Consider the following 72,089-nt stretch of genomic DNA (forward strand, 5'->3'; position numbering starts at 1 on the left):
TTCCAAGGAGCAAGCATCTTTTAATTTCATGGCTACAGTCACCATCTGTAGTGATTTTGGAGCCCAAGAAAATAAAGTCTCTCAGTTTCCATAGTTTCTCCATCTATTTGCCATGAAGTGATGGGACCGAATGCCATGATCTTTGCTTTTTGAGTGTTGAGTTTTAAGCCAGCTTTTTTGCTCTCTTCTTTTACCTTCATCAAGAGACTCTTTAGTTCCTCTTAATTTTCTGCCATAAGGGTGGTGTCATCTGCATATCTGAGGTTATTGCTATTTCTTCCAGCAATCTTGATTCCAGCTTATGCTTTATCCAGCCCAGCGTTTCACATGATGTACTCTGCATATAAGTTAAATAAGCAAGGTGACAATATACAGCCTTGACGTACTGCTTTCCCAATTTTGAACCATCCATTGTTCCATGTTCAGTTCTAGCTCTTGCTTCTTGACCTGCATAGAAGTTCCTCAGGAGGCAAGTAATGTATTCTGGTATTCCTATCTCTTTAAGAATTTTCCACAGCTTGTTGTGATCCACACAGTCAAAGGCTTTAGCATAGTCAATGAAGCAGAAGTAGATTTTTTTTTCTGGAATTCCCTTGCTTTTCCTATGATCCAATGGATATTGTCAATTTGATCTCTGCTTCCTCTGCCTTTCCTAAAACCAACTTGAGCATCTGGAACTTCTCGGTTAACTACTTCTCAAGGCTAGCTTGGAGAATTTTGAGCAGTACTTTAGTAGCATGTGAAATGCTAGTGCATTTTACAGGCTAGTGCAATTGTGTGGTAGTTTGAGCATTCTTTCACATTGCCTTTCTTTGGGATTGGAATGAAAACTGACCTTTTCCAGTACTGTGGCCACTGCTGAATTTTCCAAATTTGCTGGCGTATTGAGTGCAGCACTTTCATAGCATCATCTTTTGGAATTTGAAATAGCTCAGCTGGAATTCCATCACCTCCACTAGGTTTGTTTGTAGTGATGCTTCCTAAGGCCCATTTACCTTTGCATTCCAAGATGTCTGCTCTAGGTGAGTGATCACCCCATTATGGTTATCTGTGTCATGAAGATCTTTTCTATATTTCTTCTGTGTATTCTTGCCACCTCTTCATAATATCTTCTAGGTCCATATCATTTCTGTCCCATCTTTGCATGAATTGTTCCTTTCGTATCTCTAAGTTTCTTGAAGAGATCTCTAGTCTTTCCCATTCTATTGTTTTCCTCTCTTTCTTTGCATTGTTCACTAAGGGAGGCTATCTTATCTTTTCTTGTTATCCTTTGGAACTCTGCATTCAGATGGGTATATCTTTCCTTTTCTCCTTTGCCTTTAGATTCTCTTCTTTTCTCAGCTATTTGTAAGGCCTCCTCAGACAACCTTTTTGCCTTTTTGCATTTCTTTCTCTTGGGGGTGGTTTTAATCATTGCCTCTTGTTGAATGTTATGAACTTCCATCCATAGTTCCTTAGGCACTCTGTCTATAAGATCTAATCCCTTGAATCTATTTGTCACTTCCACTGTGTAATTGTAAAGGATTTGATTTAGGTCATACCTGAATGGCCCAGTGGTTTTCCCTACTTTCTTCTGTTTAAGTCTGAATTTTGACTTCCCTGGTAGCTCAGACAGTAAAGAGTTTGTCTACAATGCAGGAGACCTGGGTTTGATTCCTGGGTCAGGAAGATTCCCTGGAGAAGGAAACAGCAACCCACTCCAGTACTCTTGCTTTGAAAATCCCATGGATGGAGGAGCGTGGTGCAGGCTACTGTCCATGGGGTCGCAAAGAGTCGGGCACGACTGAGCGACCTTACTTCATTTACTTCACTTTTGGTAATAAAGAATTCATGATCTGAGCCACGGTCAGCTCCCAGTGTTGTTTTTGCTGGCTGTATAGAGCTTCTCCATCTTTGGCTGCAAAGAATACAATCAATCTGATTTCGGTATTGATCATCTGGTGATATCCATGTGTAGAGTCTTTTCTTGTATTGTTGGTAGAGAGTGTTTATTATGACCCATGTGTTCTCTTGACAAAACTCTGTCAGCCTTTGTCCTGCTTCATTTTGTACTTCAAGGCCAAACTTGCCAGTTACTCCATGTATCTTGACTTCCTACTTTTTCATTCCAGTCCCCTATAATGAAAAGGACATCGTTTTTGGTTCTAGTTCTAGAAGTTCTTGTGGGTCTTTATAGAACTGTTCAACTTTAGCTTCTTCAGGATTACTGGTTGAGGCATAGACTTGAATTACTGTAATATTGAATGGCTTGTGTTGGAAATGAACAGAGATCATTCTTTCATTTTTGAGATTTCACCCAAGTACTGCATTTCAGACATTTTTGTTGACTATTAGGGCTACTCCATTTCTTCTAAGGAATTCTTGCCCCCAGTAGTAGATATAGTGGTCATCTGAATTGAATTCAACCATTTTGATCCATTTTAGTTCACTGATTCCTAAAATGTTGAGGTTCACTCTTGTCATCTCCTGTTTTATCACTTATAATTTATCTTAAATCATGGTCCTAACTTTCCAAGTTCCTGTTCAATATTGTTCTTTACCACATCCTATTTTACTTCTACCACCGGACACATCCAAAACTGGATATTGTTTCTTCTTTGGCTCAGCATCTTCATTCTTTCTGGAGCTCTCTCTCCACTCTTCTCCAATAGCATATTGGGCACCTACTGACATGGGGAGTTCATCTTTCAGTTTCCTATCTTTTTGCATTTTCATAATGTTCATGGGATTCTCAAGGCAAGAATATTGAAATGGTTTACCATTTCTGCAAGGAGATCCAACCAGTCCCTCCTAAAGGAGATCAGCCCTGGGTGTTCTTTGGAAGGAATGATGCTAAAGCTGAAACTCCAGTACTTTGGCCACCTCATGCAGAGAGTTGACTCATTGGAAAAGACTGATACTGGGAGGGATTGGGGGCAGGAGGAAAAGGGGACGACCGAGGATGAGATGGTTGGAGGGCAACACTGACTCGATGGACATGAGTTTGAGCAAACTCCAGGAGATGGTGATGGACAGGGAGGCCTGGCGTGCTGCGATTCATGGGATCGCAAAGAGTCGGATGCGACTGAGCGACTGAACTGAACTAAACTGAACTCCAGTTACAATTAAAAAGATGATTCAACTCTTGCAAACATCTCCTAGAATGTCAAGCCTCAGGTAGTGAGATGTGTTCGTTTCACTTTCTTAGTCATTTCATGGGTAGTGTTAAATGGAATGGGGCTTCCCTGGTGGCTCAGAAGGGAGAGAATCCGCCTGCAATACAGGAGACCTGGGTTTGATCTCTGGATTGGGAAGATCCCCTGAAGAAGGGAATGGCTACCCGTTCCAGTATTCTGGCCTGGAAAATTCCATGGACAGAAGAGCCTCACATATAAACAAAGATGTCATATTTATCTGTGATTCTGACCATCCCATATGTGAATTTCTGAGCTGAGCTGGTAAGTAGCAGACTAGGGGCGCCAGGCTCTGAGCCATTTACCACAGAAAGAGTTCAAGAATGTCACAATCCTTCACAAGTGGGTGGGGTCAGGTTTTCTCCCTGAAAGTGAAATTTTTAGTTTCTCAGTTGTGTCTGACTCTTTGCTATCCCATGGACTAGCCCTCCTGGAGTGGGTTGTCATTTCCTTCTCCAGGGGGTCCTCCCAACCCAGGGATCAACCCTGGGTCTCCTGCATTGACAACTGAGCCACCAGGGAAGCTTATTTCCTCAGGGAAAAACCAAATAGTTTCTCACTGAGGCAGGCTGTTATGTATGCCTACAAATGTAGCAAGATAAGAATTAAAGCCACAGAAGCAGAACCAGTGTAAATTCAAAATTAGCCCTTCCTGCTTGCATCTTCACTTTTGACTATCTTTAAATTCAATAAAAATAATGCAATTATTGGGCATAGGAATATACTCCACATTCTTGAAACATTAGAACTTGCAAACTGAAACTTCAAATGTTTCTCTCCATTTGTACAAAAGATGTTTGCCTAATTTCTGTGAAAAATTAGAATTCCTTTGCCTTATCCCATTTTAGAGACATTCTCTTATTAAAAAACTTATTATTAAGGACATTGTATTATAGGAGAAGAAAACTGGCTCTCTAAATGAAATATATGTATTTCATACATTTTCACTGGCAATGAAACTGGACAGAAAAATCAATTTTAATGAACATTTTCTGGGCATTTCTGGGTCATTTTGATTGCACTTTGGTTGTAAGAGCTGGAAAATCTTGGCAGGCACAAAGTGACACGTAAATTCATTTTTCATAAGTAATTTTAGGAATACTGCATAAACTTTCATCTTTAGTACAATAAATCCCCCATAAAGCAATTTTATACTACCTGATATCCTGACTGCCCAAGCAATAGATTTGTATGAGTAGTGAGTGGCTTATTAGTTATGTCAGTATGCACTTTAATGCACACTTAAGTTCAGGATGAAAAGAAATGTTTTAGATAAGTTTCCCTGGAGAAAAAATTGTGTAGAAAACACTCGAAACTTGTATGTACACTCTATTAAAATCCCAAGTCTCTCTGTGACCTTTTAAATGGAACACCAAGAGTAAGAACACTGCAGCATTCAAAACAATTATTAACCCAAATGGTTTGGTTGCTTTTCTGTATCTTCAAATAAGTTTTGGTTTATTTTCATCATTTTTAGACAGTCTATTCTTTCATTCCTCCAGCTTATAGTTATTGTTATGTTAATCACTTTAAACTACTCTTTTCATGTTCTATTACCAGTTTGAAAGCTCCTTGAGAACTTTCAGAATGTAATCTGAAACCAGCTTCCAAAATCAAGGGGGCAAGAGAGAGGCAAGAAAGAGACAGACTACTCCAGATTGATAGGTGGCAGATTTAAGCCACCTATATAATGAGCAAGAAAAATTATGTATGAGGCTGTTTTGGGGCAGTTTAGGGATTAGTGGATTTTTGTACCTGCCTAGCAAATCTTAAATGTTTATGTAGAAGTGTTTACTGAGTTCAGTCACATATACCATCCAGGTGGTCTCTACAACATATTTCTATCCCAAGCCCATAGCTCTTGGGACAGCTCCTGGGAATGGGAGACACAAGGAAGCTGCACATTTCAAGGATAGGGAAGAGTGAAGATTCTCTGATTACCTGGGTCCAGCTCATGGGTCAACCAGCTGTCATCATTTTCTCAGTGATCTGCCTCAATACAGAGTAACCCCAAAGCAAAGCTTAGACATACAGAAGATAAAGAGAAGGGAATCAAGGAATGCCACTATGAAAAATCATCAGTTCACAGAGGAGTACAGCAAGTTGTTGTTCAGTCCCTAAGTTGTGTCCAGCTTTGTGTGACCTCATGGACGGCAGCATGCCAGGCTCTTCTGTCCTCCACTGTTTCCCAGAGTTTGCTCAAAATCATGTGTATTCATGTGTATCTAACCACCTCATCCTCTGCCACCCTCTTTTCATTCTGCCTTCATTCTTTGCCATTATTAGTATCTCTTCCAAAAAAAATTGGCTCTTTGTATCAGATGGCTAAAGTATTGGAGCTTCAGCTTCAGAGTCAATCGTTCCAACCAATATCCAGGGTTGATTTCATTTAGGATTGACTGGTTTGATCTCTTTAAAGTCCAAGGGACTCATGAGAGTCTTCTCCAAAACACAGGTCAAAAGCACTAATTCTTTGTCCCTCAGTATTCTTTATGGTTCAGCTCTTACATCTGTATATTTTGTTGTTCAGTCACTCAGTCATGTCCAACTCTTGAGACTTCATCAACTGTAGCACTTCAGGCTTCCCTGTCTGTCACCCTCTCCTGGAGTTTGCTTGAACTCACATCCATTGAGTTGGTAATGCCTTCAAACCATCTAATCCTCTGGCATTCCCTTCTCTTCCTGCCTTCAATCTTTCCTAGCATCAGGGTCTTTTCCAATGAGTTGGCTCTTTGCATCAGGTAGCCAAAGTATTGGACCTTCACCTTCAGCATCAGTCCTTCCAATGAATATTGGTATTCCCATCTCTTTAAGAATTTTCCACAGTGTACTGTATTCCACAGAGTCAAAGGCTTTAGTGTAGTCAATGAAGCAGAAGTAGATGTTTTTCTGGAATTCCCTTGCTTTCTCTATGATCCAACAAATACTGGCAATTTGATCTCTGGTTCCACTGCCTTTTCTAAACATAGTTTGTACATCTGGAAGTTCTCGGTTCATGTACTCTCGAAGCTTAGCTTGAAGGATTTTGAATGTAACCTTGCTAGCATGTGAAATAAGGACAACTGTACAGTAATTTGAACAGTCTTTGTCATTGCCCTTCTTTGGGATTGGAATGAAAACTGACCTTTTCCAGTCCTGTGGCCACTGCTGAATTTTCCAGATTTGTTTATATACACTTTCTCTTAAAATGAGCAGAACTTAACTTTAGATGATCAAGTCCTTCTTTTCCTTTTCAGCTGTAATTCTGATTGGTCATTTTTGAGCCATAGCCATGTTTGAATATGAAATTAAAGATTATTTAGGCCGAGTGAATTGATGATAAATAAGGGGTCAGTTTTTTGTTTTTTAAACTCTTCCCTTCTGGCTTAATACGCAATTGCATTTTGGTAATACTGTGAAACATTTTATGTACACAATAGAGAAAGCTAAAAGTATGATAAGAATTTTCAGATATCATTCTGTAAAATTATATTCCAAATGAAAGGGTAGTTTGGTATTAAAAAGAAATAACATATTCCTTATGTTGCTTTATAACACATTAAATATAATTTTTAAAAATTATTGGCCCAAATATAATCAAGTATAACTGATCCTTCTTCTAAGCACTGTTTCAAATTATCTTTGAAGAAAGAAAATGAATAATAGAAAATATACTGAGATGATATATTTTCTTTTTAGAAAAGAGCATAAACAATTCTGAAGTTTAAAAATAAAAGATAATTATTTATTTGGTTATATTTTTCCATAGGTCAAGTAATAAGACTCTATCTTCTCTCTTAATGTATGATCATATCTATGATGTAAATTTGGATGATAATTGACCTAAGGAAAAGACTGATTTACAAAATGTATTTTTAAAATAATTTAAAAATTTTGCCTTAAGGAACTTCCTTTGAAAAGCAGGCCTTCAGTAACACACCCAATATTTATTTTAAAAATCCTGAAAATTAAGATTGTTAGCATCACTGACTCAGTGGACACAGATGTGAGCAAACTCCCTGAGACAGCAAAAATACAGGAGCCAACTGCATTGCAATCCATAGGATCGCAAAGAGTCGGACACAATTAGGCAACCAAACAACAGCAATGAAACTTACATTCTAGGTGGGGAGGGGAACTTCAAGCAAACACTGAATTCTAAATTAGAAAGATAGTTTATTTGGGGATTCAGTTCAGTTCAGTTGCTCAGTCGTGTCCAACTCTTTGTGACCCCATGAATTGTAGCATGCCAGGCCTCCCTGTCCATCACCAACTCCTGGAGTTCAATCAGACTCATGTCCATCGAGTCAGTGATGCCATCCAGCCATCTCATCCTCTGTCGTCCCCTTCTCCTCCTGCCCCCAATCCCTCCCAGCGTCAGGGACTTTTCCAATGAGTCAACTCTTCGCATCAGGTGGCCAAAGTACAGGAGTTTCAGCTTTAGCATCATTCCTTCCAAAGAAATACCAGGGCTGATCTCCTTCAGAATGGACTGGTTGGATCTTCTTGCAGTCCAAGGGACTCTCAAGAGTCTTCTCCAACACCACAGTTCAAAAGCATCAATTCTTCGGGGCTCAGCTTTCTTCACAGTCCAACTCTCATATCCATACATGACTACTGGAAAAACCATAGCCCTGACTAGACTGACCTTTGTTGGCAAAGTAATGTCTCTGCTTTTGAATATGCTATCTAGGTTGGTCATAACTTTTCCACCAAGGAGTAAGCGTCTTTTAATTTCATGGTTGCAATCACTGTCTGCAGTGATTTTGGAGCCCCCAAAAATAAAGTCTGACACTGTTTCCACTGTTTCCCCATCTATTTCCCATGAAGTGATGGGACCAGATGCCATGATCTTCGTTTTCTGAATGTTGAGCTTTAAGCCAACTCTTTCACTCTCCTCTTTCACTTTCTTCAAGAGGCTTTTTAGTTCCTTTTCACTTTCTGCCATAAGGGTGGTGTCATCTGCATATCTGAGGTTATTGATATTTCTTCTGGCAATCTTGATTCCAGCTTGTGCTTCTTCCAGCCCAATGTTTCTCATGATGTACTCTGCATATAAGTTAAATAAGCAGGATGACAATATACAGCCCTGATGTACTCCTTTTCCTATTTGGAACCAGTGTGTTGTTCCATGTCTAGTTCTAACTGTTGCTTCCTGACCTGCATATATTCTCAAGAGGCAGGTCAGGTGGTCTGGTATTCCCATCTCTTTCAGAATTTCCCACAGTTTACTGTGATCCACACAGTTAAAGGCTTTGGGATAGTCAATAAAGCAGAAATAGATGTTTTTCTGGAACTCTATTGCTTTTTTAATGATCTCGTGGATGTTGGCAATTCGATCTCTGGTTCCTCTCCCTTTTCTAAAACCAGCTTGAACATCTGGAAGTTCACAGTTCATATACTGCTGAAGCCTGGCTTGGAGAATTTTGAGCATTACTTTATTAGCGTGTGAGATGAGTACAGATAATTGACCCTCGAGCCACTTCTAATTTTATTAATTTGGAAAAATACATATCCAGCCTTAAGTGAAATAGTTACAAATATCCAGGACACCAACCTGACAGAACACATTAATAAATTAATATGAAATATTTCTGGCTGATAATTTTACACATCATCCATTAATATTATGCTTACTAAGAGGAAAAATTAAATCAGAATATTCAAAAGTACATTTTTTGAAACAAATCAAGGAAAAACAAACTCACATCAGAGCCATATCCCCAGGAATCACTGCATATCCCACAGTTCTGAATCTCTTATCTGCAGGAACACAGGACAATGAACCTGTTATTCTTTGGAAACAAAATTATTTGATAAATGTTCCTATTAATTGGTGCCACAAAATAACTACTAATCCAGAGCTTTTGATTATGATTACTACTAATCAACTTATTTGATAGCAAGCTTTTAGCAGATTGCAAATTAAAATTTGCTTACATTTTTCTGGGTTAGCTTAATTAACAGATTAATCCTAGTTGTGAGAAAGCAAGATTTTCACTTTTAATTTACTCTTGACCTGTTTTCTCTCTCCATGGGACCTCCTTCAGAGGTTCTTTAGAAAGAGAAAATGAAAATGCTGTCAACAGATTAGAACACCAGTTAGCCCAAGGGAATTTTTCCCAGGGTCTGTACATAATGGGCAGCCATTTCAGGACAGCTTTCATGGGGAAAATCTTTCAGATCACCTGGTTGTGCTTCACACTAACACACGTGGATGAACATTGTCTTTTACTCCAGGTCAAGATGCTGACATCATTACTGCTGACTGCATTACCTGCTGGAGATCCAGAGGCTCTGACAATCTGACTCTGATTGTTCTTGTAATTACACACCTTTATTTTCCTGGAAGGCACACAAAGAGCAAAATGTTATTGACCTAAAAAGGCTTATCCAGATTGTTCAAAGTCACCTGTCTTCAGGAGGACTAAGATTTTAGTGACCAATAATTGTGTATCTGTGTCTCATTTATATCCATCACAGTTATTTTTGCTTTATTCTGTCATTTGAGCCAGCGGAAACTAAGATTTTTATTTGATGAATGCAAATGACATTTAGACTTTACAACTAATCAACATATATGTTTCATAATTTTATGTACAATATAGTAAATGCATATTCACTTTTAGCGTAAATATTAATTTTCTGCTTAATTTTAGACAGATGATACTTGAGACCCTCAGACCAAACATTTAGGAACCTTGCCATAGGCTTATCCCTGACACTTGAAACATAAATATGAAAAGAATTACCATGAAAATAACTAAGATATTTCGAAGGATAAAACTTTCTAGACTTTTCCACAGTGCTCCCGTGTATGTCCCAGTGTTTACTGAGACAAGCTCCTTCACAAATATTTCCTAGATTAGCTCATCTCTATTTTTACCTTTTGCTAGGAAAATTTTCCCTTTGCTGAGGGAAAATGTCCTTAGATTTCTGACATTCTCTTTAATTTAACTAAGGGGATCTGTGTGTCACATCCTAAATATCTTCAAAGAACTCTATGAAAATAAATACCCTGATGATACAAATTTGTCATCCTACAGTTCTATAGGGCAAAAGTTTGACAGAGGTCTACTGGGGCGAAATTCAAAGTGTTGTAAGAACTGTGTTCCTTTATGGAAGTTCTAAGGGAGATACCTATTCTTGCCTTTTTCAGCTTCTGCAGTCCCCCACTTTCCTTTCCATATGGCTTCTTCCTTCACCTTACTCAATATTGAATAAGTTCAGGATGCAGTGACTTCCACTGTGGTTGGAGAATCAATATATCCAGAAAGAGTTTTTTAGTCAACAATATAAATAAGACTTGGGATAAGGAAATGAAGTTACAGAAAATTTCAGGAGGTGGCAATTATCATGATTCTTTGGAACTGGAATCAACTTAGTGATTGATTTAATATAGTGTGAAGGCAAGGAATGAGTAAAAGCACAATTTCAGAAGTTTATGTCGCCACTAACAATAAATGAGATCATAAAGTATAACAAATTTGAATGAGAGTATTTTTTCATTTTTAAGTAACAGCAAACCACCTAGCAGCCATTTAGATACATAGTACATTTTAACATTTAAAAGGAATATACCAAAAAATGAGAATCACCACTTTTTAATACCATGATGACACAAAAATCATAGATTTGATTATATTAACCAACACTAAAATGTTAGAATATTTTTGAATTGTAAACTGCAAGGCAACTGTGCAGGATCTAGTCATTTTTCTTTAGAAAGAATCATATTATACTCATTGAATCTTGAATCACCAAAGGATTACAAAGCAACAGTTAGAACTGGACATGGGTTCCAAATTGAGAAAGGAGAATGTCAAGGCTGTATATTGTCACCTTGGTTATTTAACTTATATGCAGAATACATCACGTGAAATGCTGGGCTGGGTGAAGCTCAAGCTGGAATCAAGATTGCAGGGAGAAATACTAATAACCTCAGATATGCAGATTACACAACCTTTACAGCAGAAAGCGATTGAAAAAGCTGGCTTAAAACTCACCATTCAAAAAATGAAGATTAAAAAAAAGAAGAAGAAGAAGATGATCATGGCATCTGGTCCCATCACTTTATGGCAAATAAATGGGGAAACAATGGAAACAGTCACAGACTTTATTTTCTTGGGCTCCAAAATCACTGAGGATAGTGACTACAGCTATGAAATTAAAAGATACATGCTAATTGGAAGAAAAGATAGAACAAACCTAGACAGCATCTTGAAAAGCAGAGACATCACTTCGTCAACAATGTCCATAGAGTCAAAGCTATGGTGTTTCCTGTAGTCACTCATGAATGTGAGAGTTGTTCTATAAAGAAAACTGAGTGCTGAAGAATTAATGCTTTTGAACTGAGGTGTTAGAGAAGACTCCCTCTCGAGAGTCCCTTGGACTGCAAGGAGATCAAACCTGTCAATGCCAAAGGAAGTTAGTCCTGAATATTCATTGGAAGAACTCATCCTGAAGCTGAAGCTCCAATCCTTTGGGCACCTGATGTGAAGAGCCGATTCACTGGCAAAGACCCTGATGCTTGGAAAGATCAAGGGCAAGAGTAGAAGGGGGCAACAGAGGATGAGATGGTTGGATGGCATCATTGACTCAAAGGACATGAGTTTGAGCAAACTCAAAATATAGTGAAGGACAGGGAAGCCTGGTGTGCTTCAGTCCATGGGGTCGCAAAGAGTTTGACATGCCTGAGCAAGTGAGCAACAACGAAGATTATGGAGTAAATGGTATGATAAAGAGAATGAAGAGACCAGAAACGTGAATGTGCAACTTCATTGGAATAGATGATTCCCTCTTCTTCAAATCTCCACATCCACTTCTTTTGTTTATTAATTTCTTTGTGTGTGTGTGTTTATTAATTTCTACTTTCCACAAATAACCACATCATCTCTTACCTGGATTAAGCAATAATATCCAGATTAATATTTCCTGACTCAGTCTCAAAACTCTTATATATCATCCATATTTCTTCCATAGTGATACATACTTCAAAGAATTGTTCCATTTTAGCTATGTTTGTAGGGATAGAGTTGTTCATGGTATTTTTTTTTTTTTTTTAAGATCTTCTTAAAGTCCATGAGGTCAGTAGTAATGATGAGTCTTTCATGTTTTTATATTGGTAATTTATGTCTTCTTTCTTTCTGTATTAGACACTATTTTGGTTACTGCACTCAAATTCAATGTGTGTATAAAGTAGGAGTGCTTTCCCACACCAATACACAATGCTTGTGAGACTAGCTGGGTGTCTGACAATTCAGCTCAGTTCTCATGGTATCTAATCAGAGATGGAATTACATTCACAGGTTGAGGGATCAGTCCTACAAGGCTTTTTCCACCACCACCCCATCCCACTCCTTCCTGCCCCAACGTAGTTTAGAAGCTAGTAACAAGCTCATATTATCATCTGTGTCTGACCAAATGGCTGTTGCTACTGCAAGTATCAACACCCCCCCCCCCCCAACTTTGGATTTCAAATGCCAGTGAACACCTTCCTTGGATTTCAAATACCAGTGGCAAGTCTATGTTGTTACCAGTGCTTCTGAAGAAATGTCTATAAATAAGAGGTTCCGATGACCTCCTCCTTATTATTAATATGCTATTAATAGAACTCAGAGAACTCAGAACATTTTACTTACTAGATTATTGACTTACTATAAAAAGATATAACTCAGGAACAGCCAGATGGAAGAGATACATAGGACACAGTATGCAGAGGTAGTGCCAGAATTCCATGCTCTCTTCTAGCACCACTCTCCCCATATCTTCACATGTTCATCAACAGGGAAGAAACTCCACCCTTTGGGGTTTCATGGAGGTTTCAAAATACAGGCATAATATTTACTAGATGTCACGCGAGTGTATGTTCCTCAATTCTTTGTCTCGTCACAACAAAGATTTGGAGCGATGGACATTAAAGCCCCCTCAGCGTGTCACAGCTCTCAGGTCTTGGATAGACGGTGTTATAGCTCTCAGGTCTCCAATGGACCGTGTTATAGCTCTTAGACAAATCAGTGTTACAGCTCAGTGTTACAGCTCTATTTTATTTAGAAGATAGCAAGAAAATCTATCTTCAAGGTGTGAGGGCACATCGACCTAAAGACACGAGGAGAAAAACGCCCCAGAGCGTGGGAGCTAGCTTTGGCTCCTCTATTTATATGTTTATCTCTCCCTGGGCCTGTCCTATGTAAATTGGGCCAGCCAGGAGTGTTGTTTGTTTTACCTGAGGTCGTTGCTCCGGACCTTCTTTTGTTCTATTTTCGCTGGCTTTTCCCTTCCTTGTCTTTTAGCCACCACCATTTTGGACTTCTTTTCCCTATTTTACCTACCTGACAATTACATTATATATATTTTTACATATATTATAATTATATTAAAGCATCGACCACTGGCAATCCTTTCAACATCCAGCCTCTTTCTCCTCTCCCCTCCCAAGAAGTTGAAAGGTAGGACTGAAAGCTACAGCCCTCTCCTGCTGTGTTTAGTTTCCCCTGGCAATGAACCACACCCTCAGATGCTATACAAAAAGTCACCGCATTAACATAAGAAAGCACATCTTTATCATTTTCAGCAGTTTTGGGAGCTTTTGCCAGAAACAGAAAACATGAAATATATATCTTACTACTAATGACAATACAAAACCTGGCTAGAAATTTGTCAGTTATATTGATTTTTCAAAGAACCAGTTTTGCATTTTTAACAAAATTTTTATTATTTATTTATTTCTGGCTGTACTGGGTCTTCGTTGTTGCACATGGGCTTCCTCTAGTTGTGGCAAATGGGAGCTACTCTCTAGTTGTGGTGTTCAGGCTTCTCATTAAAGTGACTTGTCTGGTGGAGCATGAGTCTAGAGTGTGTGGTCTTCAGTAGTTTTGGTGCATGGGCTTAGTTGATCTGCAGCATGTTCCTGGACAAGGGATCAAACCTGTGTCCCCTGCATTGGCATACAGACTCTTAACCACTGGGCCATTAGAGAAATCCCACCACTTTTTTATTTAATTGATTTTTGCTATCATTTCATGTTTTCAATTCCACAGCTTTCCGCAGGAGTTTTTATTGTTTCTTTTTATGTGCTTCTTTTAGGATTAATTTGCTTTTCTTTTTCCATTTTCTGCATTAGAATCTTAGGTAATTGATTTTAGAACTTTCTTCTTTTCTATATATGCATTTATAAATGTCTCTAAGCATTGCTTTAAGCTGCATCCCAGAAATTATGATTAACTCTATTTTCATTTTGATTCAAATCAGAATATTTTAAAAATATATTTTAAGGATTTTTCTTTACTTGTGTGTTCAAGTATGCTGTTTAATCTACAGATATTTTGGGATATGCAAACTATCTGTGATTAATTCCCAGGTTAATTTACTTGTGGTCTGAGAACATACATTTTAAATTTCCATTTTGATTTTTTAAAATATGTGTTTATATCCCAGAATATGTTCTATCTTGATAAATGTACTATGTAAACATGAGAAGAATGTTTATTCTGCTGTTGTTAGTGGAATAGCCTATAAATATTAGTTAGATTAAGTTAATTAATTAGATTTAATTAATTGCCATATTCAGCTCAAAGAGCCCATTGTTGGAATTAGTCTGAGATATATAGATTTTATATATATATATATATATATATATATATAATGTAGATCTATATTATGATAAGACTAGACTTACAGGTCATGAAAGACCACCGAGGTAAAGTGTCATTTTCATTACATCATCAGTTCAGTTCAGTTCAGTTGCTCAGTCGTGTCCAACTCTTTGCGACACCATGAATCATAGCACACCAGGCCTCCCTGTCCATCACCAACTCTCGGAGTTCACTCAGACTCACGTCCATTGAGGCAGTGATGCCATCCAGCCATCTCATCCTCTGTCATCCTCTTCTCCTCCTACCCCCAATCCCTCCCAGCATCAGAGTCTTTTCCAGTGAGTCGACTCTTCGCATGAGGTGGCCAAAGTACTGGAGTTTCAGCTTTAGCATCATTCCTTCCAAAGAAATCCCAGGGTTGATCTCCTTCAGAATGGACTGGTTGGATCTCCTTGCAGTCCTAACTAGTAAGTAGTCCTAACTAGTAAGTAGTAGCCTTTTAATTTTTATAAAGTCACCACCAAAAAAGGAAGTATATTGTTTCATATGAATATATGTCCACCACTACACCCACAATTAACCCAAACCCGATTTCTGGTTGACACCTCATACATCTGTTTGCATCTTGCCTCCTTTACCAAGCCTCTGTTTTATAGTCCTTCCTTCTTTTACCCCTTTCATATCTCTTAAAAATGACAACTGTTGAATCACACTCCCATGTTGCTCCCTCAGTACCCAGGTCCTTCAACATGTATTTGTCAAAATGAAGAAACCACACAAAGAAACTTGCTTGTTTGATTTTCGTCAATACACTTACTATTTATACTTACAGGATCTTTTTTCTCCCCCCTTTCCCCTTAAAGAACTTCTAAAGCTGTATTTCAAAAGTTATTTTGTGAATTGGTAAACTAATCTGTGCACTTAATCTGTAAGAGTGGTTCTCAACATTGGGTAAATATTAAAATTAACTGGAGAGATTTAAAAATTAATTATGTTCAAGTCCTACTCTTTAAAAATGATTTTAATTAGTCTAAGGTATTCTTCAGGCATTTAGTTTTTAAAAATTAATCTGATGAGCTGCAGACAGTATATTTGTGACCTACTCTCCACAAAATTGATATGTTGAAATCTAATCCCCAATGTGATGGTATTCAGAGGTGCAGACTTTGAAAGATACTCAGATCATGAGTGTAGAGCTTCATGAATGGACATTGTGCCCTATAAAGAGATTCTCAGAAAATTCCCTTGCGCTTTCCACCATTTGAGAACACAGCGAGAAGACAGCCACCTGTGAATCAGGAGACAGGCCATCACCAGACACTGAATCTACTGGCTCCTTGATCTTGGACTTCCTAGCCTCCAAAAATGTGGGAAATAAATATCCGTTATTTATAAGCCAAGCAGTCTACAGTACCATGCTATAGTATCCAGAATGAGCTAAGAAAAGGTGATGCTAATATATAGCTGAAATTGAGAATCACTTAACTAATGTGAATTGTAAGACAAAGGCATACAGTTTGGTCTTTTTATTAATTAATAAACATTAAATCAGATTTTTTAGATGGAAAATTATCTATCTACCTATCTAGATTGAAAGTGTTGGTCACTCAGTCATGTCTGATTCTTTGCAACCCCATGGACTGCAGCCCTCCAGGTTCCTCCATCCATGGGATTTTCCAGGCAAGAATACTGCAGTGGGTTGCCATTTCGTTTTCCAGTGTGTATGTATGCATGTATATATGTATACAGGCTTCCCTAGAGGCTCAGTCAGTAAAGAATCTGCCTGCATTGTGGGACACCTGTTTTCGATCCCTGAGTTGGGAAGATCCCCTGGAAAATACCGGCTACCCACTCCAGTATTCTGGCATGGAGAATTCCATGGACAGAGGAGCCTGGCAGGGTCCATGCAGTCACAAAGAGCTGGACACAACTAAATGACTTTCACTTTTACTTTCATATATGTTTACACATGATGGGGGGGGAGAGAATTATGTGGCTTTTCTAATCATATAAATTAGGTAAATTATGTACCCTTAGGCAAATCATGTAATTTACCTTCTTAAATTATTTTAGTTTCTTTATCTGTAAAAGTTGGTGGAATGTTAATTGAGAATTGAGTTATCACAAGGACTCAAAGAGATAATAAACACCTAGTACAGTCTGGCTTGAAAGTTACTTGATAATCCTGGCTATTTATAAACAATATTACACACACGCACATACAGGTAGCAGATTAATAACTACAGTAATCAAGAATAGAAAATATATGGTTTGCTACAAACTATAAGTTCTACCTCAAAGTTTTCAGTTAATCTGAGTATAAGATATGTAAATTGTACAGTTAAGTTCTGAAAACATGAATCTTACAAATATTTATTTAGCTGATTATTTTATTGTTTCCATAAAAAACTATGGAATTGTTAGGTTTACATCTAATGAGCTTCTCCTCTGCTCCTAGTCATGTGGCTTAAATTTTTTAATCTAATAGGGCTTATTTTTTAAAGAAATTTAGGCCTATTAATCAGATAAAATTTAATCCATTGATATATTTCCAAAAAACTTGTTACACACTACCCTGCCTCTTCTTCCTTAGTTTTAGTTATGTATAATAACACAGTTCATTGCATAAAATGACTAGTTATGGATGTTGACATAATATTTAAGTATCTTCTTGTACTATTCACCAGCTAACTGACTTTGGGGAGGTCACTTAACCGTGGTGAGAATATCTCCCTGTTAAATTGTGGAACTGAACAAGAGAGATGGAATTCCTCTGGTTCTGGAATTCAGTGATTCTGTTTATTTCCTTCTTCTCACTCTTGGCCAGATCACACTCAGTCTGTTTATTTGTTTTCTCTTTTTTTGTTATGTATCTTCACGAGTACATAACTGTCTCTTTAAATTCTCTTGGCTGCAGAATTCTACATATGCTTGATGATTTCTAGCAGAGTGAGCTCCTAAATTAAGTCAGAGGCAACACAAAATATTTTGATGAAAATTGTCACTATAAACTTGATATTTATGCTTTCTCATTACTTAAATTATGACTTTCTCTATCATTTTCTCTTTTCAAATTTTTCTTTACCAGTTAGATTTAAGATCTATGAAACCTAAATAAAGATAATATCTTCCCATCATTTCTATCTATATAATGCAATTTTTGTTTCCGGTCGAGATACTAAATCCATTTTTTAAATTATTCACATTTAGTAAAATTGTGTACATAAAATTTCTATTCTCCAAATACTCATGTCAAAACCTGGGTATCAGCCTTAGTTTTATATTTTTATCATATCTTCTTATCTGATCCCTTAGAAAATCTTCTTGGTTCTAAATTCAATATGTAACCTGTTTTCAACTGCTTTTCATCATACCTATCATTAGTATTCCCACTTATAATTGACACCTATCTAGTCTAGATTATGGTAATCTACTGCAACTAGTCTCTCAGTTTATCATTTTGACCTTCTCAATTCCCAGTGGATGCACATATAAAATTCATTCTAATATGTGTAACAAAACTATCTGGTATATGGTATTATTAGGGATTACCTAGTTAACATGAGATAAACTAAAACACAGAAATAAAAACAAATAAGTGGCCAAAGTGATTTACATGCAGAGCATGAACTCTTAATCATTACTGTGAATAGTTCTACAAAAAGATAAATAGTTCAGTCATATCAATACACTCTAATGGAGGAACTGTTTTATATATATATAGACATACTTGGCAGAGTGTGATTAGACTGGATATTTAAGCTGTATGAGGCAGGTGGGAAGAATAAAGCATCTAATTTTAGGCCAGATTAATGATTTGGAAAATATAAGAATGTTAAATAAAGCATTCTAGTTGCTGAGCATCATATGACTCTGGATCTCACTTAAGTTGACTAGTTAGTGCATACATAGCCAACAATATATCAGATCTTTTAGAAACAAACATAGGGAAATGATTGGAAATGTTGATCATAATTAGAAATTGTGACTTTTGGAGAACAGCAGAATTCTAAAGTAAGTGAGGCAATTTAATCAAAGGCAAGTGGACTAATATCTGAGGTCATAACTTATCACAGATTTTGAAAACTGGTTGATGAATCTTGTCAAAATTCTTGGCACAGCCAGGGAGGATGACAGGTGTAGGAAGAAGCTGTTGTGAGGCATGATATGTAAGCAACTGGGAGTTTATCAAAGGCAGGCCAGATATAAGCCATGTGGACAGCTGCTTTAGGTGTTAGTCAAGGTCAGGTTGGAACTGGGATGGTGGCTTGTACCATGCCACAGAGGCCAAAAGTCAGGTTTCAAGATAGCCAATGCAGTATTCAAGCCTGACACAGAATTAAAGAGCTAAATAAGAGAAAAAGTACTCTAAATTAATAAATATTTATTCTATAAGAAATAAAGTAGTTATTTTCCTTCCCTTTCAGGAAAATGTTTACTGAGTGGCAATGAGATTTTCTAGAATTAAAATAATTATATGGGAAAACATAAAAATCATGAGATACCCTTTGCATTAAAAATTTCAGAGTTAATTGATATGTGCAGGACCCAAAATATTAATAGTCAAAATGAATCGATGGAATGAAAAAAATATTAGAATTAAAAAAGCATGAAATAAAACAATAAAATCAGAATAATTACAGTCTTAAAGAATGAATAGACATCAAATAATGATTATTTTTGAGAAGCACTATTCAAGAAAAGGAATGAAAAAGTACGTCAGAGAAAAGCTATAGAGCATGCTTGGCAAAAGTTGAAAAACTCTGTCAACAATTCCAAGTATGTGAGATAAATTTTTTTTAGAAGTTTTGTTTCTTTCTATATACAGTCCATTTGGAATTCAGTTCAGCTCAGTCGCTCAGTCTTGTCTGACTCCTTGCGACCCCAAGAAGTGCAGCATCCCAGGCCCCCTGTCTATCACCAACTCCCAGAGTTCACCCAAACTCATGTCCATTGAATCGGTGATGCCATCCAGCCATCATGTCCTCTGTGATCCCCTTCTTCTCCTGCCCCCAATCCCTCCGAGTATCAGAGTCTTTTCCAATGAATCAACTCTTCACATGAGGTGGCCAAAGTACTGGAGTTTCAGCTTTAATATCAGTCCTTCCAAAGAACACCCAGGGCTGATCTCCTTTAGAATGGATTGGTTGGATCCCCTTGCAGTCCAAGGACTCTTAAGAGTTTTCTCCAACACCACAGTTCAAAAGCATCAATTCTTTGGCGCTCAGCTTTCTTCCCAGTCCAACTTTCACATCCAAACAGGACCCCTGGAAAAGCCATAGCCTTGACTAGACTGACCTTAGTTGGCAAAGTAATGTCTTTGCTTTTGAATATGCTATTTAGGTTGGTCATAACTTCCCTTCCAAGGAGTAAGTGTCTTTTAATTTCATGGCTGCAATCACCATCTGCAGTGATTTTGGAGCCCCCCTACCCCACCCCACCCCCAAATAAAGTCTGACACTGTTTCCACTGTTTCCCCATCTATTTCCCATGAAGTGATAGGACCAGATGCCATGATATTCGTTTTCTGAATGTTGAGCTTTAAGCCAACTTTTTCACTCTCTTTCACTTTCATCAGGAGGCTTTTTAGTTCCTCTTCACTTTCTGACAGAGAAGGCAATGGCACCCCACTCCAGTATTCTTGCCTGGAAAATCCCATGGACGGAGGAGCCTGGTAGGCTGCAGTCCATGGGGTCGCGAAGAGTCAGACATGACTGAGCGACTTCACTTTCACTTTCTTCCATAAGGGTGGTATCATCTGCATATCTGAAGTTATTGATATTTCTCCTGGCAATCTTGATTCCAGCTTGTGCTTCTTCCAGCCCATAAGCAGGGTGACAATGTATAGTCTTGATGTACTCCTTTTCCTACTTGGAACCAGTCTGTTGTTCCATGTCCAGTTCTAACTGTTGCTTCCTGACCTGCATATAGGTTTCTCAAGAGGCAGGTCAGGTGGTCTGGTATTCCCATCTCTTTCAGAATTTTCCACAGTTTATTGTGATCCACACAGTCAAAGGCTTTGGCATAGTCAATAAAGCAGAAATAGATGTTTTTCTGGAACTCTCTTGCTTTCTCAATGATCCAGTGGATGTTGGCAATTTGATCCCTGGTTCCTCTGCCTTTTCTAAAACCAGCTTGAACATTTGGAGGTTCACGGTTCACGTTTCACGTATTGCTGAAGCCTGGCTTGGAGAATTTTGAGCATTACTTTCCTAGCATGTGAGATGAGTGCAATTGTGTGGTAGTTTGAGCATTCTTTGGCATTGCCTTTCTTTGGGATTGGAATGAAAATTGACTTTTTCCAGTACTGTGGCCACTGCTGAGTTTTTGCTGGCATATTGAGTGCAGCACTTTCACAGTACCATGTTTTAGGATTTGAAACAGCTCAACTGGAATTCCATCACCTCCACTAGCTTTGTTCGCAGTGATGCTTTTTTAAGGCCTACTTGACTTCACATTCCAGGATGTCTGGCTCTAGGTGAGTGATCACACCATCGTGATTATCTTGGTCGTAAAGATCTTTTTTGCACAGTTCTGTGTATTCTTGCCACCTCTTCTTAATATCTTCTGCTTCTGTTAGGTCCATACCATTTTTGTCCTTTATCAAGCCCATCTTTGCATGAAATGTTCCCTTGGTATCACTAATTTTCTTGAAAAGATCTCTAGTCTTTCCATTCTGCTGTTTTCCTCTATTTCTTTGCATTGATCACTGAGGAAGGCTTTCTTATCTCTCCTTGCTATTCTTTGGAACACTGCATTCAGATGCTTATATCTTTCCTTTTCTCTTTTGCTTTTTGCTTCTCTTCTTTTCACAGCTCTTTGTAAATCCTCCCCAGAGAGCCATTTTGCTTTTTTGCATTTCTTTTCCATGGGGGTGGTATTGATAAACTGCTTTAGTCAATTCAAACCTCAGGACTTGCATTGGATTTAGAGGAAGAATATTTGTGATGACAACATGATGTTCCTGTGAAAGTTATGCCACTAGCTAAGAAGGGTGAATTTGAATTCCTCAGGGAAGATCCAGAGGACTGTGTCCTGTACAAATTCTAACATCAAGCAGCACAGGTGAAAGATAATTGAGGCTTTCACATTGAAAATATAAAACTAGGTAGAACATATCTTTTCATTTCTGTAGAATAAACTAATTAGATTCCAGAATGTCTGCCAGTTTTTTATCATGCTATGATGATATCTTGGCCATGTTGGCATTCCAAGATGCCAGCATCTACAGTGCATTAGTTTTTTGAGTGTACTTGAAGCTATATCATTTCCAGTCCAACACATTTAGGATGGTTGTTAGGGTAGGGTTTCGAACTAATGAGTCTATTACAGTGGTAAAGCAAACTTTTAGTTTGTAAACACATGAAAAGTTATTTGCTCTTCCTTTTCCAATGTTCTTTCTTATTTATACCTGTGCATGACTCTTAAATATTTAGTAATTTAAGTAGTTATTAAAAAAGTCACTTATTTTGTATCTATTATGTGATACATATTTTATTCAATAATTTATGTATGTTTGCTCATGTCATTTGATATTATCTCTAAACCAGAATTTTTACTATTCAGAGTAATTCTTGAAGATTTCGCAAAATGAACCTTAATATTTGTTCTAAGGAAAATAAAAATACAGTTGATTTATTATCTCCCCTATGGACATTAATTTTGAACTTTTACAAAGGAACAATGGCATCCCTCAGTTATAAGAGTACATATACCTCCATCCTTGCAGTTATCATTCCTACTGTTAAAATAAATGAATGATTTTACTGCAAACAAAATTGATAGTAATTAAGTAAATATGTGTGAATATTCATCTTCCTCTTTCAGTTGAGTTTTTCCTTTTTTGTTGTTCAGTTGCCCAGTCGTGTCTGACTCTTTTCGACCCAATGGACTGCAGCACACCAGGCCTCTCCGTCCCTCACTGTCTCCTGGAGTTTGCCCAAGTTTGTGTTCATTGACTTTTCCCTAAAATAACTCAAATATTGACTTGTAAATAGGTTTCATTGTATTAATTCTGGGCATTTATACATCCAAGTGTAAACAATCTGTTGATTCCTGATTATATCATGTTTTAAAGTGCTTGACCCATGTAATTTTAGAAATTCATTTTTATTTTCATGGTTCTTGTACATTTTTAAAGGCTTTTCATGCCAGCTCAATGTGCAATACAGTTTCTGCACTTTGACCCAAGTTTCTTCATCAGTGCTATCAATAACTCAGTCCATTATTTCAATTCTCTTACTTTCTCTAAGATGAATGAATAGAAACTATTTTTAATCCAAATCTTTCTACTTTTCTTTGCCTTGCTGGCAATTTTGTTTGTTTGTTTGTTTCTGCATGAAGGTCTCAGTTGAAATGTTTGCTATATTAAGGGTATAATTTACAGTCAGTGTAAAAATTACTTTTTGTTTTGTACTCCTCCACCCTCTGCTATCAAAATTCAACCTATTTTAAATTTCAATATTTTGGTACATCTTTTGATACACAATGGTAAGGAAGAAGTGTTCATGCTTCATATTTTCTTCATAGTTTTACTCATAATTTTATAGAAAAAATCAAGTTAAAATTTGAGGAAAAAATGCCCCTCAAGGATTGAAAGAAAATCATCCTGTCATTTTATTAAATATATGATGACATTCTGATCCTTGGAGATTGTAAAATATGTGCAATTTTAGTGGGAATTTTGCCAATACTTCTATATATTTAATTGATAAGAAAACCCAAACGCTAAGACTTATAACAGTGAATACCTCATGTGGAGACTCATACACATTCCAAAAAAAAAAAAAAACCAAACACATGAAAAGGGGAAGTTGCAGGTCATTGTAAAAAATGTAATACAATGTTGGGTAAATAAATACCTACCTATATATTTGTATAAATAGGGAATGTATGAAAAGATAAATTCTGAATTCCTTTGAATAAACTTGGGCTAGTAAATAGAAATCAATCACATTTACCTTACCATAGGCCTACCAGTGTTGCTTAAATCTATTGTCATAAACATGTTTCTTCTGAAATTTAAGAAAAATGAAGATATACTGTAAATCAACAAAAGTGAAAGTGAAGTGAAAGTCAGTCAGTCGTGTTTGACTGTTTGCAACTCCACAAACTACACAGTCCATGGAATTCTCCAGGCCAAAATCCTAGAGTGGGTAGCTGTTCCCTTCTCCGGAGGATCTTCCCAACCCAGGGATTGAACCCAGGTCTCCCACATTGCAGGCAGATTCTTTACCAGCTGAACCACCAATGCCAAAAAAAGTTTGGTTTAAAAACTAGGAAGAACCATTAATGACTATTTATGCATTTCCCATTAATTGTATTAGCCTTGATGCTCTGGATATTCTGTAGAAACAAAATGTCCTAAAATCTCAGCAGCCTTCAAATCCAAAAGCATGTCGTTTTCCCTTGCCATTTGTCTGCAGTACATCATCCAGGATGATAGAACTGCATGGAGCTAGAGAATACACAGTTTTCCAAGCCAAGAGATAGAGATTAATAGCAAGTTACATTTTGGTTCTTAAAGCTTCAGACAAGGAGTAACATATCACTTCTGCTCATATTTCATTAGTTAAAGCATGTTATTTTTCCCACACATGAGTTAAACAAAACAAGGATGAACAACCATCCTCTGGAGAGCTGGGACATCAAGGGTAGATTTTGAAATGAACCTTTCCATTCTATATTGTATCTTCTCTCCAATTAAATGGCTGCTCTTTAAAAGCAGTGTGCATAGAGTATACATTTTAGACTCGAACAGTCTAACTGTTGTTGTTCAGTCCCTTAAGTTGTGTCTGACTCTTTTCTGATCTCATGGACTGTAGCGCACCAGGCTCCTCTGTCCATCAGATTTCCCAGGCAAGAATACTGGAGTGGGTTGCCATTTCCATCTTCAGGGGATCTTCCGAAACCAGGGATTGAACCTGGGTTATGTATGAAGCCATAAACAGTCATCTACATGAAGAATATTTAACTATTTAGTTTTAAATTGATGTACAGGAAACCAAACATAGTAAGGTAGTGTGTAGACCACATGTTTTAATAGTCATATAATTTTATAATAAATGATACACATCAAACCTACTGAAAGACATTTTAGGGAAAATTAGTATAAATAATATATTCAGTTGGCAACAGAGCTAAGATAAAGCTACCCTGATCTTTTATATTTAGATACCTCTTCTAATTGTACATTGTAAAGCATACTTTAGCTACATTAATCATTTATTAAATTGTAAAGGGCATTAGTATTACCAGAAAATGAAAGATGTTTACATGGGAAAGAGCTGGGATATGGAAAAGAGAAACAATAAACACAGTTCAATCTTTGAAATTTTTTTTATCATCATCAGTCAGTTCAGTCGCTCAGTCATGTTCAGCTCTTTGTGACCCCATGGACTGCAGCATGCTAGGCTTCCCTGTCCATCACTAACTCTTGAAGCTTGTTCAAACTCATGTCCATCAAGTTGGTGATAACATCCAACCATCTCATGCCTCTGTCATCCCCTTCTCCTCCAGCCTTCAATCTTTCCCAGCATCAGGGTCTTTTTTGAGTCAGTTCTTTGCATCAGGTGGCCAAAATATTGGAGTTTCAGCTTCAGCATCAGTCCTTCCAATGAATATTCAGGAATGATAGACACTAACTAATGTCTATTCAACCAATCATCCACGTTTTTCAAGCTTGCATGTTTCAGACATTCATTGAACATTTTTTGTGTATTTTTTCAGGATACTTTTCCTCACCAATCCCTCTTTGCCTCTCCTACTAAATATCTTATTTATCTGTTACTTAGCCTTATCTCTTTCATTTTCCTATTTTCATCAATAGAAATACAATCAATAGTCAAGAAGAGCTATCTATTAACCACTATTTTATGATTCAGAAATTTCATTAGCTATTAATATGCATTATTTGATTGAAAACTCACAGCAATTTGAGAGTTTATTTTCTCATTAACCCATTTTAAAGTGAAGAAAATGAGTAAAACAACAAGCCCAATGTCACACTGTAAATGAGCTTTATATATTATTCACATCCTATCTGACTTCAAAGACAGATGCTCTTATGCCTCTACAGCAATGGAGATGTGGTATCTTAAAAGAGAATTTAAAAGTAATAAAAATAAGTTTTACATCATCAGGCCAATAACTTCTACAGACACTCACATGCATACATACACATAGACACATGCACACAACCCATTTTTCACTTCCATCATCAAGTTAAAAGACGCTTGTTCTTTGGAAGGAAAGCTATGACAAACCTAGACCACATGTTAAAAAGCAGAGACATCACTTTGCCAACATTTCTTCTAAGGGATTCTTACCCACAGTAATAGATAAAATGATCATCTGAATTAAATTCTCTTATTCCTGTCCATTTTAGATAACTGATTCCTAGAATGTAGATGTTCATTCTTGCCATCTCCTCTTTGACCATGTCCAATTTACCTCGATTCAAAGACCTAACATTCCAGGTTATGCAATATTGTTCTTTACAGCATTGCAATTTACTTTCACCAGCAGACACAAGTGTAACTGAGCATTGTTTCCACTTTGGCCCAGCTTCTTCATTCTTTCTGGAGCTATTTCTCCACTCTTCCCCAGTGGCATATTGGACAGCAAGGGACCTGGTGTGCTTACCTTCTGGTGTCATATCTTTTTGCCTTTTCATACTATTCATGGGGTTCTCAAGGAAAGAATCATTTGCCATACTGGAGTCATTTGCCATTCCCTTCTCTAGTCTTGTACCAAGTTTTGTCAGAACTCTCCACCAGGACCCACTGGTCTTGAGTGGCCCTGCACAGCCTGGCTCATAGCTTCACTGAGTTACACAAGGCTGTGGTCCATGTGATCATTTTGGTTAGCTATCTGGGATTGTGATTTTCATTCTGGAGGCTGTGGGATTATAGTTCTTGCTTCTGCCTGCTTTAAATTCATAAAGTTGCTCATTTTTGAGCTGTGAAATATGCACACTATAAATTAATTTCTACAGTATAGTCTATTATGGGTGTTCTTGGTTGGTTCTCCAATTGAATGGATTACTATTTTCTTTAACATTTGAAAAATTACCAGAAATAATTTAATTCAGTTTTAACAAGAAACCAACATATTTTGATCTACATTGTAAGGAATAATTGAATCCAATGTCAAAGGCAAAATATTACTTACCATTCTTGCCACTGTCATTCTGAAAAGAAGGTTGAGGTAGTTCTGATATCTTGAGGACACATCTTCACCAAGTCCTTATTATGTCCTCTAACTATCCTAGGTCATGGTACATTAGCAGAATAAATCCATAATCTTTAAAATAATATAATGCTTAAGGAAAATAAAAATTTAAATTATAAGGTTAGTGGTATTAAAGTAAAAATGAAAATAGTAACAGAAATAAACAAGCCTCATTTATAGTTTTACAAACCCATAAATTCACAATTCACAGCAACCTAGTCCAGTATTCTTGCCTGGAAAATCCCAAGGACAGAGGAGCCTGGTAGGCTATAATCTACAGGGTCACAAAGACTCTTAAGCTAAGTGTAACTTTAAGAGTCTGTCTTCATTCTCTGTATTCATATTGCTAGAGCATTATTGTGTCCTGATCACTTTCTCTCTTTCATCCTCACTTCACCAAACACCAACATGTTCTTTTGACTAATTCCCTAGAATCTCTCCTAATCTATCTTCTTCCCGCTGCAATTACATTCCAAGGTGATATGCAGACTAACATATGAAAAATAAGAATTCATGCAATCAAGTGTTCCTTGTTTTCTCTTCTTCTTGTTACTGAACCATTTGTTGTTTTTCTGTTGCTCAGTAGTGTCCGACTCATAGCAACCCCAAGGACTGCAGCATACAAGGTTTCCCATATAGTTGATATATAACATTAAGTATACAATAGAAGTGGCTTCTCCATGGCTCAGTGGTAAAGAATCCATTTGTAATGCAAGAGATCTGGGTTCGAATCCTGGGTTGGGAAGATACCCTGAGAAGGGAATTACTCCCCACTCCAGTATTCTTGCCTAGAGAATTCCATGGAGAGAAGAGTCTGGTGGGCTACAGTCCATGTGGTTGCAAAGAGTCAGATGTGACTGAGCAATTAACACTATAAAAGAATGAATTACAGCCTAAGTTTATACTCCATTTCAAGCGTGCCAAGTCACTTCATTCACGTCACATTCTTTGTGACAACATGGATGGACTCAGAGGGCATATGCTGAGTAGCAGACACACACACACTCCCCACATCTTTTTTACCCATTCATCTGTTGATGGACATGTAGTTTGCTTCCATATCTTGGCAATTGTAAACAACGCTGCTATGAGCATTGGGGTGTATTATCTTTTTGAATTGGTGTTGTTCTTTTATTCAAATACATACCCAGGGTTGGAATTGCTGGGTCATATGGTAGTTCTAAGAAGAGAAACTAAAGGCAATGGAGAAAAGGAAAGATATACCCATCTGAATGCAGAGTTCCAAAGAATAGTAAGGAGAGATAAGAAAGCCTTCCTCAGTGGTCAGTGCTAAGAAGTGGAAGAAAATAATAGAAGGGGAAAGACTAGAGATCTATTCAAGAAAATTAGAGATACCAAGGGAACATTTCATGCAAAGATGGGCACAATAAAGGACAGGAACAATATGGACCTAACAGAAGTATGAGATATTAAGAAGAGGTGGCAAGAATACACAGAAGAACTCTACAAAAAAGATCTTCATGACCCAGATAACCACAATGGTGTGATCACTCACCTAGAGGAAGATATCCTGAAATGAAAAGTCAAGTGGTCCTTAGAAAGCAACACAACGAACAAAGCTAAAGGAGGTGATGGAATTCCAGTTGAACTATTTCAATCCTAAAAGGTGATAGTGTGAAAGTGCTGCAATCAATATGCCAGCAAATTAGGAAAACTCAGCAATGGCCACAGGACTGGAAAAGGTCAGTTTCATTCCAATTCCAAAGAAAGGCAATGCTAAAGAATGTTCAAATGACTGTGCAGTTGCACTCATCTCACACACTAGCAAAGAAATGCTCAAAATTCTCCAAACTAGGCTTCAACAGTACATGAAACAAGAACCTCCCGATGTTCAAGCTAGATATATAAAAGGCAGAGGACGAGAGACCAAATTGACATCATCCATTGGATCATCAAAAAAGTGAGAGAATTCCAGATTAACATCTGCTTCTATTTATTGACTACTTCAAAGCCTTGGACTGTGTGGATCACAACAAACCGTGGAAAATTCTTAAAGACATAGGAATACCAGACCACATTACCTGCCTCCACAAAAACTTGTATGCAGGTCAAGAGCAATTGTTAGAACCAGACATGGGACATTGGGCTGGTTCCAATTGGGAAAGGAGTAAGTCAAGGCTGTATATTGTCACCCTGCTTATTTAACTTCTATGCAGAGTACATCATGTGGAATGCTGGGCTACATGAAGCGCAAGCTGGAATCAAGATTGCTGGGAGAAATATCAATAACATCAGACATGCAGGTAACGCCATCATTATGGCAGACAGAGAAAAGGCACTAAAGAGCCTCTTGATGGAAGGGAAATAGCAGAGTGAAAAAGATGGCTTAAAACTCAACATTCAAAAAACTAAGATCATGGCATCTGGTCCCATCACTTCATGGCAAATAGATGGGGAAACAGTGTAAACAGTGAGAGATTTTATTTTGGGGGGCTCCAAAATCATTGAAGATGGTGTCTGCAGCCATGAAATTAAAAGACGCTTGCTCCTTGGAAGAAAAGCTCTGACCAACCTAGATGGCATATTAAAAAGCAGAGACATTACTTTGCCAACAAACGTCAATCTAGTCAAGGCTATGGTTTTTCCAGTAGTCATGTTGGATGTGAGAGTTGGACCATAAAGAAGGCTAAGCACCGAAGAATTGATGCTTTTGAACTGTGGTGTTGGAGAAGACTCTTGAGAGTCCCTTGGACTGCAAGGAGATCCAACCAGTCCATTCTGAAGGAGATCAGCCCTGGGATTTCTTTGGAAGGAATGATGCTAAAGCTGAAACTCCAGTACTTTGGCCACCTCATGCGAAGAGTTGACTCATTGAAAAAGACTCTGATGCTGGGAGGGATTGGGGGCAGGAGGAGAAGGGGACGGTAGAGGATTAGATGGCTGGATGGCATCACTGACTCGATGGACATGAGTTTGAGCAAGCTCCAGGAGTTGTTGATGGACAGGGAAGCCTGGCATGCTGCAGTCCTAGGGTCAAGAAGACTTGTACAAGACTGAGTGACTGAACTGAACCTAACTGAACTGATGGTAGTTCCATTTTTAGTTTTATGAGAAACCCCTGTCTAATTTTCATAGTGGCTGCAGAAATCACTGATTTTAGACTACAAAAAAAGCTACAATAATAAAATTAACGTCATGATGTCACAAAACAGACATATAGATCAATGAGGCAAGGTAGAGAGCCCAGAATTAAACCCACACACTTATAGTCAATTAATCTAAAACAAAGCAGGTAAGAATATACAATGGAGAAAAGGCAGTCTCTTCAATAATGGTCTGGAAAAACTGGACCACTCCATGTAAAAGAATGAAATTAAAATGTTCTTAATACTATATATAAAAGTAAGCTCAAAATGAATTAAAGATTTAAATTTAAGAACAGATATCACAAAATATTAGAGGAAAACATTCTTTGACATTAATCAATGTAATATTTTTGGGTCCATCTCTCAAATGAAGAAAATAAAAGCAAAAAGAAATGAATTTAAGTTGAAAAACTTAATGAGACCTAATTAAACTTGAAAGCTTTTGCACAACAAAGAAAACCATAAACAAAATAAAAAGACAACCTACAGAATGAGAGAAAATATTTGCAAATGATGTGACTAATAAAACATTAATAAATATCCCACATGTGTAAAGAGCTCATAGAACTCAGTTATCCCATTTTATAACTTCCTGATGTTGACCCAGTCTTTGGTAAAGAAGTATAGGCAATTCAGTGGAAAAAGGATAATCTTTTCAACAATTGATGTTAAAACATCCACATGCAAAAATAATATTGGTACAGAACTTACACTTTCTAGAAAAATGGACTCAAAATGGCTCATAGGCCTAAATGTAAAATGCTAAAAGCCAAAATTCCTAGAAAAAAATATAGGAGAAAGTCTAAATGGCTTTGGGTTTGGTGATGACCCTTTAGATATAATTCCAAAAGTATGATTCATGAAAGAGCAAGTTTATATGTTAGACTCCATTAACATTAAAAACTTCTAAAAAGTGACAGAGAAATGAGGAATTGAAAAGCAAACCACTGTCTGAGATAAAATCTTTACAAGGTATATATCTGATAAAAAACTAGTTTACCATATATGGAAATAATTCTTACAACTGAAAAATAAGAAATCAAATAACCCAGTTAAAAGAAGACACCATATCTGAACAGATACTTCACCAAATAGACATTAAAGCATCTGAAAAGATGCTCAAAATAATATGTCATAAAAATTACAAATTAAAATGAAAATGAGATACCATTACACACCTATTAGAGTGGCTAAAATCCAAAACGCTGACCAAAACAAATGCTAGTAAGGATGTGGACCAACAGGAATTTTCATGTTGTTGTTAAGAATGCAAAATGAAACAGCCACTTTGAAATGCAGTTGGACAGATTCTTATGAAACTGAATACATTCTTAGCATGCAATTCAGTAATTGTGTGCTTTGTTATTAGTTGTTGTTCAGTCGCCAAGTCATGTCCGACTCTTGGTGACCCCATGGACTGCTACATGAACTCTCTGTCCCCTCATTTCCTTGAATTTTCTGAATTTAATGTCCATTGAATTGATGATGCAATCCAGCCATCTCATCCTCTGTCACCCTCTTGTCATTCTGCCTTGCTATTTAGCTAAATGAATTGAAAAGTTATTTTCACAGATAAATCTGCACATGTTTATAAAAGCTTTATGTATAATTGCCAGAGCTTGGAGGTAACCAAGATGGTCTACCATAAATGAATGGATTAGAAAGTATAGTTCAGTTCAGTTCAGTCACTCAGTCATGTCCGACTCTTTGAGACCCCATGAATCGCAGCATGCTAGGCCTCCTTGTCCATCACCAACTCCTGGAGTTCACTCAAACTTACGTCCATTGAGTCAGTGATGCCATCCAGCCATCTCATCCTCTGTCGTCCCCTTCTCCTCCTGCCCCCAATCCCTCCCAGCATCAGAGTCTTTTCCAATGAGTCAACTCTTCGCATGAGGTGGCCGAAGTACTGGAGTTTCAGCTTTAGCATTTCTTTCTTCCAAAGAAATCCCAGGGTTGATCTCCTTCAGAATGGACTGGTTGGATCTCCTTGCAGTCCAAGGGACTCTCAAGAGTCTTCTCCAACACCACAGTTCAAAAGCATCAATTCTTCGGTGCTGTCTTCTTCACAGTCCAACTCTCACATCCATACATGACCACTGAAAAAACCATCCATACAATAAAATATTATTTAAGAAGACATGGAGGGACCTTAAATGCATATTGCTAAGTGAAAGAAGCCAACCTGAAAAGACATAATGTATGAGTCTATCTATATTCTGGAAAAGGCAAAACTATGGAGATGGTAAAATGATTGGTGATCAGAGGAATCTCAGAGGGAGGGAATGATAATAGGTGGGGATCATGAATGTTTAGACAAGTGAAACTATTCTATATGATATTGTAATTGTGAATACATATTTTGTATTTATCAAAACTCATAGAATGTACAACACAAAGTGTAAAACAATATAAATACTAGTATATAGTAAGTAATAAAAAAAATTTTGGTTTCATAATAGTAACAAATATGCCACATTAATACCAGATGTTAGTAATAGGGCAAACTGTGTGAATGACTGGGGAGTTGATGGAATATTTGGGAACTCTATACTTTCCACTAAATTTTTCTATATACTTAAAACCTACCTAAAAATATATTATTCTTTTTTAAGAGTTACTGCGATCCAACAAGTCCATTCTAAAAGAGATCAGTCCTGGGTGTTCTTTGGAAGGACTGATGCTAAAGCTGAAACTCCAGTACGTTGGCCACCTCATGCGAAGAGTTGACTCATTGAAAAAGACTCTGATGCTGGGAGGGATTGGGGGCAGGAGGAGAAGGGGACAGCAGAGGATGAGATGGCTGGATGGCATCACTGACTCGATGGACGTGAGTTTGAGTGAACTCCAGGAGTTGGTGATGGACAGGGAGGCCTGGCGTGCTGCAATTCATGAGGTCACAAAGAGTCGGACATGACTGAGCAACTGAACTGAACTGAACTGATGGCTTTTAACCGCTTTAGAATAATCCAAACTCTTCCCTTTTTTTTTCAAGTTCCTACACTCTCTGCTTCCTACCTCCCTTTCTTCATCTTCTAACACCTTTCATTTATGCCAAACATTCCTCTCTATGTTTAAACATAATAAATAATTTTCAATTTAGGACTTTTAAACTTGCTATCCCTTTCAGTAATATATTAACCATAAATCTTCATGCCTTTTTTGCATTCATATGCCTTCAAATGGACCATTAATCACCACTGCATCTAAAGTTCTTTTTCCCTTAGGAGTTCCTAGTAGGTGATATTTTCTTATGTATGTTTATTGTATCTCACCTACCATAAGAATGAGATTTTAGGAGATCAGAAACTTTATCTGTCCTGGTTACAATAGTCACTTTACAACTCTTTAACAGTCTGAATAAAAAATGTCATGTAATAGGACTCAAAATAATATCTGTCACATAAATTAATAGCTAGCATTTTATAGATGAGAAAAATAAAAACTTGAAAGGTCAGTGACTGACTGTTCACATCTATCCCATTGTAATGTTATAGGAAGGGAATTTTATTTCCTGCTGGCTCTGTGAACAGCGGACACTCCTCTTTGAAGTATGAAATAGTCCAACACAGAATATTCATAACCTCATTGGTATGACTTTAGGGAAATGTAGTGATTTTTATGCTGAGAAGGCAATGGCACCCCACTCCAGCACTTTTGTCTGGAAAATCCCATGGATGGAGGAGCCTGGAAGGCTGAAGTCCATGGGGTCACTGAGGGTCAGACATGACTGAGCGACTTCACTTTCACTTTTTACTTTCATGCACTGGAGAAGGAAATGGCAACCCACTCCAGTGTTCTTGCCTGGAGAAACCCAGGGACGGGGGAGCCTGGTGGGCTGCCATCTATGGGGTCACACAGAGTCGGACGCGACTGAAGCGACTTAGCAGCAGCAGCAGCAACAGTGATTTTTATGAAGAGCACCATGAAGCTTCTGTCAATTACTATGTAGTAAGAACCAATAAGTTCAGCTAAGATGATATCCAATTATGTATGTTAGGTTAAAGTATATGTTTTTTTCCTAAAAATTAACTTTAAAGAATACATTATAGTTGATATTTATTTATATTCTTTATAAATCAAAATGGATATTCATCTTTATGGCCTGCAAGTACTATATCATCACATCTATTGCTCTGTGCAATGACAGGCTATCCCTGTATTCTCCCACATCACTTCTAGTCTCTGATTTCATCCATTAAAATGTGTATTAAACTAATGAAACAAATTATTTTTAATTTAATTAATTAAAAAAGAAAAATTTAATTTAAATGCCAAGAGTTTTTTGACCTGAGGATTGAATGCTGTAGTTTTATATATGAATTAACAGATATTTGAGACCTCTTGTGGACTAAGGCCAGCTTCCTGGGTGTTCAGTTCAGTTACTCAGTCATGTCTGACTCTACAACGCCATGGACTGCAAAACGCCAGACTTCCCTGTCCGTCATCAACTCCCAGAGCTTGCTCAAATTCGTCTCCATTGCGCCGGTGATGCAGTCCCACCATCTCATACTCTATTTTCCTTTTGTCCTCCTGCCTTCAATCTTTCCCAGCATCAGGGTCTTTTCCAATAAGTCAGTTCTTCACATCAGGTGGCCAAAATATTGGAGCTTCAGCTTCAGCATTCCCAGGTGGCTCAGTGGTAAAGTTTGCAGGACATACAGGAGACTTGGGTTAGATCCCTAAGAAAAGGAGATGGCAATCCAGTCTGGTTTTCTTGCCAGGAAAATCCCCCTGTGGACAGAGTCACCTGGTGGACTGCAGTCAATAGGATCACAAGAATTAGGTGCAACAGAGCAGGCACATGAACAAGGGCATTACACTCTGCGCTACACAACTGAGTAAGCAGGTCATTTCTTTTTCAGATTTCTTCACTTTTAGGGTCCATTTACTTACTACTAGAGTAGGATTCATGTATTGTTGAAGCCTGGCTTGGAGAATTTTGAGCATTACTTTACTAGCATGTGAGATGAGTGCAATTGTATGCTAATTTGAGCATTCTTTGGCATTGCCTTTCTTTGAGATTGGGATGAAAACTCACCTTTTCCAGTCCTGTGGCCACTGCTGAGTTTTCCAAATTCACTGGCATATTGAGTGCAGCACTTCCACAGAATCATCTTTCAGCATTTTAAATAGCTCAACTGGAATTCCATCATCTCCACTAGCTTTGTTTGTAGTGATGCTTCCTAAGGCTTGCTTGACTTCACATTCCATGATGTCTGGCTCTAGCTGAGTGATCACACCATCGTGGTTATCTGGGTCATGAAGATCTTTTTTGTATAGTTCTTCTGTGTATTCTTGCCACTTCTTCTTAACATCTTCTGCTTCTGTTAGGTCCATACCATTTCTGTCCTTTATTGAGCCCATCTTTGCATGAAATATTCCCTAGGTATCTCTAATTTTCTTGAAGAGAACTCTAGTCTTTTCCATTCTATTATTTTCTTCTATTTCTTTGCATTCATCACAGAGCAAGGCTTTCTAATATCTCCTTGCTGTTCTTTGGAACTCTGCATTCAGATGGGTATAGCTTTCCTTTTCTCCTTTGCTTTTTGCTTCTCTTCTTTTCACAGCTATTTGTAAGGCCTCCCCATACAACCATTTTGCCTTTTTGCATTTCTTTTTCTTGAGGATGGTCTTGATCCCTGTCTCCTGTACAATGGCATGAAACTCTGTCCATAGTTTATCAGGCACTCTATCAGATCTAGTCCTTTAAATCTATTACTCACTTCCACTGTATAATCATAAGGGATTTGATTTAGGTCATACCTGAATGGTCTAGTGGTTTTCACTACTTTCTGCAATTTAAGTATGAATTTTGCAAATAAGGAGTTCATGATCTGAGCCACAATCAGTTCCTAATTATGTTTTTGCTGACTGTATAGAGCTTCTCCATCTTTGGCTACAAAGAATACAATCAATCTGATTTCAGTGTTGACCATCTGGTGATGTCCATGTGTGAGTCTTCCCTTGTGTTTTTGGAAGAGGGTGTTTGCTATGACCAGTGAGCTCTCTTGGCAAAACTCCATTAGCCTTTGCCCTGCTTCATTCTGTACTCCCATGCCAAATTTGCCTATCACTTCAGGTGTTTCTTGACTTCCTACTTTTGCATTCCAGTCCCCTATAATGAAAAGGACACCTCTTTTGATGTTAGTTCTAGAAGCTTTTGTAGGTCTTCATAGAACAATTCAACTTCAGCTTCTTTAGCATTACTGGTCGGGGCATAGACTTGGATTACCGCGATATTGAATGGTTTGCCTTGGAAACGGACAGAGATCATTCTGTCATTTTTGAGACTGCATCCAAGTACTGCATTTCAGACTCTTTTGTTGACTATGATGGCTGTTCCACTTCTTCTAAGGTATTCTTGCCCACAGTAGTAGATATAATGGTCATCAGAGTTAAATTCACCCATTTGTCCATTTTAATTCACTGATTCCTAAAATGTCAATATTTACTCTTGCCATCACCTGGTTGATCCCTTCCAGTTTGTCTTGATTCATGGACCTAACATTCCAGGTTCATATGCAGTGTTGCTCTTTACAGCATTGGACCTTGCTTCCGTCATCAGTCATATCCACAGCTCGGTATTGTTTTTGCTTTGACTTTGTCTCTTCATTCATTCTGGAGTTATTTCTCTACTCACCTCCAGTAACATATTAGGTACCTACTGACCTGGGGAGTTCATCTTTCACTGTCCTATGTTTTTGCCTTTTCATACTGGTCATGGGGTTCTCAAGGCAATAATACTGAAGTGATTTGCCATTCCCTTCTGAAATGGACCACATTTTGTCAGGTCTCTCCACCAGAGATGGGAATAACAGACCACCTGACCTGCCTCTTGAGAAACCTATCTGCAGGTCGAAGCAACAGTTAGAACTGGACATGGAACAACAGACTGGTTTTAAATAGGAAAAGGAGTACATCAAGGTTATATATTGTCACCTTCCTTATTTAACTTACATGCAGAATACATCATGAGAAACGCTGGGCCTGATGAAGCACAAGCTGAAATCAAGATTGCTGGGAGAAATATCAATAACCTCAGATATGCAGATTACACCACCCTTATGGTAGAAAGCAAAGAAGAACTAAAGAGCCTATTAAGTGAAAGAGCAGAGTGAAAAAGTTGGCTTGAAATTCAACATTCAGAAAACTAAAATCATGGCATCTGGTCCCAACACTTCATGCAAATAGATGGGAAAACAGTGGAAACAGTGAGAGACTTTTGAGGGGCTCTAAAATCACTGCAGACGGTGACTGCAGCCATGAAATTCAAAGACGCTTGCTCCTTGAAAGAAAAGCTATGACAACCTAGACAGCATATTAAAAATCAGAGACAATACTTTGCCAACAAAGGTCCATCTAGTCAAAGCTCTGCTTTTTACAGTAGTCATATATGGATGTGAGATTTGGACCATCAAGAAAGCTGAGCACCGAAGAATTGATGCTTTTGAATTGTGGTGTTGGAGAAGACTCTTAAGAATCCCTTGGACTACAAGGAGATCCAACCAGTCTATCCTAAAGGAGACCAGTCCTAGGTACTCATAGGAAGGAGTAATGCTGAAGCTGAAATTCCAAGACTTTGGCCATATGATGCAAAGAACCGACTCATTTGAAAAGACCCTTATGCTGGGAAAGATGGAAGGCAGGAGGAGTAGGGGATGACAGAGGATGAGATGGTTGGATGGCATCACTGACGGGATGAACATGAGTTTGAGTAAACTCCAGAAGTTGGTGATGGACAGGAGACCTGTCATGCTGCAGTCCCTGGGGTTGCAAAAAGTTGACAGGATTGAGCTACTGAACTGAACTGAACTGAACTGAGAGTAGGATTATAGAATTCACCAGAAAGTATAAAATATTTGGTTGGTCATATAGTTCCTTCAGGTTTTTCCTCAAGACAGTAATAGAAAAACTCAAATGAATATTTGGCCAACCCAATGTACAGTGAATATTATTAGAATAATTCTTAACTTGGCGGGTTTTCATCTCCTTTATAAAAATTAAATTCCTGAAATACTTCTTTCAGTGTGTCTAAAATTATTGAAAATTTGGTAGCATATTTAATAATTTAAATCAATATTTTAAACAGATCACATAAATATAAAATATTAATTCAATTGATATAGCCATTTATATCATGATAATACATGAAAGTAAATTATTCTGTTACCCATAGTACCTTTCTATCTCTCAAAATAATTTAAGTTGATTTTATTGAGATAATAAACATTTATTGATCAAATGAGTGGCCCATCACACATAGTGGAATGAAATTTTAGACTCTTTGAAACTTGTTATTGCTCTACTTCTTCACAATGATATTTGAATGTCATTGTCATTTCATTAAGATTGCACATTATTCTATACTTCAATTAGGAAACTGCAGATCTTAATGAGATTTTAGTAGTGACAATATGCACTATCATAAAATTTGTGAGCTCTCATAGTGAAATTAAGCTCCGGTGTTTATATTGAATTGTAAACTTCCTGAGACAGTTGGAGTAAATGGGGACTGGTGTCCATGGCTGACTAAAGGAAAAATTTATCTGATGCATCTTTATGTGCTTTCTGGATTCTTGGCTCCTTTCTGCACACTCCATTCTCACATCAATACTTGAGCCACAGGGCACTTGATGTCCAGGGATTTCCTTTCAGGCTTAGAAGGACTGGCAATTTCTAAATATTTAATCTATTCCCTTTATTTTGTGTAAAAATACACTGAAGCCCAGAGAAGCTCTGGTTAATGACACACAAATGTGTCATTAATCAAGTGTATATCTGGACGAATAATATTAGCACTAAGGTATTACAGAATAGGCAGGAAATGGGCCTGCGTTTCACATTGCCTTTGTAATTTTGTTGTTTCAAATCAGATATCAGTAACTTGCAACCATGTTCTGAAAATTCATTGGCCAGAGCTCAAATGAATGAAAGCTTAAGATGATCAATCCAATGCCATTTTATAAGGGGGGAAAGAAGTACATATGAACCATACCAGCAGTAATTGTAGTACACTGGGAGAGAAAGTGAATAACGTATGTTGGAAGAGGTGTGTGTGTGTGTGTGTGTGTGTGTGTATGTGTTGGGGTAGGGGTGACGCGGGTGTGTGTCACATGCTTTGTCAAGTTTACCAATGTCTCTGTAACACTATTAATATTAAATATTCATTAAGTATCTCATATTATCAATACTTGACCCATTAGTAACAACAGAATTGATCTTTCCAACCATTAACTTCCAGGACATTATTCATTTTTCTTTTACCTGAATAGTTATTTCTACTTAGTCTCTATTATGCCCAACTCCCAGTATCTATCTGGTAGCCCCAGGGGCAGCACACTGACAAGGAAGGAGAATTAGCAGAAAAGGCACCCACTCTGGAAACTCTGCCCTGTGCCCTGAAGGTCACCCCCCACCAACAATATTGCAGCTCTGTCCCATCTACTGAGGGCAAGCCATGTTCTTCCCATTTCATACCCATGCTTTGTCACCACAGAGCAAAAGCAGAGGCAGACAGGTTGAATGTGGCCAAGAGCACCTGCTCTAAACCAGGCTGACTGCAGGCTGGACATGAATACAGGAGGTGGTGGCAGAGTGCTATCCAGATCTCCTCCGTCCAGCTAGCTTCCTAACCCAGTTTTTGCCTTCTGATAGTCAACAACATGGTCTTCCCAAGTAGTGCTAGTGGTAGAGAACCTGCCTGCCAATGCAGGAGACATGAGACATGGGTTTGAGCCCTGGGTGGGGAAGATCCCCTGGAGAAGGGCATGGCAACCCACTGCAATATTCTTGCCTGGAGAATCCTGTGGACAGCGGAGACTTGTGGGCTACAGTCCACGGGGTCGCAAAGAGTCGGACACAGTTGAAGTGACTTAATACAAACACACACACACACACACACACACACATGCACACACAGAGTCTCCATCGGTCCCTCATCTGCTTCTAGTCTCTGGATGTTGGTGTGCTCAGGGCTCAGTTTTGGGGCTTCTTGTCTCTTTCTACATATTCTCTTGGTGATCACATGTAATATGAGGCTCCTGATTTCTCTTGCTACTTCAATTCTGTTCCATCCATTTCACTCAGTTAAGTGAAATACTTGCCTTCTAGCTGTTTCAGCCAAAATCCTTAGATACTCAACTTTTTATCTTGTAAATTACATCCAATTTTTTGGCAAAATAATATCCAGATGCTGAGCTCCACGTTACTATTTCCACCACTCATATTTTGGTCAAGGCCACCAATATGTCATCCCAACATTCATAGCTTGTCTCCCTGCTTCCACAGTTAACTCTTTGCAACTCTTCTAAAAATATACATTTATTTTAAAAATAGAAAGTAAAAATAGAACCAGCTTTGCTTTGGCCCCGCTTCTCAAAGGGTTTAATCTCAGTTGTATAATTTCTTCTAACTTATTAGCAGAATAAATATATCTAACTATTGTTAACTTAGTTCATTTTACTTAAATGAACTAAAAGATAAATCATGATTCTTATATTCTGAGACCTATGGAGACCAGGAAGCCCTCTTCTGCAAGATCCAAGCCAGTCCTTGTGGGAGACCAGGCCCTGTACTGCTTGTAGAGAAAGCCTTCCAAGTCCATTTCAGAGACCATAGTGGCAAGAACAGAGACATTAAAAGTTGACAGTTTCACTGAGATAGTTCGGTGAAGCGAGGGTGTAAAATTGAGGTTCTGTGGAGAGGAGCTGCTAAGTCACTTCAGTCGTGTCCGACTCTGTGCAACACCATAGACGGCAGCCCACCAGGCTCCCCCATCCCTGGGATTCTCCAGGTAAGAACACTGGAGTGGGTTGCCATTTCCTTCTCCAGTGCATGAAAGTGAAAAGTGAAAGAGAAGTCACTCAGTCGTGTCTGACCCTCAGCGACCCCATGGACTGCAGCCTACCAGGCTCCTCCGTCCATGGGATTTTCCAGGCAAGAGTACTGGAGTGGGGTGCCATCCAGGGTCAACAATGTCACAGTTAAAAACAGTGATTATTGGCCTAAAAATATATACATGTGGTGATGATTTAGTAGAAGATAAAACAAAATATTTAAATATATATAGATAGGAGGACTTTTAGTTCAACGGAAGCTATAATACATTTCTTAAATTCTATCTGTACTCTGAATGACTTTATTAGTTCTTTACTAGAACATCAGACATGTAGTGAAATGTAATTCTATACTTTATTCATTAGTCTTTAAACTTTTATAGAAGAAAATTATTTTCAAAAATTTATTATTGAGAAAACACATACTTAAATTACACAAAAACAGATTGAGTTGACAAGTAACTAAAACTTTATACTCATATATATACGTATATATAAATATCCTGTTAACAGTGTTATCTATAAGTGAGAGGAAATTGATAGATTACTTTTAAATGATAAAAATGTGAGTGTAGTAAAGCCATTATTTCAATGTATCAAAAAAAATTCACATATAATTTTGGTAGTAAAAATAAATTTTGAAAAAATTCATTATAATACAGTGTGGTAAATTTACCAAATGGGTAAAGATACAAAGTATCATGGAAAAGCAAAAGCAAGAGCATGCACTTCAGTCTTAAAGGTATTCCAGAAGTGACATGTATGTTGTGGCATGAGGAATAAGAAATAATATTACAGGTACATTTCTTGTGGAGGGAAGAGCTATGCTTTCTCTCAGTGGTCAATGATCATTTCTGCAGATGCAACCTCATATTACTTCTCTGGGAAACTATTGCCTATTTCTTCCAAGGTATTGGAATTGGAGTTGGCTGCCAAATTGAGGAGGTATAAGCGGCAACAGACTCCTTAATATCTTCCAGAGCCATATTTATTTCAGTTCCAATCCCTCTTCCTTCACTCTACTCAGTAAAATTCTGGACTTCTTCTGGAGATAACCTCACCTAGTCAGGAAATTAACTCTAGAGCAGAGTTGTTTATCTCTAGAACAGAGAGAATGAAAAGCCAGCTATCATTATGTATGGCCTGGAGGCTAAGAGGGGACCTGAGCAGGAAAAGGTCTATGATTCATATTAAGGTTTTGAACAGTTCTTGAGATGAAAGGGTAAGATTTTGAATAGTTCAAGTAGGGAAATGGCATGATCATATTTGTGCCCTACAAAGATACTCTGAATGTAGTAAAGCCCTTTAAGAGATTGTGGTAATGAGTGACACAATTTGCTATGAGAGAACAAAGGGTCATTTCAAGAACTGTGAATCAGGGGAAAGCATAGATATGAATAAAAGGAGTAAAAAGGGCCAGCCAGTTCCCTTTAGAACCTGAGTAAGGTAATTTAGCCTCTAGGCATATAGTCTGGTCTGAGCCATTGTAAATATTAGTTGTCTGGAATCACATAAAACATTAATAATAATTAAGTGAATATAATTATCCCCTTTAAGAGCTTTTAAATTATTTCATACTTTTATTACAGGTTTGATATCAACCTCCATACTTTAAATAGTCCTAAGCCTATTAGAGGTTTTAGAGATTTGTGATTTTTACTCAAAGTGATTATTGCTTTAGTCAATGAACTGTCATTTCTCTAGGACTACATTAAATTCCAATCAAAAGTCCTGGGGAATAGACCTAACTACCAATATAGTGTTTTCAATTATAGCCATAGATATTAGCTTCATAACCACTGAATACAGTTCAGGATTCTGTAGTTTAAAAAAATATGAAGATAATGACAAATTTAAAGTTGATTTCCAAGAAAGAAGCATGAATATTGAAATATTGCTTTTACCAATAATTCTGCTTCTTTCTTTAGTTATGAATAAATCAAAAGGATCTACAATAAAGTTACTGCTTTATTTTTAATTTAATGTTCTATATATTGTTTCAAATGCGTCTTTAAACACCTCTTTGCATGCCACTGATAACTCTATGTTATTGTGAGCTATAACAGTTTGTCAAGATATTTTAGAAAAATCTTTAGTCATACATGAAGTCAGTGCTTTGGTTTCACGGAAATCATTATTCAAAGGCAATTCTAGAATTCATTTTTACATTTCTGAATAACATCTCATCAACAGATGACTATGTATAGATACAATTATGGATAGACCTAAAGAGATACCATTAATGATGTGGACATAAATTGTTATTGATCATGGTTTAGTCATATTCAAAGTATTACAGAAAACAATTCCATTTCAAAATGTGCCAAGCATAACAGAAAAGGATTATAGCACAGAGAAGTAGGTGTGCTTAGAAAACTCTTAGAAGGGCTTGGAGAGCAAGAGTCAGAGAAAAATGTCATTGCAGAGATTAGAAGTTTACAGAAATCACACAAGAGTGGTTCTAATGAGCTCCCCTTTCTGCAACAAGGCCCGTAAGTCACTCCCAATGTACTTGAGAGCTTATATTAATCTTTTGTATCTGCCCGCCACTGCCAGGGGAGGTCTTTAGACTTCCAAATCTTATGTGAATGCTTTTAACTGAATCTAACCCAGAATCCTGCCGACAAGAGATTCTGGCAAGTGTATTTCCAAGATTTCTCCCATGCAGTGCAGTAGAGAAAGATACTGATCCTGAATTGATAAGTTCCCAAATGACACAAAGACACAGAAAGAGACAGTATGGCTATAGATACAGATACAGAAAAAGTTAAATTACAACAGTTTATGTATTTGTACTTGAGAGATATTATAGCCAAAAATAAAATATATTTATCCCACCAAGCCACAAGGAATTCCTCAATCTACAAATATTTATTTTAAAAATGTTGTTCATTAATCTTAGGAAGCCTGCTGAAAGAATAGGCAATTAAGAAATGTAAAATCATGAGAAAAAATAAGGCTGAGAAAGAACCAAGATTTTTTTTTTCCTGTTCACTACTGACAACAAAAATTAATCAATAGTCAATCTAAGAAGGAAATTTTTATTCAAGCCAACCTGAGGATTATAACCCAGAAGAGTCTTCTCAGAGAGCTCTGAAAGCTGTTCTGAAAAGATAAGGGGAAATATTCTAGTTTCATTCTTTTGCATGTAGCTGTCCAGCACCATTTATTGAAGAGGTTATCTTTTCTCTATTGTATATTCTTGCCTCCTTTGTTAAAGATAAGGTGCCCATAAGTGCATGGTTTATCTCTGGGCTTTCTATCTTGTTCCATTGGTTTATATTTCTGTTTTTATGCCAGTACCATACTGTCTTGATGGGATGAGGTGGGAGGTGGGAGGGAGAAGGCAGGTTCAGGAGGAAGGGGGCTTGTGTATACCTATAGCTGATTCATGTTGATATATGGCAGAAACCAACAACCAAAAAAGATAATGTGATATACATATACATATATGGTATTTTATATACATGATTACATACATGCAAAGGAATATCATTCAGCTGTAAATAGGATGGAAATTTTGAGAAAAAAAGAAAGAGGTAAGGGGAGTGCCCATACATATGTGATTTTGGAGAAGGGGTGTGTGCAATTAAAGGCTTGGTAGGAGTCTACTGCTATTCTCAAAGAAGAGATATCTTAGTTAATGGTGTTAGTGCTTTTCTAAGTATGGGAAGATGCAAGAAACTGGGTTCATAAAAATTTCTAATGAAAATATTTAGCTATTTGAGGGATGGTTCTGCCAATTTTCCCATAATATAGAGTATCTCATCCTGATCTTTGCTCCAATATTCTTTTTCTTTTTTTTTAATTTTATTTATTTATTTTGGGCTGCACTGGGTCTCCTTTGCTTTGCATGGGCTTTCTCTAGTCGCAGTGAGCGGGGACTACTCTACATTGTGTTGTGCAGGCTTCTCATTGTGGTAGCTTCCCTTGTTGTGGAGCGTAAACTCTAGGCACATGGGCTCAGCACTTGGGCTCACAGGCTCTAGAACACATGTTCAGTAGTTGTGGCACACAGACTTAGTTGCTCAGCAGCATGTGGAAACTTCTCGGTCCAGGGATCAAACCCATGTCCCCTGCATTGGTAGGCAGATTCTTATCCACTTCACCACTAGGAAAGTACTGCCCCGATATTGTTTCCAGGTGTATTGTAGGTCAGCAACTGCAGTGGCTGTTTACTTGATTTCTATACAACTAAATGGTAGGCAGCATTCTTTACTTTACCATGCTCTCCCTTTTAGTTTTATCTTCAACCAAGGTTTGGGAGGCATTTTATGAACAGTTTGTCTGGAGGTTCTAGGAATGTTCATTCCCAGGTCAGGCAAGGCTATTTAATGTGCTATTGCCAGATTAGGCCCTGTTAACAGGAAAAGGAGTACGTCAAGGCTGTATATTGTCACTCTGCTTATTTAAGTTATATGCAGAGTACATCATGAGAAACGCTGGGCTGGAGGAAGCACAAGCTGGAATCAAGATTGCCAGGAGAAATATCAGTAACCTCAGATATGCAGATGATACCACCCTTATGGCAGAAAATGAAGAGGAACTAAAAAGCCTCTTGATGAAAGTGAAAGAGGAGAGTGAAAAAGTTGGCTTGAAGCTCAACATTCAGAAAACAAAGATATGGCATCTGGTCCCATCACTTCATGGGAAATAGACAGGAAAACAGGGGAAACAGTGTCAGACTTTATTTTTCTGGGCTCCAAAATCACTGCTGATGGTGATTGCAGCCATGAAATTAAAAGACTCTTACTCCTTGGAAGAAAAGTTATGACCAACCTAGATAGCATATTCAAAAGCAGAGACATTACTTTGCCAACAAAGGTCTGTCTAGTCAAGGCTATGCTTTTTCCAGTAGTCATGTATGGATGTGAGAGTTAGACTGTGAAGAAGGCTGAGGACCGAAGAATTGATGCTTTTGAACTGTGGTGCTGGAGAAGACTCTTGAGAGTCCCTTGGACTGCAAGGAGATTCAACCACTCCATTCTAAAGGAGATCAGTCCTGGGATTTCTTTGGAAGGAATGATGCTAAAGCTGAAGCTCCAGTACTTTGGCCACCTCATGCGAAGAGTTGACTCATTGGAAAAGACTCTGATTCTGGAAGGGATTGGGGGCAGGAGGAGAAGGGGATGACAGAGGATGAGATGGCTGGATGGCATCACCAACTCAATGGGCGTGAGTCTGAGTGAACTCCGGGAGTTGGTGATGGACAGGGAGGCCTGGCGTGCTGCGATTCATGAGGTCGCAAAGAGTCGGACACGACTGAGCAACTGAACTGAACTGAATAGTACTCAAAACCTCTGGACCCCTGTTTTGCTAGTCTGTTACAGTCTAGGAAATGCTTCTGTGTATTGCTTCTTCCCATATCTGGAGGTACACTGTTACAATCATTCGTTTTATAGAATTATATATTTGGTCAACTGTTTCAAGTTGCCTGCTGCTGCTGCTAAGGCGCTCCTCAGTCGTGTCCGACTCCGTGCGACCCCATAGACGGCAGCCAACCAGGCTCTCGGGTCCCTGGGACTCTCCAGGCAAGAATACTGGAGTGGGTTGCCATTTCCCTCTCCAATGCATGAAAGTGAGAAGTGAAAGTGAAGTTGCTCAGTCATGTCTGACTCCTAGAGACCCCATGACTAGTAATCATTATTTTTACTGGAGGCTCAGTCACACGTTTAATAATGCAACTAATAATAATAATAATCTTGTAAAATAGGCAGGAAATAAGTAATAAAGCTCGGAGAAGGCGATGGCACCCTCTCCAGTACTCTTGCCTGGAAAATCCCATGGACGGAGGAGCCTGGTAGGCTGCAGTCCATGGGGTCGCTAAGAGTTGGACACGACTGAACGACTTCACTTTCACTTTTCACTTTGATGCATTGAAGAAGGAAATGGCAATCCACTCCAGTGTTCTTGCCTGGAGAATCCCAGGGACAGGGGAGCCTGGTGGGCTGCCGTCTATGGGGCGCACAGAGTCGGACACGACTGAAGTGACTCAGCAGCAGCAGCAGCAAGAAGTAAAGCTATATAACAATAAGGTCATAGGTAAATATTTAAGCTAAGAACTGCGATTAGGTGTAGCTCAGTATTGCCTCCGGTCATCTGGACCCAGGCTATTCTGCACCAATCACTCTTTAAGGGGATTGATATATTGGCATTGTTAGTAAATTTCACCAAAGATGTCCCCATGAACACGGCCAGTGATGGGTCATTGTGACCCCTTATAGAATTGAGAAAGGATTGTTATTTTATACGAAGTTACATAGCTGGTGCCAGAAAAAGAAAAATTGAACTTTATAGTTAGATAAATATTACTGTTATTGTGGAAGTCTGATATGCAGATACACAATGAATGTTAGAGTGGAGGGAGGTGGCCTCAACAGACGGAAAAATTTTATGTTTAAATTTTTCTTGTCTTTCTTTAAGATACAAATGTTATCTCATCATATAAAGGGGAATAATAAAATAACATAATCAAGTAATAATGAAAATAATTATATCACATTGTATAATTTAAACTGATAATGATGTTTAGTGTTTTTCATTATTTGCTTGCTATAATAATCTTTTGGAGATCATTTTTCTTTGCTGCTAATTTTAAAATAACTTTATCATGATTTATTAAAGTTGAAGTCATAGTTACTTAACACATTCTCTATTATGGCATTAAAAAAAATTAGCTGTACTGGGTCTTGGTTGCTGCGTGGGGCTTTCTCTAGTGTCAGGTGCAGGCAACTCTCTAGTCGTGGAGCACAGGTTTCTCATTGGGTGTGGGCTTCTCTTGTTGCAGAGCATGAGCTCTAGGGGTACGGGCTTCAATAGCTGTGGCTTGTGGGCTCAGTAACTGCAGCTACCAGGCTCTAGAGTGCAGGCTCAATAGTTGTGGCATATGGGCTTTGTTGTCCCATGGCAAGTGGGATCCTCCCGGACCAAAGATCAAACCTGTGTCCCCTTCATTGGCAGGCAGAGTCTTCACCACAAGAAAATCCCTGTTACAACAGCTTTTAAAACTATCATTTTAAGGCACATTATAGCTCATTGAGTTGAACAATAAACATCAATTTCTGTTATTGTTCAACTTTTAAGTTCTCTTGACATTCTTAGATACGTAACTTTTTTTATTGCTTGGATTGTTGTGTTAGGAGAAGTTCCTAGGAGTGGAGAACAAAAATTTTTTTTTTAATTTTTTTTAAATTTAATTTTATTTTTTTTTATTTTTTTATTTTTTAAATTTTAAAATCTTTAATTCTTACATGCGTTCCCAAACATGATCCCCCCTCCCCCCTCCCTCCCCACATCTCTCTGGGTCATCCCCATGCACCAGCCCCAAGCATGCTGCACCCTACGTCAGACATGGACTGTCGATTCAATTCTTACATGATAGTATACATGTTAGAATTCCCATTCTCCCAAATCATCCCACCCTCTCCCTCTCCCTCTGAGTCCAAAAGTCCGTTATACACATCTGTGTCTTTTTTCCTGTCTTGCATACAGGGTCGTCATTGCCATCTTCCTAAATTCCATATATATGTGTTAGTATACTGTATTGGTGTTTTTCTTTCTGGCTTACTTCACTCTGTATAATTGGCTCCAGTTTCATCAATCTCATCAGAACTGATTCAAATGAATTCTTTTTAACGGCTGAGTAATACTCCATTGTGTATATGTACCACAGCTTTCTTATCCATTCATCTGCTGATGGACATCTAGGTTGTTTCCATGTCCTGGCTATTATAAACAGTGCTGCGATGAACATTGGGGTACATGTGTCTCTTTCAATTCTGGTTTCCTCAGTGTGTATGCCCAGCAGTGGGATTGCTGGGTCATAAGGTAGTTCTATTTGCAATTTTTTAAGGAATCTCCACACTGTTGTCCATAGGGGCTGTACTAGTTTGCATTCCCACCAACAGTGTAGGAGGGTTCCCTTTTCTCCACACCCTCTCCAGCATTTATTGCTTGCAGATTTTTGGATCACAGCCATTCTGACTGGTGTGAAGTGGTACCTCATTACAAAAATATTTTAATTGTTCAAATTATATTATCTTAATTTATATTCTCTCTAGTATTACAATGTGTTATTTGACTCACTTACATTATTTAATTAAATCTTTATCTTGTAACATACCAGATTTATTATATATTGATATCATATCTCCATGTATGTGTGTATTAATTGCTCAGTCATGTCCGACTCTTTGCAGCCCCATGGATTCTCCTGCCAGGATCCCCTGTCCATGGAATTCTCCAGGCAAGAATACTGGAGTGGTTTGCCATTCCCTTCCCCAGGGGATCTTCCTGACCCAAGGATCAAACCCAGGCCTCCTGCATTGCAGGCAGATTCTTTACCATCTGAGCTACCCAGGAAGCAAATATTTTATTTGCTTCTATTGAATCTCAAGATTCTTGTGGTTAGAATTTGTCTTGTTCATTTTTCTATCACACCCAGTGACTAAACCATCAGTGGTCAATAAATATTTATTAAATGCATTTAATGATATGATCATAATATATAGAAATTGTGATGGAAAAATATGTAAAGGAAATGTTTCCTGTTCATTATGTATTTTTATATTATTCTTTTTATCTATTCTTCTATGTTCTTAATGGTTTATTTTCTAACATATTTATTTCCATTTTATTGTATTAAAGCCCAGGAAAAGAACTATAAACCTCACCTTGAGATACTCAAATATAGGAAAATGAAAAGTTAAAAATGAATATTGTAATATTGTTTTAGGTAGATTGGATTTGAATGCAATAAATTAAAGTACAGAAGGAAAACTCTAATATGCTGTGCTCCTAACCTTTAACAGACTTGTTCAGGGTTATTATAAAAATAAATAAATATAATTTGCATTGATATCTATGAGTATTAATGGCTCTGCCATTCACATATGAAGGCTAAGATATAAAATATGACTACTTTAACCTTGAAAGTTAATCTATATGCTTTGCTCTTCTGCTACCAGAATGTACTACATTTCATATCTATGTCTCTGATAACCTTATAAACATTAAACAAAGCAAAGAGACTTTCTTTTAAATATAAAAACTGCAGTCTTTTGCCTCCTGGGTTATGATCTATGACTTCTCTCTGTTTCAGAGATAATGAAAAATTTGCACACTCATTGCTTTAAAAGCCTGATAATACTAACACATCTATTTTAATAGTAAACCATCCTCTCTTACAAAACCTGTATTCAGCTTATTCCATTTCATTTCTTCTTACAGATAAGGAGCAGTTTACACTTCAAGGTTATCACATTTGTGGCTATGTGGTCTTGAAATGGTATCAATATCTCTCAGCTACATAGCAGAACTTGGAAGTTCTTTTGTTTCTTTTAAGGAAATCTCAAGGATTTGGACATTCCTGAGGTCATTATTAAAATTCAAGCAAGTTGTTGAGGCATTTTTAAATGTTTAAATGTGTGCATGTGTACCTGCTAAGCCACTTCAGTGTGTCCAGCTGTTTGCAACCCTATGGACTGTAACAGGCCATGCTTCTCTGTCCATGGGATTTTCCAGGCAGGAATACTGGAATACAGGAATCCATGCCCTCCTCCAGCGAATACTCCCAACCCAGGAATCGAACCTGCGTCTCTTGAGGTTCCTGCATTCCAGACATATTCTTTACTGCTGAGCCACCAGGAAGACCAGAATTTATAGCAGGCATAAATGAGAACCCAGAAAGCCCAACAGGTAATTTCCAGGACTGTAGAATACAGGAGGAAAGGACTTGAATTGTGTAAAAAAGTTAGACACAAGAAGGTCACAGAAAAAGTGAAGTACATATGAATGACAGGTTATTTCAGGAAAAGTCTATGACTACACTCAGTTTACTATAGCCTCATTCCTTTGCATAGTGTGATTGCCATCACTAATCTGCATAATACTCAGAAAGGGACAAAGCATGCTTTTCTAACTATATAAAAAGGAAAACAGTATTTTAAATATTGTCCTTATGTAACTTTCTAAAGTAAAACAGATAGTTGTTAATTAATCTAAATTCAACCAGAAGATACTCACTAATAGAGTAGCCTATATCTCTCCTTGCTTATTCCCTGGAATATGCCTTTGGAATTTAATTTATTGACCACCAGGCCGCATATGATTACCTTTATTCAAAAGCAAGTATTTCATATTCAGGCTTAGCTTGTGGCTGCAAACTTCCTACTAAAGCAATAGTGCTATATTCTATCCATTTTCCTAGGGAAGTATGAAGTTTAACTAGGTGGAAAAAGAATATTCTCACAACAAATTTATGTAAATCTGAACAATTATCATGAGAGAATGAGGAAAGGAAAAAGAAGGGCAAAGATATAGAATCTATGAAGAGCCAAATACTTGCTATTAATTTCTGTAGGTTATCATGTTGAATTCCTGGAGAGAAATTCAACAAGGTTTCAAAGAGAAAATAAGAGATATCAAACTCTTTCTAACCCTTTAAAATCTAATATTTATTAGATGATTTCCTTCTTTTGTAGAAATGTTGCAAAACCTTATAAAATCACATTTGTAACATGAAAAAAATTATATTTAAAACTATATATTTTATATTTGGAAGTAGATTTTTATATAGAAAGGTAGATACTTTATAGTCTGGGTATTAAATATACTTAAATATACTACTACATAGGGAGTGGCAGAGATTAAAAGAGAGAGAAAAGTTTTAAAATATTTTTATATATTAAGAATATATTTCTACTTTCTAATGTTCTCTTGCAGTACTTGGATGCAATCTCAAAAATGACAGAATGATCTCTGTTCATTTCCAAGACAATAGCACAGTAATCTAGGTCTATGCCCCAAACAGTAATGCTGAAGAAGCTGAAGTTGAATGGTTTTATGAAGACCTACAAGACCTTTTAGAACTAACACCCGAAAAAGATGTCCTTTTCATTATAGGAGACTGGAATGCAAAAGTAGAAAGTCAAGAAACACCTGGAGTAACAGGCAAATTTGGCCTTGGGATGCGGAATGAAGCAGGGCAAAGACTAATAGAGTTTTGCCAAGAAAATACACTGGTCATAGCAAACACCCTCTTCCAAGAACACAAGAGAAGACTCTACACATGGACATCACCAGATGGTCAACACTGAAATCAGATTGATTATATTCTCTGCAGCCAAGATGGAGAAGCTCTATACAGTCAGCAAAAACAAGACCGGGAACTGACTGTGGCTCAGATCATCAACTCCTCATTGCCAAATCAGACTTAAATTGAAGAAAGTAGGGGAAACCACTGGACCATTCAGGTGTGACCTCAATCAAATACCTTATGATTATACAGCGGAAGTGAGAAATAGATTTAAGGGCCTAGATCTGATAGACAGAGTGCCTGATGAACTATGGAATGAGGTTCATGACATTGTACAGGAGACAGAGATCAAGACCACCCCATGGAAAGAAATTCAAAAAAGCAAAATGGCTGACTGAGGAGGCCTTACAAATAGCTGTGAAAAGAAGAGAAGTCAAAAGCAAAGGAGAAAAGAAAAGATATAAGCATCTGAATGCAGAGTTCCAAAGAATAGCATGAAGAGATAAGAAAGCCTTCCTCAGCAATCAGTGCAAAGAAACAGAGGAAAACAACAGAATGGGAAAGACTAGAGATCTCTTCAAGAATATCAGGGATACCAAGGGAATATTTCATTTTACAAAGATGGGCTCAATAAAGGACAGAAATGGTATGGACCTAACAGAAGCAGAAGATATTAAGAAGAGGTGGCAAGAATACACAGAAGAACTGTACAAAAAATATCTTCATGACCCATATAATCACGATGGTGTGATCACTCACCTAGAGCCAGACATCCTAGAATGTGAAGTCAAGTGGGCCTTAGAAAGCATCACTATGATCAAAGCTAATGGAGGTGATGGAATTCCAGCAGAGCTATTTCAAATCCTGAAAGATGATGCTGTGAAAATGCTACACTCAATATGCCATCAAATTTGGAAAACTCAGCAGTGGGCACAGGACTGGAAAAGGTCAGTTTTCATTCCAATCCCAAAGAAAGGAAATGCCAAAGAATGCTCAAACTACCGCACAATTGCACTCATCTCACATGCTAGGAAAGTCATGCTCAAAATTCTCCAAGCCAGGCTTCAGCAATACATGAACCATGAACTTCCTGATGTTCAGGCTGGTTTTAGAAAAGGCAGAGGAACCAGAGATCAAATTGCCAACATCTGCTGGATCATCGAAAATTCCAGAAAAAGCATCTATTTCTGCTTTATTGACTATGCCAAAACCTTGGACTGTGTGGATCACAATAAACTGTGGAAAATTCTGAAAGAGATGGGAATACCACACCACCTAATCTGCCTCTTGAGAAACCTATATGCAGGTCAGGAAGCAACAGTTAGAACTGGGCATGGAACAACAGACTAGTTCCAAAGGAAAAAGAGTACGTCAAGCCTGTATATTGTCACCCTGCTTATTTAACTTATATGCAGAATACATCATGAGAAACGCTGGACTGGAAGAAGCACAAGCTGGAATCAAGATTGCCAGGAGAAATATCAATAACCTCAGATATGCAGATGACACCACCCTTATGGCAGAAAGTGAAGAGGAACTAAAAAGCCTCTTGATGAAAGTGAAAGAGGAGAGTGAAAAGGTTGGCTTAAAGCTCAACATTCAGAAAACGAAGATCATGGCATCCAGTCCCATCACTTCGTGGGAAATAGATGGGGAAACAGTGGAAACAGTGTCAGACTTTATTTTGGGGGGCTCCAAAATCACTGCAGATGGTGACTGCAGCCATGAAATTAAAAGACGCTTACCCCTGGAAGAAAAGTTATGACCAACCTAGATAGTATATTCAAAAGCATTACTTTACCAACAAAGGTCTGTCTAGTCAAGGCTATGGTTTTTCCAGTAGTCACGGATGTGAGAGTTGGACTGTGAAGAAAGCTGAGTGCTGAAGAATTGACGCTTTTGAACTGTGGTGCTGGAGAAGACTCTTGAGAGTCCCTTGGACTGCAAGGAGATCCAACTAGTCCATCCTAAAGGAGATCAGTCCTGGGTGTTTTTTTGGAAGGAATGATGCTAAAGCTGAAATTCTAGTACTTTGGCCACCTCATGCGAAGAGTTGACTCATTGGAAAAGACCTTGATGCTGGGAGGGATTGGGGCCAGGAGGAAAAGGGGACAACAGAGGATGAGATGGTTGGATGGCATCATTGACTTGATGGACGTGAGTTTGAGTAAACTCCAGGAGTTGATGATGGACAGGGAGGCCTGGCATGCTGCAATTCATGGGGTCGCAAAAAGTCAGACACGACTGAGCAACTGAACTGAACTGAACTGAATGAGTTTCCTCACTTTAAGTTCTCATGATGTTTTTATAAACATGCATGTATTTCTATAACATGCATGTTTCTATAAACATGCATCTATATGCATTTCAATGAATTCCTAGGATTCGTGTAAACATGTATTAAATTTCTGTTTAATATTATAAGAAATGACTGATGAGCACAATTTTTTCCATTATTTAAAGTAATTTGAGTTTAGTCGTAAACAATATATATGTGTATTGTCAATAATTTTTGCTTTCTTTTCAGTAGGAATGAAAACCATTTTCAAAAAATCTCACCAAAGGCTGATATGAATCTATTAATTGGGCTTTACGACATCAAAGCAAGTCAACATGAGACTGATTTTCACAGCAGCAGGTTAGAAATGAGTACTTTTGTGTTAGCATATTTTCACATTTATTATAGAATTATTTTAATCCTAGAGAGTAGTTTAGAATTGTATCAGAATATGATCAAGGAGTCTTTAAATCTGGTTATGGATGCTTTCTGTGGTAGAAATAATTCTATATTAGGCATTAGTGTCTTTTATAAAAAAGTTTACCTGTTGATTTATAGGACTACATGTTTTCATCATATTCCTCTTCTTCATGATAAAACAATGATAATAGCAAAAATTAATTTGTGTTTATATAACAAAGTATAATTCAGAAAAAGTATAGCAATTATTTCCTTAAATTATTTTTGTTGAGATATATTTGACATATAACAAATTAGTTGCAGATGTACAACATAATTTCAATATATGTATACATATTAAAAATGTACAGAATTGTGATTATAGTCAATAGAACTATATTGTGTATTTGAAAACTGTTGGGAGAAAAACATTTCTTTATTGATACTAGCCTTTTTTTAAAAAAAGGGGATATGTTCAAGTTTGTATTTATGAATCTGTTTAGGAATGACTAAAACATGGAAATTAAATAGAATAAATAGTTTATATAAAAGCTTTAGTTTTAATAACCAAATTGCCTATTGATAGTTTGACTTATTTAAAAAATTCATATATTATTAACAATAAACATTAAAATCATACTTCCATCTTTCCACTATTAATAGTTTCTTATTGTTATCCTATATTCCTAAAAGAGTCATCTATTTCTATATGCCTTTACTGTAATAATTGCTGCAGTCTGGAATAAAAACTCTTATTCTTGCAGATAACGTGCATGCCTAGCTTATCAAGTGACACTCAAAACTGCTTACTCAGATTCTAAAATTTTATGTGGCTATTTCAAATAGCAATATATAATACAAACTATTCTACATCTTGTTTCCCCCCTTCTTAAATAACATAGCTTGGCTCTATCTATTGACTCTATGAAAATTCTTCTATAAATATATTGTGACTTATTTAACCAGTTGATTATGTTGCCAATTTCAGTTTTTTCCTCTCCATTGCTTTAAAAATTAATGTGATGATTTCTCTACTATGCTATAAATATTATGAATGTATATTTATATATGCATTCTTTTATATTTCTCCATGTTCATACACACATGCAAACATACAATTACATTTCTATAAATTTTTTAAAACCATGTAATCTCCAATTGTGAGACATGGGACTTTAGAATATGGAACAAAAGCAAAACTTTATGTTTCATCGTTATGTAAAAATATTGGGGAACCATGAAATAATCGATTAATGTGCATGTAGTTTTTGTTTTGTGTACTCTGCATTAAAGTTCACATTATTCTAAGTTTACTTCCCTAAATCACTATGTGTTCTTAATAGTATCATTCACATTACTAACAAAACTGCTTACTATGCTTTTTCTTTTAATTAGAAAAGCACAACTTTGGCCTTGTGATTTTCTGGAAATGTTCTTAATTAAAGTGCAATATGGTGCCAAAAGTAAACAAAATTAGCTATGTGGTTACAGCAAGTAACTGGAGAAGGAAATGACAACCCATTCCAGTATTCTTGCCTGGAAAATCTCATGGACCAAGGAGCCTCATGGGTACAGTCCATGGAGTTGCAAAAGAGTCAGACACGATTTAGCTACTAAACAACAGGAAGTAACAAAGTACATTTTATAGTAGGAGGGTAAACTGCAGATACTTTAAAAACAAAAGGTAAAAGATTGAAATAAGATGTCTTGCAATTAAATGCTCATATCTTGTTTTAAACATGACAACCATCATTTCTCATTTATTTCTTTAAAAAAGATATATACCATGAGATATTTAACTACATAAATGATTATATCTAATTTATTGAGTTAGTGTGAATATAATGAAAATTAATTTATTTTATAATGCATCATATACAAACATTGTTGAGAATTAAAATATGTTTCAATTTCACCAGAGAAGCTATTTCAAGAAATCTAATCTTGTTTTGTTTTGTTTATAAAAGCAAATATACTTTTATGCATGATGTACAGTCATTAAGCATTTACTGTATGCCAGGCAATCTACATTATTTCACTTAATAGGACCATTATCATTAAAATTATGTCATCACATATCTTCTTATAGGTGAGGAAAAATGGCAAATTGTTCAGTGTCACACAGCTAAAAGTGTCAGAGCTGATATGTTAATATATATTTTTAATTAGAAAGTTAAATTTCTAATTTAGAGCATTTAAATTACTTACTCTGAACAAGATATATTAATGAAATAAGCTTCATATTTTGTCTTTTTTGATGCCATTAATCTTATGTTTCATTTGTTGGTCTTTACTCAACAAAGTGCTTTATAAACCAAATATATTATTAATACATTATAATCTTTTGTGAGTCAATAATAGTGTGTGGATCACGTTAAACTGTGGAAGATTCTTAAAGAAATGGGAATATCAGACCATCTTAACTGTCTCCTGAGAAACCTGTATGCAGGTCAAGAAGCAAGAATTAGAACTCAATATGGAACTACTTATTGGGAAAGGTTCAAAATTGGGAAAGGAGTATGTCAAGGCTGTATATTGCCATTCTGCTTATTTAACTTATATGAGAGTACATCATGCAAAATGCTGGGCTGAATAAATCACAAGCTGGAATCAAGATTGTGGGGAGAAATATCAACAATCTCAGATATGGAGATGATACCACCCTAGTGGCAGAAAGCGAAGAGGAACTAAAGAGCCTCTTGATGAGGGTGAAACAGGAAAATGAAAAAGCTGGCTTAAAACTAACATTCAAAAACTGAGATCATGGCATCTTGTCCCATCACTTCATGGCAAATAAAAGGGGAAAAAGTGGAAACAGTGGCATATTTTATTTTCATGGGCTCCAAAATCACTGCTGACAATGACTGTAACCGTGAAATTAAAGGACTTGCTCCTTGGAAGAAAAGCTATGATTACATATTAAAGATATGTGATTTGGAAGAAAACCTACATTATTATGGAAGAAAACCTAGATCACATATTAAAATGCAGAGAAGCGATATCCCTTTGCTGACAAAGATCCATATAGTCAAAGCTATGGTTTTTCCTGTAGTCATGTATGGATGTGAGAGTTAAAGAAGGCTGAGCACCAAAGAACTGATGCTCTTGCACTATGGTGCTGGAAAAAAGACTCTTGAGAGTCCCTTGAACAGCACAGAGATTAGACCAATCAGTCTTAAAGGAAATCAATCCTGAATATTCATTGGAAGAACTGATGCTGAAGCTGAAGCTCCAATACTTTGGCCACCTAATGTGAAGAGACAGCTCATTGGAAGAGACCCTGATGCTGTGAAAGATTGAAGGCAGAAGGAGACGGAGACGACAGAGGATGAGATGGTTGGATGATATCACCTACTCAGTGGAGATGAATTGAGCAAATTCCAGGAGACAGTGAAGGACAGGGAAGCCTGATGTACTGCAACTAATCAGGTCACAAGGAATTGGACACAACTTACAATTGAACATCAACAGTCTTTATTACAATTTTCTAGCCTTAATTTCATGGGAAATAGATGGGGAAACAGTGGAAACAGTGTCAGACTTTATTTTTCTGGGCTCTAAAATCACTGGACATGGTGATTGCAGCCATGAAATTAAAAGATGCTTACTTCTTGGAAGAAAAGTTATGACCAACCTAGATAGCATATTCAAAAGTAGAGACATTACTTTGCCAACAAAGGTCCGTTTAGTCAAGGCTATGTGGCACCCCACTCCAGTACTCTTGCCTGGAAAATCCCATGGACGGAGAAGCCTGGTAGGCTGCAGTCCATGGGGTCACTAAAAGTCGGACACGATTGAGTGACTTCACTTTGACTTTTCACTTTCATGCATTGGAGAAGGAAATGGCAACCCACTCCAGTATTCTTGCCTAGAGAATCCCAGGGATGGGGGAACCTGGTGGGCTGCCATCTATGGGGTCGCACAGAGTCGGACACGACTGAAGCGATTTAGCAGCAGCAGCATGGTTTTTCCAGTGGTCATGTATGGATGTGAGAGTTGGACTGTGAAGAAAGCTGAGCACTGAAGAATTGATGCTTTTGAACTGTGGTGTTGGAAAAGACTCTTGAGAGTCCCTTGGACTGCAAGGAGATCCAACCAATCCATTCTGAAGGAGATCAGCCCTGGGATTTCTTTGGAAGGAATGATGCTGAAGCTGAAACTGCAGTACTTTGGCCACCTCATGCGAAGAGTTGACTCATTGGAAAAGACTCTGATGCTGGGAGGGATTGGGAGCAGGAGGAGAAGGGGATGACAGAGGATGAGATGGCTGGATGGCATCGCTGACTCGATGGATATGAGTCTGAGTGAACTCCGGGAGTTGGTGATAGACAGGGAGGCCTGGCGTGCTATGATTCATAGGGTCGCAAAGAGTCGGACATGACTGAGCGACTGAACCGAACTGAACTGAATATTATGATTAAGTTGCAGATATTTTTCTAAATATTTGCACACAATGTGTCTTTTGATACATTGAGGAACCCAAAGAGACATGCAATGCATTTAGTATCTTTTGGAAATAAGAAAATTGGGACCTAGAAAATATTGCTGATGTGCCAATAATGTCTTGGGGCAGATAGGGAAGACACTAAGAAAATAGAGAACAAAAGGTAGTAGCAGAGAAATACAAAAGGAGAAGCAGACTAAGAAAGAGGAGGAGGAAGAGAAGACTATGGGAGAAGTTAAAAAAAAAAAAGAAAATACAGGAGAAAATTATCAAGAAAGAAGCAGCAACTTACAACAGACTATCAATAAAAAAGAGAGAAATGAAAAGACAGGAGAAAGTGATGAAGAAAGAAGCATTAACTTAATGAGAAAGAAAAGTGAGAGCATCAGTCACTCACTTGTATCTGGTTCTTTGCTGACTGCATGGACTGTAGCTGGCCAGGCTTCTCTGTCCATGGGATTCTCCAGGCAAGAATGCTGGAGTGGTTTGCGTTCCCTTCTCCAGGGGATCTTCCTGACCCCTGAATTGAACCTGGGTCTCCTGCCTTGCAGGCAGAATCTTTACTGTCTGAGCCACAAGGAAGCCAACCATATATCAAGTAAATGCATTAATGTAATAAAAATGGGCTGAATTACTTAAAAGATACTCATTAAATGAAATAAAGGACTAGCAATAAAGAAGGATGAAATATATATAATGGCAAAAACAAAATGAAAGCTGTGATGGTTATACTGTTATATAAAAAGAATTGAGAGTCTTAAAGCATGGGAAGACAAATTATTTTATGTGAGTAAGGATAAATCCACAAAGAGAACATAGGGTTTGAAATATATTAAAAATATCTAGGGACACTATATGAATAAACTGATTAAAGTTTATTAATCAGACTTTAATATTACATCTCTCCTTCAGTTTTAAAGATATAATTGACATATAGCACTGTATAAGTTTAAGGTATATGGCACAATGATTTGACTTACATACACCATGAAATTATTTCCACAGTGAGCTTAGTGAACATCCATCATCTCCTACATACTTAAAATAAAAAGAAAAAAATCTTTTTCCTTGTGGTAAGAGTTATCAGGATTTATTCTCTTAACCACTTGCATATATAACATAGAACAGTGTTAATAACATTTATCATGTTTTCTGTTACATTCCTATTTGCTATTTACGGAGTTGGCTTGTCTGGTGGCTCAGTGGTGAAGAATCTGCCTGTAATGCAGGAGAAGTGGGTTCAGTCCCTGGGTTGGGAAGATTCCCCTGGAGAATGAAATGGTAACCAACTCCCAGGATTCTTGCTTGGAGAATTTCATGGACAGACAAGCCTGGCAGACCTCAGTCCATGGCATTGCAAAGAGTAGGACACAACTGAGCAACTAAAACACACTATTTTTCTGGATATTTCTGGTTAACAGAGGCAGGGGGTAACCGGAAGGGGAACTATCTTCATCCGGTTACCCCTTGCCTCTGTTAACCTCAAATCTGACCTCTATACTGTTGAGTTTGATTTTGAAATATAATTGACTTACAACACTATGTCAGTTCCTGGTATGTGTGTTAGTTGTTCAGTCATGTCAGACTCTTTGCGCCCCATTGATTGTAGCCTACCAGCCTTCTCTGTCCATGAGATTATTCAGGCAAGAATACTAGAGCGGGTTGCCATTCCTTTCTCCAGGGTGTTCCTGTTATACAACATAAGTTCAGTTCAGTTCAGTCGCTCAGTCGTGTCCGGCTCTTTGTGACCCCATGAATCACAGCACACCAGGCCTCCCTGTCCATCACCCTCTCCCGGAGTTCACTCAGACTCACGTCCATCGAGTCCGTGATGCCGTCCAGCCATCTCATCCTCTGTCGTCCTCTTCTCCTCCTGCCCCCAATCTCTTTCAGCATCAGAGTCTTTTCCAATGAGTCAACTCTTCCCATGACGTGGCCAAAGTACTGGAGTTTCAGCTTTAGCATCATTCCTTCCAAAGAAATCCCAGGGCTGATCTCCTTCAGAATGGACTGGTTGGATCTCCTTGCAGTCCAACGAATTCTCAAGAGTCTTCTCCAACACCACAGTTCAAAAGCATCAGTTCTTCAGTGCTCAGCCTTCACAGTCCAACTCTCACATCCATACATGACCACAGGAAAAACCATAGCCTTGACTAGACGGACCTTAGTCGGCAAAGTAAAGTCTCTGCTTTTGAATATGCTCTCTAGGGTGGTCATAACTTTTCTTCCAAGGAGTAAGCGTCTTTTAATTTCATGGCTGCAGTCACCATCTGCAGTGATTTTGGAGCCCCCAAAAATAAAGTCTGACACTGTTTCCACTGTTTCCCCATCTATTTTCCATGAAGTGATGGGACCGGATGCCATGATCTTCGTTTTCTGAATGTTGAGCTCTAAGCCAACTTTTTCGCTCTCCTCTTTCACTTTCATCAAGAGGCTTTTTAGCTCCTCTTCACTTTCTGCCATAAGGGTGGTGTCATCTGCATATCTGAGGTTATTGATATTTCTCCTGGCAATCTTGATTCCAGCTTGTGTTTCTTCCAGTCCAGCGTTTCTCATGATGTACTTGGCATAGACGTTAAATAAGCAGGGTGACAATATAGAGCCTTGACGTACTCCTTTTCCTATTTGGAACTAGTCTGTTGTTCCATGTCCAGTTCTAACTGTTGCTTCCTGACCTGCATACAGATTTCTCAAGAGGCAGATTAGGTGGTCTGGTATTCCCATCTCTTTCAGAATTTTCCACAGTTTATTGTGATCCACACAGTCAAAGACTTTGGCATAGTCAATAAAGCAGAAATAGATGTTTTTCTGGAACTCTCTTGCTTTTTCCATGATCCAGCAGATGTTGGCAATTTGATTTCTGGTTCTTCTGCCTTTTCTAAAACCAGCCTGAACATCAGGGAGTTCACGGTTCACGTATTGCTGAAGCCTGGCTTGGAGAATTTTGAGCATTACTTTACTAGCATGTGAGATGAGTGCAATTGTGAGGTAGTTTGAGCATTCTTTGGCATTGCCTTTCCTATGGCCACTGCTGAGTTTTCCACATTTGCTGGCATATTGATGCAGCACTTTTACAGCATCATGTTTCAGGATTTGAAACAGCTCAACTAGAGTACCATCACCTCCACTAGCTTTGTTCATAGTGATGCTTTCTGAGGCCCACTTGACTTCACATTCCAAGATGTCTGGCTCTAGATGAGTGATCACACCATCATGATTATCTGGGTCGTGAAGATCTTTTTTGTACAGTTCTTCCATGTATTCTTGCCACCCCTTCTTAATATCTTCTGCTTCTGTTAGGTCCATGCCATTTCTGTCCTTTATCAAGCCCATCTTTGCATGAAATGTTCCCTTGATATCTCTAATATTCTTGAAGAGATCTCTAGTCTTTCCCATTCTGTTGTTTTCCTCTATTTCTTTGCACTGATCGCTGAAGAAGGCTTTCTTATCTCTTCTTGCTATTCTTTGGAACTCTGCATTCAGATGGATATAGCTCTCCTTTTCTCCTTGGCTTTTTGCCTCTCTTCTTTTCACAGCTATTTATTTGTAAGGCCTCCCCAGAAAGCCATTTTGCTTTTTTGCATTTCTTTTCCATGGGAATGTTCTTGATCCCTGTCTCCTGTACAATGTCACGAACTTCATTCCATAATTCATCAGGCACTCTATCTATCAGATCTAGGCCCTTAAATCTATTTCTCACTTCCACTGTATAATCATAAGGTATTTGATTGAGGTCATACCTGAATGGTCTAGGGGTTTTCCCTACTTTCTTCAATTTGAGTCTGAATTTGGTAATAAGGAGTTCATGATCTGAGCCACAGTCAGCTCCTGGTCTTGTTTTTGTTGACTGTATAGAGCTTCTCCATCTTTGGCTGCCAAGTATTTCTATACATTACAAAATGATCACCAAGGTAAGTCTAGTTACCACCTGTCACCATACAAAGATATTATATTTTTATTGACTATATTCCCCACACTGTACATTTCCTCCCTGTGACTCATTTATTTTGTATCTGAAAGTTTGTAACTCTTAATCTCCCTCACCTATTTCTTTCATTCACCCATCCCACTCCTTACTGGCAACTAGCGCTTGTTTATTCTCTATATGTCTTTAATATGACATTTTTATGTCTGTTCATTTGTTTTGTATTTTAGATTCCATATATAAGTAAAATCATATGGTATTTGTCTTTCTCTGTATCACTTATTCTACCATGACACCCTCTAGATTCATCCATGTGATTGCAATCGGCAAGATTGCATTTTTATCTATGGCTGAATAATATCCTATTGCTTGTATATACATATATATATATAAATAATGTCTTTTTATCCATTCATGTATTGATGAGCCACTTAAGTTGTTTTCAAATCCTGGCTGTCATAAATAATGCTGTAATGAACATAGGAGTGGATATGCTTTTTTAATTGGTATTTTCATTCTCTTCAGATAAATACCCAGGAGTGGATTTGTTGGATCATATAGTTCTGTTTTTAATTATTTTGAGGAAACTCCATATATTTTCCATAGTGGCTACATCAGTTTATATTACCACCAATAGTGTATGAATGTTCCTTTTTTTTCCACATTCTCCCCAACACTTGTTATTTGTTCTTTGTTGTTAATAGCCACTCTGACAGGTGTAATATGACATCTTACTGTGGTTTTGACTTGCATTTCCCTGGTGATTAGCAATGCCAAGAATCTTCTCATGTATCTGTGGGCCATCTGTATGTTTCTTTGGGAAAATATCTTTTTTAAGTCCTCTGCCCATTTTCTAATCAGGTTTATTTTTGTTTCTGTTTTATTTCTTGATACAGAATTGTTTGATATTTGGGGTATTAACCCATTGTCAGATTTATCATTTGCAACTATCTTCCATTCAGTAGGCAGTGTTTCCTTTTGTTAATAATATCCTTTTCTGTGCAAAAAACTTTCTAGACTGATGTAGTCCTATTTTTTTTTTTTTTTGCTTTTGTTTCTCTTACCTGAAGAGACAAGATGAAAAAAAAAAAAAAAAAAAACAACCTGCTAAGACCTATGTCAAAGAGCATACTGCCTACGCTTACTTCTCAGAGTTTTATGGCTTCAGGTCTTACACTAAAGTCTTTAATCCATTTGAGTTAACTTCTCTGTATGGTATGATTATGTAGTCCAGTTTGATTCCTTTGCATGTAGCTGTTTAGTTTTCCCAGCACCACTTATTACAGAGATTGTCTTTTCCCTCTTGCATAGTCCTGCCTTCTTTGTCATAGATTAATTGGCCATTCAAGTGTGGGTTTATTTCTGGACTCTCTATTCTAGTCCATTGATCTATGTGTATGTTAGAGATTTTAATATAACATTTTAAGCAATATAATGAAAAAAGTGAATTGAAGATTTAAACTACAGCATTGTTATTCATAGTTTAAAATATGTATAAGAAAATTTATCCTTAAAAATTGTTTTAATCATCCATAGGAACTTTGTTTGGAGAAGGAAATGGCAACCCACTCCAGTGTTCTTGCCTGGAGAATCCCAGGGACGGGGGAGCCTGATGGGCTGCCATCTATGGGGTCACACAGAGTTGGACATGACTGAAGCGACTTAGCAGCAGCAGGAACTTTGTTGATAACAGCATATATTAGGGGGAAAATTGAAGTTCAGTAATAGAGGAAAATGTATAGATATTACAGAGAAACATACTAGAATAATAGCTTCCTGATGATCTAACAACATGGAAACAATTCTCATTTTATTTTAAGAAGAAATATCAGGTTACTGTTTGACATCCCATTCTGGGATATTAATATTTTGTAAAATGATTGAATTATGCAAGTAACTCTAGAATTATTTTTTTCTATTTCCTTATATTTTTCAAATGACCTACAATACACTACTTTGGTAATCAGATAAAGGCCAAAGTGCAATTTTAGAAACCAACTTTAGTTTTCTAATAAAATGTCAACTGCATATTTTGATGTATGATTTAGATAGTGTTTAAAGTTTTTTGTTGGAATTTTAGTTATGTAGGAAGGAGATACAAAGAATTTAATGAAGTTGTACTTTTCTCGTCTTGATCAATGATCTCTATCAAATGAGAAAATTCATTCAAATGAAATATCATCCCCCTCCCCCCACTACATATACACAAACACACCACCATGAGTATCACATTTGGGTCTGGTATTTTTGCTTTGAGTCCATATTAAAACTATTTTTTTTGTTCTTGTTGCATTGGTTGGTGTGAAAGAACCCTTAAAATGTATATTTCCAAACACTGTTTGGCTTCTTAAGGAACTACCTATTATTTTGAGAATAGGACTCCTGCTGCTGCCAGTTTGAGTCACTATGAAGATCAAAGATGAGAAGTAAAATTACAGCTCTTAGATTTTTTTTTGAAAAGAAGATGTCAACTTTCTGACATTATGCACTGCAATCAATCGTTATCATTCTTCCATTCTCAGGAATGAGTGGGGGAAAAGACCATTTCAAAACTAAATTATTGCCTCACTATCAGATAGTAGTTTAAAAGTTCTTTGAACACCAGATTTTTGTTTCTTTTCATATATCTTGGACCTTGAAAGATAGTTGATATAAAATTTCTTAACATTTTCATAGATGGATTTAGTCTCTTCCTTATCTTTTAGAATGCTCTTACTAAAGATTCTTTTTTAAGAAATTTTTTATTTTACTTTTATTTGGAGGATAATTACTCTATGATATTGTGATGGCTTCCAGCATACATCAACATGAACCAGCCATAGGTATACATAAGTACCACCTGCTCCTAAACTGCCCTCCCATTACCCTCACCGTCCCACCTCTCTAGGTCATCACAGAGCACCAGCTTTGGGTTACCTGCATCATCACCTGAGAGAGTAGTATTGAAATATATACATTCCCACATGTAAAGTAGATAGTCAGTGGGAATTTGCTATATAAAAACTCTTGATTAATTCCTTTTATCATTTCAACATCCCCACAATGAGGTAACCATTTATCCTGTATATGACCATATTAATAATTGGTCTCCCAGAGAATCATACATTAGTACCATAGAGATATGGACTAAATATTCATAACAAAAATAGGACACTTTTTTTTGCTATCATAGATTTTTTCATATCAAGATAGTCATCACAATACATAAAATATTTTAAAAATAATATATGCATGCACTGTAGTGACATAAATTATCACAAATTAAATCAGTGAAAACTTATGATGCTAACCTAGATCTATTTTTGACTGACTCAGTAAACAAGATGGCCAATGTGAAAATTAAATGGTAATTAACAGCAACAAAGATTTTAATATCATCAAAATACATTCTGAGTTTCTAGAATGATTAAGCACTGTCATTATCAGACAGATGGATGAAGTCTGTGGAGGGGGGAGGCATTTTAACGAGATGGTTAATCTGTGCTTGATGGTAAAATATGTAGTAAAGACCTTTTGAGAAATATATGTAATTTCAGAAATCACACCATCTCCTGGAAAAAGTATACAGATGTAACAGAATCAAGTCGGTAGCAGATGAAATTGAGGGAAATAGCAGACTGTATCAAAGTAGTCACACACATTGAATCAGCTATGGAGCAGTCTTTAACATTTTGAACCTTTATTTTATACACACACATATATTCAGTGGGTGGTTAAAAAAAAGAATGCATCCAAAAAATGGGTCAACAGTACTTTAGATATTCTTTTTCTAAAGTAAGTTAATAATAAGAGTGGAAAGTGCTTTTAAAGATTGGCTTATGGTTTACCAGTACAGAATTTGTCAGAGAAATATTGGCCAGTTTTATTTTTCTTCATAAAATATATATATATATATACATATATATATATATATATATATATTACAAGGAGAAAAAATGGATAAAGTGAAATACTTTGTTCTTTAATGATAGTTATAAATTGGACATAATGGCACCCCACTCCAGTACTCTTGCCTGGAAAATCTCATGGACGGAGGAGCCTGGTAAGCTGCAGTCCATAGGGTCGCTAAGTCGGACATGACTGAGCAGCTTCCCTTTCACTTTTCACTTTCATGCATTGGAGAAGGAAATGGCAACCCATTCCAGTGTTCTTGCCTGGAGAATCCCATGGACAGGAGAGCCTGGTGCGCTGCCGTCTATGTGATCGCACAGTCGGACACGACTGAAGCGACTTAGCAGCAGCAGCAGCAACAGATTTTTTTCAAAGCTGTAGTTTTGTTAGTCACTCAGTCATGTCTGACTCTTTGCAGCCTTATGGATTGTAACCTACCAGGCTTCCCTGTCCTTGGAATTTTCCAGGCAGTAATAGTGGAAGTGGGTAGCCATTCCCTTCTCCAGGGCATCTTCCTGACTCATGGATTGAACTTGGGTCTCTTGCATTGCAGGCAGATTCTTTACTGTCTGAACCACTAGGGAAGCAAACTAGCAAATTTAAATCAACAGGAACATATCAAATATTTATTGACTCTTTATAGTGTACATGTCAAAATTACTTCAATTAAAATCAAATTTGAATGTTAGATTGAGTGAACTCAGTGTAGGTGGACTAAAACTACTTCTATTTACTTTTCTGTGTAATGATTATTGTCAAATTAATGGTCACATTAAAAAATTATAGCATTTTTCATCTATTGTAAATTATTTCTGTTTAAGGGGACTGGTCAAGAGCTTCTACAACACAATAACAAATATTATAACAAATTGATAGGAAAAAATAAGCACTGAAATACATGCCTAGGCAATCCACAATAGGAAAGGTCAGTTAAGGGAAAATATTGTGACAGAAATGTATATTAGGACATAAAAGGACATCAATTTCAGTTAATTAAGTGGGATTAAAAAATTATTTAAAAAACCAAATATATCCTCTGTAACTTTACCTAAAAAACACATTCTACTTTCTTAACTAGTTTTCATATAAAACTGTTTACTTTTACCCTTATTATTTCTAAGTAGTTTCCATTGATTAGAATTTTAACCCTTAAAATTCTTAATTACTAATGAAAACGACAAAGTAAACAGTTGTGTTGCAGGAACGGGGACCGCCTTCCATGGCCCGAAACTGGGCTCTTGTCTAACACTTGGAAAAGAATTGTCTGAGGAGACACATGCTGACAATGCAAGAGAGTTTATTGGGAAGGGCACCCGGGCGGAGAGCCGTAGGGTAAGGGAACCCAGGGGAACAGCTCTGCCTTGCAGTCAGTCTTGGGTTTTATGGTGATGGGATTAGTTTCCAGGTGGTCTTTGGCCAATCATTCTAATTCAGAGTGTTTTCTGGTGGTGCACGCATGGATCAGCCAAGATGGATGCTAGAGAGAAGGATTCTGGGAGGTGGTCGGACCTGTGGTGGCTCCTTTGAACCTTTCCTGAACTCTTCCGGTTGGTGGAAGCTTATTAGTTCCGTGTTTCTTAGCAGGACCTCCTGTCATAAAACAACTTATGGAAATGGTTACTATGGTGTCTGGCCAGGGTGGAAGGTTTCAATCAGTGTGCTTCCCCTAACAGCTGTAGACTGTCTTTGATACTAACTCTCTGTGGATTCACAAATGTATAAATACATTTTATAGTTTCTCGAAGTGTATGTCCTTCCTTACAGTAAATTTTTCAATGTGGCACAAGATATATTTACTAATAAATCTAGTATCTTTTATTCTTCTGTAAAATGAAGCCAAAAGTGGTTAGAAGTTATGGTCAGTAATGAATGAGGATTTTGTCTTATTTCATAATGATCTAGATATTCAATGAATATCATTTATTCTACCTCAATGTAAGTGAAGCTGAGTTCCTCTGCCAAGTTTATGATCAACCTCTTTATCCAAAATGTTACTGTATTCCTTTTCTTGTCTAATACTTTTTCCCTTCAAGATTGAGAAAAAGCAAAGAAAAGAGGGAACTGAAACCAAGTTGTGGTGCTGAACCAAACTGTGGTGCTGTGTCCACTAGCCCATGCAGTAAAGCCGGTCTACTAACACCAGGTTACGGTGGAGGAAAGTACAGTGTTTATTGTATGGTGCCAGACACTGATTCCTGGTAGGTTAGGGCTCAAAAAGCCCCAAACTCCATGATGGGTTTTAGCAAACCACTTTTAAAGGCCAGGTGAGGGAGGGGAAGGTCACCAGGTATGTGATGAGCTTGGTCACAATGCTCTGATTGGTTGACATTGAGGTAAGAAGGTGGTTAACATTATCAGTCCTTAGGCACCAGTTGGTCTGGGGGCTATCTGCTCAGGATCATCACGTAGATAATTCTTCCAGGAAATGTACCCAAGATACTATTATTATCTAAGTACTTCAGAGAGGAACTACAGCAGAGAATATGGGAGAGGGGTCTGTCCCAGGAAGACCCTGTGGGGATCTCCCTGAGTAGAGATGCCTTCCCATGCCCCCTATTCTTTGTAGGAAAAAGGCTTCAGCTGGGCTGCTAGACCTTCCCTGAGTGCCAAAGGGCAGATACAAACAGTACTAATCAGGGAAGGGAGGGAATGTAGAAACAAAGAAAAAACAATCAAACAATAGAGAAGCATAAAGCAAAGTCTTGGTTCCTCGAGAAGGAGTGCACCTAACACTCTCTTTGAGCTCTTCTGCAGAACTAGGTCCCTCACCCAGATAGAGGATAGTAATAGGCTGAGCACAGGATTCCTGGAACACCTCCCAACGCTGCATTGTTTTTATTGTTTCCTGGCTGCTTCTGCCTTGTCTCTGCATCCTCTCCCTTCTCTGATTAGCAACTGTTTGAATCTGCCCTTTGGAACTCTGGGAAGGCAAAGGAGGCTCAATAAAGCCTATTTCCTACAAACAAGAGACTGGGGACATAGAAAGACTTTCATACCTGGGAGAACCCTGTAGGAACCTGCTTGGGTTTTTAAACTCACTGTTCATAATGGAACAGTTGGATTCAAATTGTTTCTGGTAGATGAAGTAAGTTCACCTGCTCAGATGGCTTAAACGTTTTACTAGTATAGAGAAAGCTTTCAAGATTTTTCATTCACACAGTAATCAAATAACCTCTCCTTTTTTCCCCCTTCTGGTAAGAATCAACTCACTGAAGTTTGTGTTTCAAATAGAGAACCCTCAGTTTCTGTAAAAGACAAGGTAGAACATTTTCATCCCAAAGACACAAAGGAAAGGTGTAGTTTCCTCCCAGGACTTTTTTTTTTTCCCCTAAATTCAGAGTTTTTACAATACTTATGAGCATTTGAGTATGGGAGGTTTGGGCCTTCTTAAGAAGAATAGGAAGGCTTTTTCTGTTTTTGTAGAGGCACAATTCCTAAGAAAATTTTACAAGCTGTCCTCTATAGGACAGTTGATTTTAATTTATCGAGGAATTGAGTTGTAACCTGAATGCTATCAAGGGTCTAAGATAATCATATTTATCTTTAATTCACTTGTTAATATCAGGGAGAGAATATTCAACTAAGAAATCAAAAGATTCCCATGTTCTCAATTTAGAGCTGTTTCTCTTTAGAATATTTTTCTTTCTCTCTGGGTATATAGTTTCATTAGCTGAGGAGGGAAGTCCTGAGGAAATAATTCCTATCAGATTCTGAATATCAGCTTCCAATTTGGCTAACTTCTTACCCTAGAGCTACTTAAAAAACAAAACAAAACAAAAAATTTTCAAATATCTTGTCAGGTTTCAGCCAGGACAAAGAGAATAAGTATTCCTGGCAGAAATGAATGACTGACTCCCTTAGACACAAGAGGTGTCTAGCCAGAGGGTACAAATGATATTACGCTCCCAAGATACAGAGCTACTCCCCGAAAGAGAGCCAAAAGGAAGAAAGACTTAGATAATTTCTCTGAAAGCTGGCAACAGTTAATAGTACCTGATAAAGTTAATTTGTGTATCAGCACCCACAAAATTAGTCTACATTAACAATCTAAACTTAAGTCAGCCTACAATTAGGAGAAACACCTGTCAAAGAATCCTAACAATACCAATTGCACGTCTTTAACTCAGCTGTAGCTAGTTTACTTTACCCTAGGAAGTAGAAGCTCCTAGCCTTAAAGGGTAATTGACCTCCTAGCCAATCAGGCCCAGTTTCACTGTTGCCTCTTCTAAGTTCTGTAAAACTCAGTCTTGCCCCAGATCCCGTAGGAACAGCATTCCCGCTGCTTGTGAGTCACTCCATTTGCCCAAATCAAGAGGATTGCTTTACTTTGAATAAAAGGCATCAAACTCATTAATAATTTTTTTTTTCTTAGGTTCATCATTTGACAAACCCTAGCCATAGAGAGATGGGAATCCACATTTCTGTTTGGTTACATTTTGGGGCCTCCCAATCTGATAGTTGAACCACCAGTGTGTCAAAGAATCAACAACCTATATGCTGCAGACAGACTGAAAGCCAAGTCAAGTTCTTGGGACACAAAATGGGACAAACAAGAAGACAACAGCTGGCACTTGAAGAGAAAAGGATAGATAACCATTAAGAAACAATGTGAAATGTTACCTTCCCTTCTCGACTGGGCACTAGAGAGATCCAGAAGAGTTGACAATGGTAAGAATTTTCACCTTTTGCCAGCTTCTGCTAGTTATCTCAGGACCCAAACTGTAAGCCCCATAGTGAGTGGGGTTTATAGGAGAGCATGAAGCCCCAGCAACTACCAGAATTTCCTAGGTTTTCTATCAATTTTAATTTTAGCTTCCTCTGGGCCGTTTCAGGTAATAACTCATATCGATTTACTACAGAATCCCTGAGAGTGTAATCAACCCTAGGAGGGGCTCTAAATGGTGGTCCTCCTTTGAGGGTAGATAGGGTGTTCACATTGGTGTGGAAGAATTTACACCACCTTTGAGGATATTTTATTCTGATGTCCATTTGCAAGTTTATTGCAAGTGAGATAGCAATTTCTGGCTTAGTATTTTGATGTTGGACTCCTAGGAGGATGACATTGGGGAGGACTAAGGATTGTTTTAGGTTTCTGGACTTGTGGCAGTTGTAGGATCACTAACTTCGACTTTTGTTTATGGTCTTGTCCCTTCAGAGTGAAAAGATGATTCAGAGAGAGATTGGTAGACTGTGAG

The sequence above is a fragment of the Ovis canadensis genome, chromosome 7 (genome assembly GCF_042477335.2).
Source record: "Ovis canadensis isolate MfBH-ARS-UI-01 breed Bighorn chromosome 7, ARS-UI_OviCan_v2, whole genome shotgun sequence".
Classification (NCBI taxonomy): domain Eukaryota; kingdom Metazoa; phylum Chordata; class Mammalia; order Artiodactyla; family Bovidae; genus Ovis; species Ovis canadensis.